Below are 50,757 nucleotides of genomic sequence, written 5' to 3'. Positions count from 1 at the left end.
TTATCCAAGATCTGCTTATCACCCTTTTTGTAAACTAATACCGTGTTTGATTTCTTCCAGCTGGCAGGAATACGATTCGCGTTCAGACATCTATTAAAGATGTATGTCAGTACAATACAGCCCGAATCATACTTCTTCAGAGCAGCATAAGAAACCCCATCAGGCCCAGGACTGGTATTTGCAGTTTTACCAAGTCTTTTTCTAACTTCATCGCAAGTAATTGGTCTGAGAGACATGTCATTGTTATCGTCACACACTTCCTCACCCTCGTCAGACGGCTCATTACCTTCTTCTGAGTTTAAATTATCAGGTAAGTCCAGATTAACCATCCTTTTACTTTTAAAGAGATCTTCAAAGTGCTTCTGAATCTCGGCAGCTTCTACCTCACAATATTGTGAGGATTGATTTAGGATGGAGTTAACCGCTTTCTTTTTGTTCACTCTAAATAATTTTTGTATTTTGGAAGCCTTCTGAGCATCAACACTACTACACTTTGATCTTAGCCAAAAGGCCGAGAAGCGATGGGTTTCATTGCAAAAAGTGTCAAAATGAACGTGAACAACAGCTTACCTGGCCGTGGGAGTCACAGTTCCGTTGACCCTGCAGATTTATCACAAGATTTCTGATCACAAGTGAACATGTATTTAAACGCAGCCCAGAAGGACACATTTAATTGATATGTGAGATTTGTCGATATGCACCACAATTTGTCAGGGTGAGGAAAGGAAGTGATCTGGAGTGACACTTTTTGAGGGCCAGGTACTTATACCAATGGCTAGCAAACAGGTTCCGTTTCCGGTGCTCTGAGAAATTCCCTCGCGCAGCGTGGATTTTCCCGCACTGGCGCACGATCGTAGAGTCGTCACTGGTTTCCCGCCATTGGACGCCCAAGCTGCTAATATTTCTGGATTGCAGTAAATAGAATGAAATGCGCCCATCGGGGAATGTAGGTAGCATTGGCCCAACTTGACTCTCGTTTCGCAGTGTACAACGTTTCCACTCAAAAGCAACGCATGTGGGTTTACGGAATACCTTTTCATATAAGTGTGTATTGCAGAAATAGAAAAGAGGCCACATAAGGAGGAAAACGTGTAAAATTGCAGAAGTGGATACATTTCGCGAAACGAAATTGTTCCACCAAAAGGTGCCCGTTGCACACACCGCGAATGCCTCGGTACGGGTTTAAACGAACGGGAGACAAGCTGTGACGCTGTATTGAGCGTTGCGAATGGTTGTGGAGAAAAGTGATATGAAAGAAAGATAGGCACACAGAGGGCAATTTGAGGTGTGCATGTGTGAATCGCCTTACCTAAAGTGACAAATGAACATTGCAAATTACCTAGAGAAATCGAGGATATGGTTCATGTGTGGGCGAGCCTCTGTGCTGGAGTGGTCAGTGTTAAGCGTTACGAAGAGAGGGAAGTTGTAAATATAGAAAATGTTCCATCCTGCCATCCATCGTCGCGATTATCCGAAATTGTAGTAACGCGACGTAAAGGGAAGTGAAAGAAGTAGAATAAGCTTTTCAATGGAAATGTCGCATGTTCTGTAGGCAACTAAATATCCGATGTATTAACATTGCACAAATCCAAAATATGAAACACATTTTTGGGTAAATCGTTTTTTTTTTTTTTTTTTTTGCATTCGATAAGGTCTGCCGTTCCCGACTGTACTGCAATGCCGGGCCGACAGGTGGTGAGGGTGTGGCAAGCCACGACCGCCTCACCTGTTTCCAAAAATCAGTTTAATATACTGGACCTGCAATGCAGGTCGTATCAGATATTAAGCTGATAAGAACAGATAAAAAAACTTTATTACAGAAAATGCTGAACGAAGTTCAGAATATACAGCTCACCTATTTTAAAATGAGATTTCAAGTTGCACAGCCTTAGCTGGCAGTATAGACATAATATTAGAACAGAGTTATAAAATCCAATCAAAATCAGGTATTGTAAAATACAAATCAATTATTGAATTAGAAGATCAAGTTCAAGATCATTAACTACGTCATCAATTCATAACATATCCAGTATAACCAATATGAGTATCGCTAAATATTCATAAACCATTTGAGTTTATGCCTCATACGCTTAAATAGTTCAAATTTAACATATGAACATTAACCCCACTACAACTAGGAGTTAAATTTGTCAATCTTCAAAGATGACAACGTATGCTATACTAAATAATCTCATAAGATACAACCATAAAATAAGCAAGCGAGACTTCAACCTTAGATCAAATATTCAAAAACACTAAAGGCAAGTTAAAACCAATAAGATTTAGCAATTGCATAAGTGTACAGCATTAGATATATCGTTGCGGGACCATATACATAACAAATTGGCCGTATGATAACCATAAGAGTCATGTGTCAGGTGAATATATTTCTAAAAAATTAATCCAGAATATTAAGTAACGTATAATCACGATAATAACTCTACTTAGTTTGACATACAATAATTACAGAGCCATTAGTAAATGACTATCCTCCATCCTATGATATAGGATCACTCAATTTAAAATACAATAATCATACGACTGTTCATCATAAAGGCAGTTTACATCATTAAATAAAGTAAATTTGCATTCATTGCATACAATTCATTTATAACACAATAAGTGGAAATTCACAAGTAGATAATAAACTCAAAGACACCGAAAAACAAATAAAATACAATATGATTTGCAGTTGCATAGACTTTGAGCAGAATATAATCCAATAATTAAATGAATATAGTGGCCTTTAACCAAATAAAATTCAATCATGCCATGGACATATAATAATATACAAACGTTAAATTATAATTAAAATTATATAAAAGTTATAGGTCCACTACTTGAAATATTCAAACAACCCTTAATCAGTAAGGCCGCTTACAATATTTAAAATATAGCTAATTTACATTTATTAGCATATAATTCATTAATAACCGATTGGCCAAGATAAAACAAAAGGCTAACATTAATATCCTACAGGGCCAGTCCAATATTACAGCTTCCCGGTAACATGCTCGGTAGGATATAGGTCATATCAGGTTTAAGACTGGTAAAGTCAATCTACTACTACTTACACAAAACAAGTCACCAGTTAATGAAATCGTCAGTAATTATACTTCAAGAGTTCAACAGGTAGGAAGGTAAAATCTTAGTACTGTCTAGCCCCTGTTATATGCTCAATAAAAATATCCCTGGACCATTTAATAGTGTCGCTCACAATAAGCCTCTTCATTAGGCCTGAGTATCGATCACTAATGCCCAATGCTCTAATAATACTATCGTTGGCCGGGTCCCATGTTCCAAGGGCTCCAACAACTAGAGCATCACATGTGACCCGCCACCCTTTTGCAATAAGTTGGTCAGCAAGCGATTCGTATTTTAGTTGTTTAAGCATTCGAACAGCTTCAAGAGATTCCTTCCTGTTGTCAAATGGTACAGCTACATCCACAATGTGACACGACTTTTTCTCATTAGAATATGCAACTATGTCAGGCCTTAGTGTGCTATTGCACCCCTCAACTCTTTTATTAATATTAATGATGGAGAATTTGGATGCAATCGCTTTAGCTATACGCTCTTGAATTGCATTGTGGCGCAGCTGCCATGCAGCAGAATGAAGTCTGCAGTGGTTGATCACATGAGGCAAAGTTTCGACAGCGTACCCACATCGCCTACACCTTTTATCTCCTTGTCCGTATCTAGTAGTACCATTTAATTTTACGGTTCCCAGACGAGCCTGGTGTATAAATCTCCAATCTGCAAAGCGGGTATATTTACCCTCCCTAACAAAGTGATTGGAGAAGTAGGAGGCTGAAGAAATGTCCATTACTTTTCCTTGGTCAGGCTTCTTTTTGATTTTAACCAAGTAAAACTCTTGAGCAGCTTTTCTGAGCATTGATTGTAAATAGCCACGTGAAGATTCATCAACAATTATTTTGTTTCCACTAGAGGGACAAGTAAATCTAATCTCCAGGGAATTTCTGTTGTTATTGAACGACCATTCAATGTTGAATTGCTTCTTCAGTAACACAGTTGACTTTCTGCAGTAGGACCAGGTAGAAGAAGTATCACCTCCATCTCTGGAAAACTCCTCATCATTCCTGCCATTCAAGTAATCAGTCAACTCAGACCATGAGGGATCCTTCCTAATTTTCCTTCTTACCACACTCTTCAATTCACCCAATGCCACTCTTTGGACATTCACATCAGGAGTCGTCAGCAATCTATATGCACGGACAATGCCCGAAATATCAACCAGTTCACTCAGGGGCAGAATGCCAGCACCACCCTTATCCGTGGACATAAAAACTATTTCGGGACTAGCCCGAGCTGGCAAGTTAAGCCACTTCTTAACCAGTCGCTTCAAAGCCGAGTCAATTTCTCTGAAGTTCTTTTTCATTATAAGTGAACCCCTAAGAGAATGCTGAAAGCGAGGCAAAATGAAGGACCTTATTGCATCAATTTTTTGCCACGGGGCAAGAAGACTAACATCTATTTTCTGCAGGTCTTCCGTGGCTTTAATTAGGGTTTCATCCGGACTTGAATTTGATTTGAAACCTGCCGGGATTCCCAAATAGCAATATATTTCCCCCTCCTTCAGAACCCTCATAGGGTTACCTCCAAGGAGAAAAGTAGAACCCTCTACTCTTCTTTTACCTTTACAGTTGACATGTAAAGATGCGCATTTTGGAGGTTTAAACTTCAAACCGATGGAATCAGCTGTTTTATGAGCTACGGTTAGCAATTCCTGCATCAAAGCGGATGATTTAGCAATGACGACTAGGTCGTCGGCATATGCTAAACATGAGTATGAATCACCAAGAAGTTTGTAGCCATGAGAGTCACTAACAGAAGTTAACTGACTAATAATAGACTCCATAGCGATATTAAAAAGGACAGGGCTAAGAGGACAGCCCTGTTTAACCCCAGCAGAGATTGGAATGTCCTTGGTATACCCAGTACTACTTCTAATTCGAGTGGTAGAATTAGAGTACATATCCTTAATGATAGTTAAGATACGATCAGGAAAACCAAATTTACGTAGGCTATCTAGGATGTGCTTATGAGGGACCGAGTTAAAGGCATTCGCCAAGTCGAGCCAAGCTACCACCACCTCTTTGTTATTTCTCCGTGCGTCATTGATAGCAGCCTGTATAATGAAGTTATGCTCAACACATCCCTCATAAGGCCGAAACCCTTTCTGAACACCTGAGAGAATTTCATTCCTTTCACAGAATTGAGAAATTCGATCTGAAATGACACCAGCATAAAGTTTCGAAATGGTGTTGCCAAGTGTAATCGGACGCCAATTATCCAAGATCTGCTTATCACCCTTTTTGTAAACTAATACCGTGTTTGATTTCTTCCAGCTGGCAGGAATACGATTCGCGTTCAGACATCTATTAAAGATGTATGTCAGTACAATACAGCCCGAATCATACTTCTTCAGAGCAGCATAAGAAACCCCATCAGGCCCAGGACTGGTATTTGCAGTTTTACCAAGTCTTTTTCTAACTTCATCGCAAGTAATTGGTCTGAGAGACATGTCATTGTTATCGTCACACACTTCCTCACCCTCGTCAGACGGCTCATTACCTTCTTCTGAGTTTAAATTATCAGGTAAGTTCAGATTAACCATCCTTTTACTTTTAAAGAGATCTTCAAAGTGCTTCTGAATCTCGGCAGCTTCAACCTCACAATATTGTGAGGATTGATTTAGGATGGAGTTAACCGCTTTCTTTTTGTTCACTCTAAATAATTTTTGTATTTTGGAAGCCTTCTGAGCATCAAATCTAGGGCCATTATTACGCCGATTAAACCTTCCGTCTCTAATGTTGGATCTTTGGGCAGAAGGATTAGCTCTCGGGTGTACATAGCTGGTATGAGTAGACCTACTGCTGTTGTTATTATTTTGAGGCTGATTACTTTCATTTGACTTGGGTTTCATAGCCAATATAAGACCATCGACAGTCACCTCAAAGTCTTCAAAATCAACAGCCTCTCTCAGCAATGTCAACCAATGGGATTGGAAGTTGGTTAGCTTTATTTCATTGTCATTCCTTATGTCAGCTGGTCGGTCAATTAAAGGGGCAGATTCCGGAGCAGCAATAAATTCATCAAGGATTATGTATTCCTCTCCGTCAACGACCATAATTTCCCCCTGTAAAGTCTGATCAATAGCAGTGGCCTGTGAAGAATTAGCTAGAGGGGAGAGAGAGAGGTTCAAATCCATATCAAGCGCCCTCTCGGAACACTGATTAGAGCCCAAATTATTACTAGATGAGACCCGGTTGGTCACAACATCCAACTCTATATCAATCAAACCGGTCTCTTCAACAGTATAAGTCTGAACACCAGAGGCATTAAAGGGAGACACATTGTTAGAGTCATCAGGATAAACATTATCCGTACTAGAACCAAATGTTTCATTTATAATCCTGAACTTTTCACCATTGACCCTAACTCCACTACTCGTGGTTTCTACATTATGATCGTTATAAGTGACTTGCCTCAATTCTGATGGGTTGGGGTCCGACTGGATGATGGGTCCCTCTAGAGAGTCAGAGAGGCAGCCATCCAGCTGATCCATATCATGCGCCCTCTCGGAGCACTGATTAGAGCCCAAATTATTACTAGATGAAACCCAGTTGGTCACAACATCCAACTCTAAATCAATCAAACCGGTCTCTTCAACAGTGTAAGTCTGAGCACCTGGGGCATTAAAGGGAGGCACATTGTTAGAGTCATCAGGATAAACATAATCCGTACTAGAACCAAATGATTCATTTATAATCCTGAAATTTTCACCATTGACCCTAACTCCGCTACTCGTGGTTTCTACATCATGGTCGTTATAAGTGACTTGCCTCAATTCTGGTGGGTTGGGGTCCGACTGGATGATGGGTCCCTCTAGAGAGTCCGAAAGGTAGCCATCCAGCTGAGCATCACTGATGTCCTGGGCTTCTGGGATGGTCACCAGTTTACTAGAGTCCAGAGGACGACTCCACAACGCAATATCTTTGCTATTGCCTTCGATCCCGGTAACTTGAATTGGGATAGGGGTAGAGGTGGCAACAACTAAATTCTCCTTGTCAAGCAAATGAGTATCAGACGGGTTATCGTCATCGTCATTAACAGTCAAGAACTCGTTATTGTCCTCAAACAGTAAGCTTCCGTTGATCATCCCTACATAGCTTTTATTACCCGTAATGCTTAAAGTATCATTAATAGTCACATTATTCTCGACTACCAAATCTTCAACTACACCTAGGGGACTATCACTAACACACTCTTCACATGAGCTTTTACAGACCTTAAAGTGTGATTTTCCTTGTTTTAATAAGTCAAATAGTAACCCACATTTCGAACATTTAAAGGTCAGCAAAGTACCTTTATGGTATTTTTTGACATGTTTATATAGGTCATTGTGAGTTTTATATTCACCGAAGGTACCCCTTTTGGCAGAGCCACTAGCAATATTAGTAAAGCATTTGGTGCATTTAAATGTAGAAGGAAGAGGAATTTCAAGAATCACACTATCCTCTTCCATTGTTGATCGACACGAGCTAACAGACATATTAGAACAACAAAATAAGAATATTATAGTTCTTAGTTATAAACGATAACTATACCCGCTCTTAAAGATGGGATCTTCATCATCGGTCCGGTCCAGTCCGCCATTAAGTCCCGCTGCAGTCTTCAAGGTAACAGAGGCCAAATCTCTTGACAGGGCAAGTTCACTGCTGGAAGCGGCCTTCGCTGGTATGCCCCAGACCTAGGCAACACACCCCAGAGTGACACGGACTGGCTCCTCACTGGATCGCCGTCCACCTCCTATGGTCGGAGCTGGCTCCCCGCCGGATGGCAGTCCACCCCTCCTATCAGGGGCTGGCACGTCCCTGAAACTTCGGCGAAACGGGGGCTGGCTCCCTGCTGGATGGTACTCCTCCAGAGCTTCGGCGATACGGGTGCTGGTTCCCCGCTGGATGGTACGCCTCAGCACGCCTCTGAAACCTCGGAAGAACGGGGGCTGAATCCCCGCTGGATGGTACGCCCCTGGAGCTTCGGCGGCACAGGGGCTGGAACCCCGCTGGATGGTACTCCTCAGCACGCCTCTGGAATCTCGGAAGAACGGGGGCTGGATCCCCGCTGGATGGTACGCCTCAGGAGCTTCGGCGGGACAGGGGCTGGTTCCCTGCTGGATGGTACTCCTCCAGAGCTTCGGCGATACGGGTGCTGGTTCCCCGCTGGATGGTACGCCTCAGCACACCTCTGGAACCTCGGAAGAACGGGGGCTGAATCCCCGCTGGATGGTACGCCCCTGGAGCTTCGGCGGCACAGGGGCTGGAACCCCGCTGGATGGTACGCCTCAGCACGCCTCTGGAACCTCGGAAGAACGGGGGCTGGATACCCGCTGGATGGTACGCCTCAGCACGCCTCTGGAACCTCGGAAGAACGGGGGCTGGATCCCCGCTGGATGGTACGCCTCAGGAGCTTCGGCGGGACAGGGGCTGGTTCCCTGCTGGATGGCAGTCCACCTCTACCAGTCAGGGCCAGCTCGCCTCTGGAACCTCGGAAGAACGGGGGCTGGATCTCCGCTGGATGGTACGCCTCTGGAGTATTTCGGCGAGATGAGGGCTGGCACCTGCTGAATGGCAGTCAACTTTTCTTCAAGTACTATAACAGAGAAAACACGAATATAAGCTAAAAGACAAAAAATACGCAGTTAGAGACTGTTCAGCCAAGGCCCGTCTCTTTTAAGTATATGCCAAAAAATATCAAAGTGTAGCCCGTTATTAATAATTAAGCTGATAAGAACAGATAAAAAAACTTTATTACAGAAAATGCTGAACGAAGTTCAGAATATACAGCTCACCTATTTTAAAATGAGATTTCAAGTTGCACAGCCTTAGCTGGCAGTATAGACATAATATTAGAACAGAGTTATAAAATCCAATCAAAATCAGGTATTGTAAAATACAAATCAATTATTGAATTAGAAGATCAAGTTCAAGTTCATTAACTACGTCATCAATTCATAACATATCCAGTATAACCAATATGAGTATCGCTAAATATTCATAAACCATTTGAGTTTATGCCTCATACGCTTAAATAGTTCAAATTTAACATATGAACATTAACCCCACTACAACTAGGAGTTAAATTTGTCAATCTTCAAAGATGACAACGTATGCTATACTAAATAATCTCATAAGATACAACCATCAAATAAGCAAGCGAGACTTCAACCTTAGATCAAATATTCAAAAACACTAAAGGCAAGTTAAAACCAATAAGATTTAGCAATTGCATAAGTGTACAGCATTAGATATATCGTTGCGGGACCATATACATAACAAATTGGCCGTATGATAACCATAAGAGTCATGTGTCAGGTGAATATATTTCTAAAAAATTAATCCAGAATATTAAGTAACATATAATCACGATAATAACTCTACTTAGTTTGACATACAATAATTACAGAGCCATTAGTAAATGACTATCCTCCATCCTATGATATAGGATCACTCAATTTAAAATACAATAATCATACGACTGTTCATCATAAAGGCAGTTTACATCATTAAATAAAGTAAATTTGCATTCATTGCATACAATTCATTTATAACACAATAAGTGGAAATTCACAAGTAGATAATAAACTCAAAGACACCGAAAAACAAATAAAATACAATATGATTTGCAGTTGCATAGACTTTGAGCAGAATATAATCCAATAATTAAATGAATATAGTGGCCTTTAACCAAATAAAATTCAATCATGCCATGGACATATAATAATATACAAACGTTAAATTATAATTAAAATTATATAAAAGTTATAGGTCCACTACTTGAAATATTCAAACAACCCTTAATCAGTAAGGCCGCTTACAATATTTAAAATATAGCTAATTTACATTTATTAGCATATAATTCATTAATAACCGATTGGCCAAGATAAAACAAAAGGCTAACATTAATATCCTACAGGGCCAGTCCAATATTACAGCTTCCCGGTAACATGCTCGGTAGGATATAGGTCATATCAGGTTTAAGACTGGTAAAGTCAATCTACTACTACTTACACAAAACAAGTCACCAGTTAATGAAATCGTCAGTAATTATACTTCAAGAGTTCAACAGGTAGGAAGGTAAAATCTTAGTACTGTCTAGCCCCTGTTATATGCTCAATAAAAATATCCCTGGACCATTTAATAGTGTCGCTCACAATAAGCCTCTTCATTAGGCCTGAGTATCGATCACTAATGCCCAATGCTCTAATAATACTATCGTTGGCCGGGTCCCATGTTCCAAGGGCTCCAACAACTAGAGCATCACATGTGACCCGCCACCCTTTTGCAATAAGTTGGTCAGCAAGCGATTCGTATTTTAGTTGTTTAAGCATTCGAACAGCTTCAAGAGATTCCTTCCTGTTGTCAAATGGTACAGCTACATCCACAATGTGACACGACTTTTTCTCATTAGAATATGCAACTATGTCAGGCCTTAGTGTGCTATTGCACCCCTCAACTCTTTTATTAATATTAATGATGGAGAATTTGGATGCAATCGCTTTAGCTATACGCTCTTGAATTGCATTGTGGCGCAGCTGCCATGCAGCAGAATGAAGTCTGCAGTGGTTGATCACATGAGGCAAAGTTTCGACAGCGTACCCACATCGCCTACACCTTTTATCTCCTTGTCCGTATCTAGTAGTACCATTTAATTTTACGGTTCCCAGACGAGCCTGGTGTATAAATCTCCAATCTGCAAAGCGGGTATATTTACCCTCCCTAACAAAGTGATTGGAGAAGTAGGAGGCTGAAGAAATGTCCATTACTTTTCCTTGGTCAGGCTTCTTTTTGATTTTAACCAAGTAAAACTCTTGAGCAGCTTTTCTGAGCATTGATTGTAAATAGCCACGTGAAGATTCATCAACAATTATTTTGTTTCCACTAGAGGGACAAGTAAATCTAATCTCCAGGGAATTTCTGTTGTTATTGAACGACCATTCAATGTTGAATTGCTTCTTCAGTAACACAGTTGACTTTCTGCAGTAGGACCAGGTAGAAGAAGTATCACCTCCATCTCTGGAAAACTCCTCATCATTCCTGCCATTCAAGTAATCAGTCAACTCAGACCATGAGGGATCCTTCCTAATTTTCCTTCTTACCACACTCTTCAATTCACCCAATGCCACTCTTTGGACATTCACATCAGGAGTCGTCAGCAATCTATATGCACGGACAATGCTCGAAATATCAACCAGTTCACTCAGGGGCAGAATGCCAGCACCACCCTTATCCGTGGACATAAAAACTATTTCGGGACTAGCCCGAGCTGGCAAGTTAAGCCACTTCTTAACCAGTCGCTTCAAAGCCGAGTCAATTTCTCTGAAGTTCTTTTTCATTATAAGTGAACCCCTAAGAGAATGCTGAAAGCGAGGCAAAATGAAGGACCTTATTGCATCAATTTTTTGCCACGGGGCAAGAAGACTAACATCTATTTTCTGCAGGTCTTCCGTGGCTTTAATTAGGGTTTCATCCGGACTTGAATTTGATTTGAAACCTGCCGGGATTCCCAAATAGCAATATATTTCCCCCTCCTTCAGAACCCTCATAGGGTTACCTCCAAGGAGAAAAGTAGAACCCTCTACTCTTCTTTTACCTTTACAGTTGACATGTAATGATGCGCATTTTGGAGGTTTAAACTTCAAACCGATGGAATCAGCTGTTTTATGAGCTACGGTTAGCAATTCCTGCATCAAAGCGGATGATTTAGCAATGACGACTAGGTCGTCGGCATATGCTAAACATGAGTATGAGTCACCAAGAAGTTTGTAGCCATGAGAGTCACTAACAGAAGTTAACTGACTAATAATAGACTCCATAGCGATATTAAAAAGGACAGGGCTAAGAGGACAGCCCTGTTTAACCCCAGCAGAGATTGAAATGTCCTTGGTATACCCAGTACTACTTCTAATTCGAGTGGTAGAATTAGAGTACATATCCTTAATGATAGTTAAGATACGATCAGGAAAACCAAATTTACGTAGGCTATCTAGGATGTGCTTATGAGGGACCGAGTTAAAGGCATTCGCCAAGTCGAGCCAAGCTACCACCACCTCTTTGTTATTTCTCCGTGCGTCATTGATAGCAGCCTGTATAATGAAGTTATGCTCAACACATCCCTCATAAGGCCGAAACCCTTTCTGAACACCTGAGAGAATTTCATTCCTTTCACAGAATTGAGAAATTCGATCTGAAATGACACCAGCATAAAGTTTCGAAATGGTGTTGCCAAGTGTAATCGGACGCCAATTATCCAAGATCTGCTTATCACCCTTTTTGTAAACTAATACCGTGTTTGATTTCTTCCAGCTGGCAGGAATACGATTCGCGTTCAGACATCTATTAAAGATGTATGTCAGTACAATACAGCCCGAATCATACTTCTTCAGAGCAGCATAAGAAACCCCATCAGGCCCAGGACTGGTATTTGCAGTTTTACCAAGTCTTTTTCTAACTTCATCGCAAGTAATTGGTCTGAGAGACATGTCATTGTTATCGTCACACACTTCCTCACCCTCGTCAGACGGCTCATTACCTTCTTCTGAGTTTAAATTATCAGGTAAGTCCAGATTAACCATCCTTTTACTTTTAAAGAGATCTTCAAAGTGCTTCTGAATCTCGGCAGCTTCAACCTCACAATATTGTGAGGATTGATTTAGGATGGAGTTAACCGCTTTCTTTTTGTTCACTCTAAATAATTTTTGTATTTTGGAAGCCTTCTGAGCATCAAATCTAGGGCCATTATTACGCCGATTAAACCTTCCGTCTCTAATGTTGGATCTTTGGGCAGAAGGATTAGCTCTCGGGTGTACATAGCTGGTATGAGTAGACCTACTGCTGTTGTTATTATTTTGAGGCTGATTAATTTCATTTGACTTGGGTTTCATAGCCAATATAAGACCATCGACAGTCACCTCAAAGTCTTCAAAATCAACAGCCTCTCTCAGCAATGTCAACCAATGGGATTGGAAGTTGGTTAGCTTTATTTCATTGTCATTCCTTATGTCAGCTGGTCGGTCAATTAAAGGGGCAGATTCCGGAGCAGCAATAAATTCATCAAGGATTATGTATTCCTCTCCGTCAACGACCATAATTTCCCCCTGTAAAGTCTGATCAATAGCAGTGGCCTGTGAAGAATTAGCTAGAGGGGAGAGAGAGAGGTTCAAATCCATATCAAGCGCCCTCTCGGAACACTGATTAGAGCCCAAATTATTACTAGATGAGACCCGGTTGGTCACAACATCCAACTCTATATCAATCAAACCGGTCTCTTCAACAGTATAAGTCTGAACACCAGAGGCATTAAAGGGAGACACATTGTTAGAGTCATCAGGATAAACATTATCCGTACTAGAACCAAATGTTTCATTTATAATCCTGAACTTTTCACCATTGACCCTAACTCCACTACTCGTGGTTTCTACATTATGATCGTTATAAGTGACTTGCCTCAATTCTGATGGGTTGGGGTCCGACTGGATGATGGGTCCCTCTAGAGAGTCAGAGAGGCAGCCATCCAGCTGATCCATATCATGCGCCCTCTCGGAGCACTGATTAGAGCCCAAATTATTACTAGATGAAACCCAGTTGGTCACAACATCCAACTCTAAATCAATCAAACCGGTCTCTTCAACAGTGTAAGTCTGAGCACCTGGGGCATTAAAGGGAGGCACATTGTTAGAGTCATCAGGATAAACATAATCCGTACTAGAACCAAATGTTTCATTTATAATCCTGAAATTTTCACCATTGACCCTAACTCCGCTACTCGTGGTTTCTACATCATGGTCGTTATAAGTGACTTGCCTCAATTCTGGTGGGTTGGGGTCCGACTGGATGATGGGTCCCTCTAGAGAGTCCGAAAGGTAGCCATCCAGCTGAGCATCACTGATGTCCTGGGCTTCTGGGATGGTCACCAGTTTACTAGAGTCCAGAGGACGACTCCACAACGCAATATCTTTGCTATTGCCTTCAATCCCGGTAACTTGAATTGGGATAGGGGTAGAGGTGGCAACAACTAAATTCTCCTTGTCAAGCACATGAGTATCAGACGGGTTATCGTCATCGTCATTAACAGTCAAGAACTCGTTATTGTCCTCAAACAGTAAGCTTCCGTTGATCATCCCTACATAGCTTTTATTACCCGTAATGCTTAAAGTATCATTAATAGTCACATTATTCTCGACTACCAAATCTTCAACTACACCTAGGGGACTATCACTAACACACTCTTCACATGAGCTTTTACAGACCTTAAAGTGTGATTTTCCTTGTTTTAATAAGTCAAATAGTAACCCACATTTCGAACATTTAAAGGTCAGCAAAGTACCTTTATGGTATTTTTTGACATGTTTATATAGGTCATTGTGAGTTTTATATTCACCGAAGGTACCCCTTTTGGCAGAGCCACTAGCAATATTAGTAAAGCATTTGGTGCATTTAAATGTAGAAGGAAGAGGAATTTCAAGAATCACACTATCCTCTTCCATTGTTGATCGACACGAGCTAACAGACATATTAGAACAACAAAATAAGAATATTATAGTTCTTAGTTATAAACGATAACTATACCCGCTCTTAAAGATGGGATCTTCATCATCGGTCCGGTCCAGTCCGCCATTAAGTCCCGCTGCCGTCTTCAAGGTAACAGAGGCCAAATCTCTTGACAGGGCAAGTTCACTGCTGGAAGCGGCCTTCGCTGGTATGCCCCAGACCTAGGCAACACACCCCAGAATGACACGGACTGGCTCCTCACTGGATCGCAGTCCACCTCCTTTAGTCGGAGCTGGCTCCCCGCCGGATGGCAGTCCACCCCTCCTATCAGGGGCTGGCACGTCCCTGAAACTTCGGCGAAACGGGGGCTGGCTCCCTGCTGGATGGTACTCCTCCAGAGCTTCGGCGATACGGGTGCTGGTTCCCCGCTGGATGGTACGCCTCAGCACGCCTCTGAAACCTCGGAAGAACGGGGGCTGAATCCCCGCTGGATGGTACGCCCCTGGAGCTTCGGCGGCACAGGGGCTGGAACCCCGCTGGATGGTACTCCTCAGCACGCCTCTGGAATCTCGGAAGAACGGGGGCTGGATCCCCGCTGGATAGTACGCCTCAGGAGCTTCGGCGGGACAGGGGCTGGTTCCCTGCTGGATGGTACTCCTCCAGAGCTTCGGCGATACGGGTGCTGGTTCCCCGCTGGATGGTACGCCTCAGCACACCTCTGGAACCTCGGAAGAACGGGGGCTGAATCCCCGCTGGATGGTACGCCCCTGGAGCTTCGGCGGCACAGGGGCTGGAACCCCGCTGGATGGTACGCCTCAGCACGCCTCTAGAACCTCGGAAGAACGGGGGCTGGATACCCGCTGGATGGTACGCCTCAGCACGACTCTGGAACCTCGGAAGAACGGGGGCTGGATCCCCGCTGGATGGTACGCCTCAGGAGCTTCGGCGGGACAGGGGCTGGTTCCCTGCTGGATGGCAGTCCACCTCTACCAGTCAGGGCCAGCTCGCCTCTGGAACCTCGAAAGAACGAGGGCTGGATCTCCGCTGGATGGTACGCCTCTGGAGTATTTCGGCGAGATGAGGGCTGGCACCTGCTGAATGGCAGTCAACTTTTCTTCAAGTACTATAACAGAGAAAACACGAATGTAAGCTAAAAGACAAAAAATACGCAGTTAGAGACTGTTCAGCCAAGGCCCGTCTCTTTTAAGTATATGCCAAAAAATATCAAAGTGTAGCCCGTTATTAATAATTAAGCTGATAAGAACAGATACTACACTTTGATCTTAGCCAAAAGGCCGAGAAGCGATGGGTTTCATTTTTTTTTTTTTTTTTTTTTTTTTTTTTTTCGAAGTCAGGACTTTTCATGTCCAGCATATTGTATTTTTGAACTGGGATGTGGGTTTTTTACATAGTGAATATGTACAGGAACATTGATAATTACACTTTTTCATTAGTGTTTCCTGCTACTGTCGCAGGAGACAGGTCGTGGGTATGTGCCCAACATATACAACTAACAACAACAACACATACAAGATATACAAGAATTAATCAAGATAATTTTCATGAAATTTGATTACAAGCACAAGTGCACAGAGTATACAGTTGTTAAAAAAAAAAAACCATGTGAAGTGATTTCTTAGGTTCCCTAGGATCTGAGTGTGGTTCACTGTGTCATGGTCGAGGTAGAGGGACCTTACGCCGTCGGGGGCGGAGTGTCCCGATGGAGTTTATTAGGGGATTGGTATGGGCTCGAACCTTGGCCCATATACGTTGTTTGGCGATTTGGAGCGTCTCCTCTATCATTGGGTATTGCAGATCATCATGAATCTGGGTGATACGGGTGTCCATGGGGTAGGACCCAATCATGCGTAGCGCTCTGTTCTGCACAATCTGGATCTTGTTGTGGTGGGTCTGTGCCATCTGGGTCCATACCGGGCTGGCATAGAGTAGAATCGGCCGAACCATCGAAGTGAACACATGGAGGCGCGTGGCAAAAGGAAGAGTGTGCGCACGTAGCAGTGGAGATAGGTAGCCAAGACGCATGCGTGCGCGCTTACAGGCCGCATCTGTGTGAGGTCCAAATTTCAGTCGTCTGTCCAGGAGGACACCCAGATATTTCACTTGATCACGATGAGGCACTCGGCGTCTGAAGAGGGTGACTCGAGCTCGTTCTGGTACGGGGCCCAAGCCGAAGACCGTAACAAAGCTCTTCTCCGGGTTTATCCTGATCTTCCATTTTGTGGCCCATTTCTCAAAACGGGTGGTGTACTTCTTCAGTTTGTCTTCGCAGTTTTCAAGACGTTTGTCCCAGACAAATACTGCCGTATCGTCGGCATACGTGGCTAGCATGCCTGTTTCAGGTGGTGGAATGTCAGCTGCGTAGAGTGCAAACAGAAGAGGGGAAAGCACTGCACCTTGCGGAACGCCGGCCAGAATGGGGCGCGAAGATGACTGGTGGCCGTTAATCGTGGTAACAAAACTTCTCCCGAAGAGGAAACTGGACAAGATCTGACAGTATGTGGTCGGAATGTGCATTCGGTGGAGTTTGTACAAAAGCCCGTGGAGCCACACACTGTCAAAGGCCTTTTGCACGTCCATGAAGAGACCTAGTACTTTCTGTCTGCGGTCGAGTTTGACCGCCACTGTATCCACCACACGTAACAGTTGTTCCGTTGTACCGTGATGTAACCGGAAGCCAAATTGGTGGTCAGGTAACAGGTGATGAAGGTCGCAAAAGTGTGCCAGTCTGGTTCGAAGTACTCGTTCGAACGTCTTCCCCACATGGGTCAGGAGGCTGATTGGTCTATAGTTGTTCAGTTCTTGCGGGTTTTTACCCGGTTTAGGAATGGCGATTACCTTTGCTAGTTTCCAGTCTCGTGGGAAGTAACCAAGGCGAAGCATGTTTGTGAAGAGTTTGGCTAAGAACACGTAGCCTTTTCTTGTCAGGTGTTTGAGCGCTTCTGCAGGAACACGATCGATGCCTGGGGCCGAGCGAGATTTCAGCAGACGAGTCGTTGCATACACTTCTCGGGGGGTGACATGAGGCACGTCGAGACCGAGTGGCATGCGTTTTAGGGAGTGTAGTCCCTCAGTTACCAAACGTGTTGTGGAGGCATCCCGCAAGTCACTGTTGGGGGTGAAACTCTGGGCGAAGTGGTCAGCCATCAATTCGGCCTGCTCCTGAGGATCAAGGACTGGACCATGTTGTGTGGTGATTGCGGAAAGAGGCGCTTTATCCTTGCTGGTCAGCGATCGCGTCAGCTTCCAAAAGGAAGGATCCATTGGTGAAAGGTTGCGAAGTTTGTTGTCCCATCTTGCAACACGATCCCGAAGAAGGAATTGGTGAAGATGCCTTCCTATGAGGGTCCATTCCGCATAATGTGGCAAGTATTGAGTTCTCTGCCATCTTCGGCGCGCCCATCGTGTTAATTTCAGCAGGATGAAGAGCACCGGGGATGCTGTCGTGGCCACAGGGTCAGGCTTCGTTCGGGTGTTTCTCTTCCAGGCGTCTACCAGTACGTTGGAAAAATGGAAAATAGCCATGTCGATCTGCCGAGGGGATCGCAGTGGGATACTGAGGTCGAGTTGGTGATGTGTTTCTCGACGGAAGTTGTTCCAGTCAGTGATGTGTTCCTGGAGGGGACGGAATCGCTGGCAATAAACTCCCTGTGCGATGGAAGCAAAGACTGGCAGGTGGTCGGAAAGAAGATCTGTTTCCACGTAGGGTGTGGTGCTGTAACCGACTCCTTTCGTAAGGACGACATCTAAGACATCTGGTTGACCACGTCCTCTTGGGTAGAAGGTGGGGTCAAGTGGAGCGCTGATGGAAAACTCCGTTTGCGGAAGAAGAGCATAAAGTCTGTTTCCAGCTGGGTTAGCCACTCTGCTGTTCCAGGAAGTATGTTTGGCATTGATGTCGCCCCCGATCACTACGTGTTGGCCAAGGGTCTCTAGTTGCAAGATGTCCTCTTCGTGGAAGGGCACCCGCGGTGAACGGTAGGCTGCGACAAGGATGAGGTCGGAGGTTTTGGTTTTGAGTTGAATGGCCAGGACTTCGAGGGAGGTCATCACAGGGGTGGCTATTTGCGCGGCTGGAATGCCCTTGCGCAGCAGTATCATTAATCCACCTTTCTGTTGTCCTTGACGATCTAGGCGAAAAATTCTGTAATGAGGGAGTCTCCAATCCAGATGAGGCTTGAGGTGTGTTTCATTGATCAGTGCTGCGGTGATGTTCTTGGAGTTAAGTAGTTGACTAAATTCCTGGGTTTGGTTTTTTATCCCGTCAGCGTTGAAGATGAGCAGGTTCATTTGAGTAAGGTACGATTGTCTATTGAAAGCAGCCATCTTCTTGCATTTCGATCAATGTTTGGATGACTGCCGTGATCATATTCATACCAGTCGAAGCCTGACTAAGTTTTTGCAGACCCCTCTTAATATGTGTCCAGATTTTGGAGAGGTTCCATTTGGACATTGTGTCGAGGAAGGAGGTGAAGTCTTGATTGGAGGCAGCTTCTTCTTCTCGTCGTTTGTTAGTTTGGCCTCGTAACGCAGCTTGTGCCCTCCCTGCATAGGATTGCGGCTGCGATCTTGTGATAGGTGCAGCAGGAATCTGAGCAGGGCGAGCTGCGGCGGAGGTCGAGGTGCTTGGAGTGGGTTGAGAAGGTGTGGGTTGACGATTTCGCTGTCTATATTGTTCCATGTCTATGAACACTTTGCATCCACGGAAATTGGCGGGATGGTCTCCATTACAGTTGACGCACTTTGCAGGTCGTTTGCGGTCTTTTTTGGAGCACTCGGCAGTTGGATGATTCATCGCGCACTTCACACATCTGGGGGTGGCGTTGCAAGAGGATGCGGTATGCCCGAGCCGTTGGCAACGGTAACATTGAATGATGGAAGGTTGTTGATAAGGTGCGATGTGTACGTGATAGTACGATATGAACTCTACTTTATATACACTTGATGAGTTCGGGCCCCTATGGAGAGAGGCTAGAAATAGCGGCATTCGCTTCCGCGAATTTGTCTTGGCGTCATATTTGTACATCTGCTTGACAGATTCAACATCAAAGTTCTGTTCACGAAGGGACTGCACAATCGTCTCACAGCTGTAATCGATGGGTAGGTTGTAAAGTACCACTTTCAGCGGCCGATTTTGCCGTTGAGGGGCAATTGCAAATTCGATTTGTTTTTCTCGCATGTAAGCAGTAAGTTTGTCAAAGTCTGTTTTACAGCGACACTGGATTCGAATGTTGTTCATGGTGATGCGAACTCGTAGCGGGTGAATGCCGGTGCGAGCAACGGCATCACCTACGAATCTATTTGCTTCTGCCTGGTTATAGACGAAGATAGGTGGAACCCGAATCCCTGGGGTGGCGGGCGGTAGGTCCAGGTCGTCGGGTTCGACCTGCATGTTGTCATCGTGAAGGTTGTCCTTATCGGGTGCTTGGATGGTGGAATTGGATAATCCTTCGAACATGTTTGAAGTCTGGACGGTGAATGCCGGTGGTAAGACTGAATCTTCGTTCCCGGCAAATTTGTGCTGCACGAGCTGGTATCCTTCTGCGTCGTATTCCGGTCTGGTTCGCTTGTTAGGCCGAGATGAATTTTCCTTGATGTCCTTCCCTTCGAGGGAAGAAGCAAGTGGAGTCCCTTGTGGCTTGTCCCGCTTGGTGGGGTTGTTCTTGGTTCGAACAGTTGATCTCTGCTGCTGTGGTGGAGGAGCAGACAGGCAGTGTGATAATTGGGGTTGTTCATCAATGATGAGCTTGTATGCAGATCTCGAGTCATGATCTTGGTGTTGTGCATCTGGAACCATGGCGGCCCAATCTGAAGTTCGGACGAATCCTGGTGGATGCGTTCTCGAAGGGCAGCTGTTAGCGGCCCGTCCTGAGGTACTTGCAGCGTCTGACGTCTGGCTGGAGGTGCTTCCGCGGCTGGAGTGCCGCGATCTGGATCTGTCGCTGTTCCGATCAATCGATGACATCGCGGGCGCGTGCTGCGCAGGCGCGAGCGGTGAGTGACCAAGGTTTAGTTGTGCACCGTGAGGTATCCACCTTGGGAACGATTGCTCTGAGGGGGTTTCATTGCAAAAAGTGTCAAAATGAACGTGAACAACAGCTTACCTGGCCGTGGGAGTCACAGTTCCGTTGACCCTGCAGATTTATCACAAGATTTCTGATCACAAGTGAACATGTATTTAAACGCAGCCCAGAAGGACACATTTAATTGATATGTGAGATTTGTCGATATGCACCACAATTTGTCAGGGTGAGGAAAGGAAGTGATCTGGAGTGACACTTTTTGAGGGCCAGGTACTTATACCAATGGCTAGCAAACAGGTTCCGTTTCCGGTGCTCTGAGAAATTCCCTCGCGCAGCGTGGATTTTCCCGCACTGGCGCACGATCGTAGAGTCGTCACTGGTTTCCCGCCATTGGACGCCCAAGCTGCTAATATTTCTGGATTGCAGTAAATAGAATGAAATGCGCCCATCGGGGAATGTAGGTAGCATTGGCCCAACTTGACTCTCGTTTCGCAGTGTACAACGTTTCCACTCAAAAGCAACGCATGTGGGTTTACGGAATACCTTTTCATATAAGTGTGTATTGCAGAAATAGAAAAGAGGCCACATAAGGAGGAAAACGTGTAAAATTGCAGAAGTGGATACATTTCGCGAAACGAAATTGTTCCACCAAAAGGTGCCCGTTGCACACACCGCGAATGCCTCGGTACGGGTTTAAACGAACGGGAGACAAGCTGTGACGCTGTATTGAGCGTTGCGAATGGTTGTGGAGAAAAGTGATATGAAAGAAAGATAGGCACACAGAGGGCAATTTGAGGTGTGCATGTGTGAATCGCCTTACCTAAAGTGACAAATGAACATTGCAAATTACCTAGAGAAATCGAGGATATGGTTCATGTGTGGGCGAGCCTCTGTGCTGGAGTGGTCAGTGTTAAGCGTTACGAAGAGAGGGAAGTTGTAAATATAGAAAATGTTCCATCCTGCCATCCATCGTCGCGATTATCCGAAATTGTAGTAACGCGACGTAAAGGGAAGTGAAAGAAGTAGAATAAGCTTTTCAATGGAAATGTCGCATGTTCTGTAGGCAACTAAATATCCGATGTATTAACATTGCACAAATCCAAAATATGAAACACATTTTTGGGTAAATCGTTTTTTTTTTTTTTTTTTTTGCATTCGATAAGGTCTGCCGTTCCCGACTGTACTGCAATGCCGGGCCGACAGGTGGTGAGGGTGTGGCAAGCCACGACCGCCTCACCTGTTTCCAAAAATCAGTTTAATATACTGGACCTGCAATGCAGGTCGTATCAGATATTAAGCTGATAAGAACAGATAAAAAAACTTTATTACAGAAAATGCTGAACGAAGTTCAGAATATACAGCTCACCTATTTTAAAATGAGATTTCAAGTTGCACAGCCTTAGCTGGCAGTATAGACATAATATTAGGACAGAGTTATAAAATCCAATCAAAATCAGGTATTGTAAAATACAAATCAATTATTGAATTAGAAGATCAAGTTCAAGTTCATTAACTACGTCATCAATTCATAACATATCCAGTATAACCAATATGAGTATCGCTAAATATTCATAAACCATTTGAGTTTATGCCTCATACGCTTAAATAGTTCAAATTTAACATATGAACATTAACCCCACTACAACTAGGAGTTAAATTTGTCAATCTTCAAAGATGACAACGTATGCTATACTAAATAATCTCATAAGATACAACCATAAAATAAGCAAGCGAGACTTCAACCTTAGATCAAATATTCAAAAACACTAAAGGCAAGTTAAAACCAATAAGATTTAGCAATTGCATAAGTGTACAGCATTAGATATATCGTTGCGGGACCATATACATAACAAATTGGCCGTATGATAACCATAAGAGTCATGTGTCAGGTGAATATATTTCTAAAAAATTAATCCAGAATATTAAGTAACGTATAATCACGATAATAACTCTACTTAGTTTGACATACAATAATTACAGAGCCATTAGTAAATGACTATCCTCCATCCTATGATATAGGATCACTCAATTTAAAATACAATAATCATACGACTGTTCATCATAAAGGCAGTTTACATCATTAAATAAAGTAAATTTGCATTCATTGCATACAATTCATTTGTAACACAATAAGTGGAAATTCACAAGTAGATAATAAACTCAAAGACACCGAAAAACAAATAAAATACAATATGATTTGCAGTTGCATAGACTTTGAGCAGAATATAATCCAATAATTAAATGAATATAGTGGCCTTTAACCAAATAAAATTCAATCATGCCATGGACATATAATAATATACAAACGTTAAATTATAATTAAAATTATATAAAAGTTATAGGTCCACTACTTGAAATATTCAAACAACCCTTAATCAGTAAGGCCGCTTACAATATTTAAAATATAGCTAATTTACATTTATTAGCATATAATTCATTAATAACCGATTGGCCAAGATAAAACAAAAGGCTAACATTAATATCCTACAGGGCCAGTCCAATATTACAGCTTCCCGGTAACATGCTCGGTAGGATATAGGTCATATCAGGTTTAAGACTGGTAAAGTCAATCTACTACTACTTACACAAAACAAGTCACCAGTTAATGAAATCGTCAGTAATTATACTTCAAGAGTTCAACAGGTAGGAAGGTAAAATCTTAGTACTGTCTAGCCCCTGTTATATGCTCAATAAAAATATCCCTGGACCATTTAATAGTGTCGCTCACAATAAGCCTCTTCATTAGGCCTGAGTATCGATCACTAATGCCCAATGCTCTAATAATACTATCGTTGGCCGGGTCCCATGTTCCAAGGGCTCCAACAACTAGAGCATCACATGTGACCCGCCACCCTTTTGCAATAAGTTGGTCAGCAAGCGATTCGTATTTTAGTTGTTTAAGCATTCGAACAGCTTCAAGAGATTCCTTCCTGTTGTCAAATGGTACAGCTACATCCACAATGTGACACGACTTTTTCTCATTAGAATATGCAACTATGTCAGGCCTTAGTGTGCTATTGCACCCCTCAACTCTTTTATTAATATTAATGATGGAGAATTTGGATGCAATCGCTTTAGCTATACGCTCTTGAATTGCATTGTGGCGCAGCTGCCATGCAGCAGAATGAAGTCTGCAGTGGTTGATCACATGAGGCAAAGTTTCGACAGCGTACCCACATCGCCTACACCTTTTATCTCCTTGTCCGTATCTAGTAGTACCATTTAATTTTACGGTTCCCAGACGAGCCTGGTGTATAAATCTCCAATCTGCAAAGCGGGTATATTTACCCTCCCTAACAAAGTGATTGGAGAAGTAGGAGGCTGAAGAAATGTCCATTACTTTTCCTTGGTCAGGCTTCTTTTTGATTTTAACCAAGTAAAACTCTTGAGCAGCTTTTCTGAGCATTGATTGTAAATAGCCACGTGAAGATTCATCAACAATTATTTTGTTTCCACTAGAGGGACAAGTAAATCTAATCTCCAGGGAATTTCTGTTGTTATTGAACGACCATTCAATGTTGAATTGCTTCTTCAGTAACACAGTTGACTTTCTGCAGTAGGACCAGGTAGAAGAAGTATCACCTCCATCTCTGGAAAACTCCTCATCATTCCTGCCATTCAAGTAATCAGTCAACTCAGACCATGAGGGATCCTTCCTAATTTTCCTTCTTACCACACTCTTCAATTCACCCAATGCCACTCTTTGGACATTCACATCAGGAGTCGTCAGCAATCTATATGCACGGACAATGCCCGAAATATCAACCAGTTCACTCAGGGGCAGAATGCCAGCACCACCCTTATCCGTGGACATAAAAACTATTTCGGGACTAGCCCGAGCTGGCAAGTTAAGCCACTTCTTAACCAGTCGCTTCAAAGCCGAGTCAATTTCTCTGAAGTTCTTTTTCATTATAAGTGAACCCCTAAGAGAATGCTGAAAGCGAGGCAAAATGAAGGACCTTATTGCATCAATTTTTTGCCACGGGGCAAGAAGACTAACATCTATTTTCTGCAGGTCTTCCGTGGCTTTAATTAGGGTTTCATCCGGACTTGAATTTGATTTGAAACCTGCCGGGATTCCCAAATAGCAATATATTTCCCCCTCCTTCAGAACCCTCATAGGGTTACCTCCAAGGAGAAAAGTAGAACCCTCTACTCTTCTTTTACCTTTACAGTTGACATGTAAAGATGCGCATTTTGGAGGTTTAAACTTCAAACCGATGGAATCAGCTGTTTTATGAGCTACGGTTAGCAATTCCTGCATCAAAGCGGATGATTTAGCAATGACGACTAGGTCGTCGGCATATGCTAAACATGAGTATGAATCACCAAGAAGTTTGTAGCCATGAGAGTCACTAACAGAAGTTAACTGACTAATAATAGACTCCATAGCGATATTAAAAAGGACAGGGCTAAGAGGACAGCCCTGTTTAACCCCAGCAGAGATTGGAATGTCCTTGGTATACCCAGTACTACTTCTAATTCGAGTGGTAGAATTAGAGTACATATCCTTAATGATAGTTAAGATACGATCAGGAAAACCAAATTTACGTAGGCTATCTAGGATGTGCTTATGAGGGACCGAGTTAAAGGCATTCGCCAAGTCGAGCCAAGCTACCACCACCTCTTTGTTATTTCTCCGTGCGTCATTGATAGCAGCCTGTATAATGAAGTTATGCTCAACACATCCCTCATAAGGCCGAAACCCTTTCTGAACACCTGAGAGAATTTCATTCCTTTCACAGAATTGAGAAATTCGATCTGAAATGACACCAGCATAAAGTTTCGAAATGGTGTTGCCAAGTGTAATCGGACGCCAATTATCCAAGATCTGCTTATCACCCTTTTTGTAAACTAATACCGTGTTTGATTTCTTCCAGCTGGCAGGAATACGATTCGCGTTCAGACATCTATTAAAGATGTATGTCAGTACAATACAGCCCGAATCATACTTCTTCAGAGCAGCATAAGAAACCCCATCAGGCCCAGGACTGGTATTTGCAGTTTTACCAAGTCTTTTTCTAACTTCATCGCAAGTAATTGGTCTGAGAGACATGTCATTGTTATCGTCACACACTTCCTCACCCTCGTCAGACGGCTCATTACCTTCTTCTGAGTTTAAATTATCAGGTAAGTCCAGATTAACCATCCTTTTACTTTTAAAGAGATCTTCAAAGTGCTTCTGAATCTCGGCAGCTTCAACCTCACAATATTGTGAGGATTGATTTAGGATGGAGTTAACCGCTTTCTTTTTGTTCACTCTAAATAATTTTTGTATTTTGGAAGCCTTCTGAGCATCAAATCTAGGGCCATTATTACGCCGATTAAACCTTCCGTCTCTAATGTTGGATCTTTGGGCAGAAGGATTAGCTCTCGGGTGTACATAGCTGGTATGAGTAGACCTACTGCTGTTGTTATTATTTTGAGGCTGATTAATTTCATTTGACTTGGGTTTCATAGCCAATATAAGACCATCGACAGTCACCTCAAAGTCTTCAAAATCAACAGCCTCTCTCAGCAATGTCAACCAATGGGATTGGAAGTTGGTTAGCTTTATTTCATTGTCATTCCTTATGTCAGCTGGTCGGTCAATTAAAGGGGCAGATTCCGGAGCAGCAATAAATTCATCAAGGATTATGTATTCCTCTCCGTCAACGACCATAATTTCCCCCTGTAAAGTCTGATCAATAGCAGTGGCCTGTGAAGAATTAGCTAGAGGGGAGAGAGAGAGGTTCAAATCCATATCAAGCGCCCTCTCGGAACACTGATTAGAGCCCAAATTATTACTAGATGAGACCCGGTTGGTCACAACATCCAACTCTATATCAATCAAACCGGTCTCTTCAACAGTATAAGTCTGAACACCAGAGGCATTAAAGGGAGACACATTGTTAGAGTCATCAGGATAAACATTATCCGTACTAGAACCAAATGTTTCATTTATAATCCTGAACTTTTCACCATTGACCCTAACTCCACTACTCGTGGTTTCTACATTATGATCGTTATAAGTGACTTGCCTCAATTCTGATGGGTTGGGGTCCGACTGGATGATGGGTCCCTCTAGAGAGTCAGAGAGGCAGCCATCCAGCTGATCCATATCATGCGCCCTCTCGGAGCACTGATTAGAGCCCAAATTATTACTAGATGAAACCCAGTTGGTCACAACATCCAACTCTAAATCAATCAAACCGGTCTCTTCAACAGTGTAAGTCTGAGCACCTGGGGCATTAAAGGGAGGCACATTGTTAGAGTCATCAGGATAAACATAATCCGTACTAGAACCAAATGTTTCATTTATAATCCTGAAATTTTCACCATTGACCCTAACTCCGCTACTCGTGGTTTCTACATCATGGTCGTTATAAGTGACTTGCCTCAATTCTGGTGGGTTGGGGTCCGACTGGATGATGGGTCCCTCTAGAGAGTCCGAAAGGTAGCCATCCAGCTGAGCATCACTGATGTCCTGGGCTTCTGGGATGGTCACCAGTTTACTAGAGTCCAGAGGACGACTCCACAACGCAATATCTTTGCTATTGCCTTCGATCCCGGTAACTTGAATTGGGATAGGGGTAGAGGTGGCAACAACTAAATTCTCCTTGTCAAGCAAATGAGTATCAGACGGGTTATCGTCATCGTCATTAACAGTCAAGAACTCGTTATTGTCCTCAAACAGTAAGCTTCCGTTGATCATCCCTACATAGCTTTTATTACCCGTAATGCTTAAAGTATCATTAATAGTCACATTATTCTCGACTACCAAATCTTCAACTACACCTAGGGGACTATCACTAACACACTCTTCACATGAGCTTTTACAGACCTTAAAGTGTGATTTTCCTTGTTTTAATAAGTCAAATAGTAACCCACATTTCGAACATTTAAAGGTCAGCAAAGTACCTTTATGGTATTTTTTGACATGTTTATATAGGTCATTGTGAGTTTTATATTCACCGAAGGTACCCCTTTTGGCAGAGCCACTAGCAATATTAGTAAAGCATTTGGTGCATTTAAATGTAGAAGGAAGAGGAATTTCAAGAATCACACTATCCTCTTCCATTGTTGATCGACACGAGCTAACAGACATATTAGAACAACAAAATAAGAATATTATAGTTCTTAGTTATAAACGATAACTATACCCGCTCTTAAAGATGGGATCTTCATCATCGGTCCGGTCCAGTCCGCCATTAAGTCCCGCTGCAGTCTTCAAGGTAACAGAGGCCAAATCTCTTGACAGGGCAAGTTCACTGCTGGAAGCGGCCTTCGCTGGTATGCCCCAGACCTAGGCAACACACCCCAGAATGACACGGACTGGCTCCTCACTGGATCGCAGTCCACCTCCTATGGTCGGAGCTGGCTCCCCGCCGGATGGCAGTCCACCCCTCCTATCAGGGGCTGGCACGTCCCTGAAACTTCGGCGAAACGGGGGCTGGCTCCCTGCTGGATGGTACTCCTCCAGAGCTTCGGCGATACGGGTGCTGGTTCCCCGCTGGATGGTACGCCTCAGCACGCCTCTGAAACCTCGGAAGAACGGGGGCTGAATCCCCGCTGGATGGAACGCCCCTGGAGCTTCGGCGGCACAGGGGCTGGAACCCCGCTGGATGGTACTCCTCAGCACGCCTCTGGAATCTCGGAAGAACGGGGGCTGGATCCCCGCTGGATGGTACGCCTCAGGAGCTTCGGCGGGACAGGGGCTGGTTCCCTGCTGGATGGTACTCCTCCAGAGCTTCGGCGATACGGGTGCTGGTTCCCCGCTGGATGGTACGCCTCAGCACACCTCTGGAACCTCGGAAGAACGGGGGCTGAATCCCCGCTGGATGGTACGCCCCTGGAGCTTCGGCGGCACAGGGGCTGGAACCCCGCTGGATGGTACGCCTCAGCACGCCTCTGGAACCTCGGAAGAACGGGGGCTGGATACCCGCTGGATGGTACGCCTCAGCACGCCTCTGGAACCTCGGAAGAACGGGGGCTGGATCCCCGCTGGATGGTACGCCTCAGGAGCTTCGGCGGGACAGGGGCTGGTTCCCTGCTGGATGGCAGTCCACCTCTACCAGTCAGGGCCAGCTCGCCTCTGGAACCTCGGAAGAACGGGGGCTGGATCTCCGCTGGATGGTACGCCTCTGGAGTATTTCGGCGAGATGAGGGCTGGCACCTGCTGAATGGCAGTCAACTTTTCTTCAAGTACTATAACAGAGAAAACACGAATATAAGCTAAAAGACAAAAAATACGCAGTTAGAGACTGTTCAGCCAAGGCCCGTCTCTTTTAAGTATATGCCAAAAAATATCAAAGTGTAGCCCGTTATTAATAATTAAGCTGATAAGAACAGATACTACACTTTGATCTTAGCCAAAAGGCCGAGAAGCGATGGGTTTCATTGCAAAAAGTGTCAAAATGAACGTGAACAACAGCTTACCTGGCCGTGGGAGTCACAGTTCCGTTGACCCTGCAGATTTATCACAAGATTTCTGATCACAAGTGAACATGTATTTAAACGCAGCCCAGAAGGACACATTTAATTGATATGTGAGATTTGTCGATATGCACCACAATTTGTCAGGGTGAGGAAAGGAAGTGATCTGGAGTGACACTTTTTGAGGGCCAGGTACTTATACCAATGGCTAGCAAACAGGTTCCGTTTCCGGTGCTCTGAGAAATTCCCTCGCGCAGCGTGGATTTTCCCGCACTGGCGCACGATCGTAGAGTCGTCACTGGTTTCCCGCCATTGGACGCCCAAGCTGCTAATATTTCTGGATTGCAGTAAATAGAATGAAATGCGCCCATCGGGGAATGTAGGTAGCATTGGCCCAACTTGACTCTCGTTTCGCAGTGTACAACGTTTCCACTCAAAAGCAACGCATGTGGGTTTACGGAATACCTTTTCATATAAGTGTGTATTGCAGAAATAGAAAAGAGGCCACATAAGGAGGAAAACGTGTAAAATTGCAGAAGTGGATACATTTCGCGAAACGAAATTGTTCCACCAAAAGGTGCCCGTTGCACACACCGCGAATGCCTCGGTACGGGTTTAAACGAACGGGAGACAAGCTGTGACGCTGTATTGAGCGTTGCGAATGGTTGTGGAGAAAAGTGATATGAAAGAAAGATAGGCACACAGAGGGCAATTTGAGGTGTGCATGTGTGAATCGCCTTACCTAAAGTGACAAATGAACATTGCAAATTACCTAGAGAAATCGAGGATATGGTTCATGTGTGGGCGAGCCTCTGTGCTGGAGTGGTCAGTGTTAAGCGTTACGAAGAGAGGGAAGTTGTAAATATAGAAAATGTTCCATCCTGCCATCCATCGTCGCGATTATCCGAAATTGTAGTAACGCGACGTAAAGGGAAGTGAAAGAAGTAGAATAAGCTTTTCAATGGAAATGTCGCATGTTCTGTAGGCAACTAAATATCCGATGTATTAACATTGCACAAATCCAAAATATGAAACACATTTTTGGGTAAATCGTTTTTTTTTTGTTTTTTTTTGCATTCGATAAGGTCTGCCGTTCCCGACTGTACTGCAATGCCGGGCCGACAGGTGGTGAGGGTGTGGCAAGCCACGACCGCCTCACCTGTTTCCAAAAATCAGTTTAATATACTGGACCTGCAATGCAGGTCGTATCAGATATTAAGCTGATAAGAACAGATACTACACTTTGATCTTAGCCAAAAGGCCGAGAAGCGATGGGTTTCATTTTTTTTTTTTTTTTTTTTTTTTTTTTTTTTTTTTTTTTTTTTTTCGAAGTCAGGACTTTTCATGTCCAGCATATTGTTTTTTTTGAACTGGGATGTGGGTTTTTTAATACAGGAACATTGATAATTACACTTACATTAGTGTTTCCTGCTACTGTCGCAGGAGACAGGTCGTGGGTATGTGCCCAACATATACAACTAACAACAACAATACATACAAGATATACAAGAATTAATCAAGATAATTTACATGAAATTTGATTACAAGCACAAGTGGACATAGTATACATTTGTTAAAAAAACCATGTGAAGTGATTACTTAGGTTCCCTAGGATCTGAGTGTGGTTCACTGTGTCATGGTCGAGGTAGAGGTACCTTACGCCGTCGGGGGCGGAGTGTCCCGATGGAGTTTATTAGGGGATTGGTATGGGCTCGAACCTTGGCCCATATACGTTGTTTGGCGATTTGGAGCGTCTCCTCTATCATTGGGTATTGCAGATCATCATGAATCTGGGTGATACGGGTGTCCATGGGGTAGGACCCAATCATGCGTAGCGCTCTGTTCTGCACAATCTGGATCTTGTTGTGGTGGGTCTGTGCCATCTGGGTCCATACCGGGCTGGCATAGAGTAGAATCGGCCGAACCATCGAAGTGAACACATGGAGGCGCGTGGCAAAAGGAAGAGTGTGCGCACGTAGCAGTGGAGATAGGTAGCCAAGACGCATGCGTGCGCGCTTGCAGGCCGCATCTGTGTGAGGTCCAAATTTCAGTCGTCTGTCCAGGAGGACACCCAGATATTTCACTTGATCACGATGAGGCACTCGGCGTCTGAAGAGGGTGACTCGAGCTCGTTCTGGTACGGGGCCCAAGCCGAAGACCGTAACAAAGCTCTTCTCCGGGTTTATCCTGATCTTCCATTTTGTGGCCCATTTCTCAAAACGGGTGGTGTACTTCTTCAGTTTGTCTTCGCAGTTTTCAAGACGTTTGTCCCAGACAAATACTGCCGTATCGTCGGCATACGTGGCTAGCATGCCTGTTTCAGGTGGTGGAATGTCAGCTGCGTAGAGTGCAAACAGAAGAGGGGAAAGCACTGCACCTTGCGGAACGCCGGCCAGAATGGGGCGCGAAGATGACTGGTGGCCGTTAATCGTGGTAACAAAACTTCTCCCGAAGAGGAAACTGGACAAGATCTGACAGTATGTGGTCGGAATGTGCATTCGGTGGAGTTTGTACAAAAGCCCGTGGAGCCACACACTGTCAAAGGCCTTTTGCACGTCCATGAAGAGACCTAGTACTTTCTGTCTGCGGTCGAGTTTGACCGCCACTGTATCCACCACACGTAACAGTTGTTCCGTTGTACCGTGATGTAACCGGAAGCCAAATTGGTGGTCAGGTAACAGGTGATGAAGGTCGCAAAAGTGTGCCAGTCTGGTTCGAAGTACTCGTTCGAACGTCTTCCCCACATGGGTCAGGAGGCTGATTGGTCTATAGTTGTTCAGTTCTTGCGGGTTTTTACCCGGTTTAGGAATGGCGATTACCTTTGCTAGTTTCCAGTCTCGTGGGAAGTAACCAAGGCGAAGCATGTTTGTAAAGAGTTTGGCTAAGAACACGTAGCCTTTTCTTGTCAGGTGTTTGAGCGCTTCTGCAGGAACACGATCGATGCCTGGGGCCGAGCGAGATTTCAGCAGACGAGTCGTTGCATACACTTCTCGGGGGGTGACATGAGGCACGTCGAGACCGAGTGGCATGCGTTTTAGGGAGTGTAGTCCCTCAGTTACCAATCGTGTTGTGGAGGCATCCCGCAAGTCACTGTTGGGGGTGAAACTCTGGGCGAAGTGGTCAGCCATCAATTCGGCCTGCTCCTGAGGATCAAGGACTGGACCATGTTGTGTGGTGATTGCGGAAAGAGGCGCTTTATCCTTGCTGGTCAGCGATCGCGTCAGCTTCCAAAAGGAAGGATCCATTGGTGAAAGGTTGCGAAGTTTGTTGTCCCATCTTGCAACACGATCCCGAAGAAGGAATTGGTGAAGATGCCTTCCTATGAGGGTCCATTCCGCATAATGTGGCAAGTATTGAGTTCTCTGCCATCTTCGGCGCGCCCATCGTGTTAATTTCAGCAGGATGAAGAGCACCGGGGATGCTGTCGTGGCCACAGGGTCAGGCTTCGTGCGGGTGTTTCTCTTCCAGGCGTCTACCAGTACGTTGGAAAAATGGAAAATAGCCATGTCGATCTGCCGAGGGGATCGCAGTGGGATACTGAGGTCGAGTTGGTGATGTGTTTCTCGACGGAAGTTGTTCCAGTCAGTGATGTGTTCCAGGAGGGGACGGAATCGCTGGCAATAAACTCCCTGTGCGATGGAAGCAAAGACTGGCAGGTGGTCGGAAAGAAGATCTGTTTCCACGTAGGGTGTGGTGCTGTAACCGACTCCTTTCGTAAGGACGACATCTAAGACATCTGGTTGACCACGTCCTCTTGGGTAGAAGGTGGGGTCAAGTGGAGCGCTGATGGAAAACTCCGTTTGCGGAAGAAGAGCATAAAGTCTGTTTCCAGCTGGGTTAGCCACTCTGCTGTTCCAGGAAGTATGTTTGGCATTGATGTCGCCCCCTATCACTACGTGTTGGCCAAGGGTCTCTAGTTGCAAGATGTCCTCTTCGTGGAAGGGCACCCGCGGTGAACGGTAGGCTGCGACAAGGATGAGGTCGGAGGTTTTGGTTTTGAGTTGAATGGCCAGGACTTCGAGGGAGGTCATCACAGGGGTGGCTATTTGCGCGGCTGGAATGCCCTTGCGCAGCAGTATCATTAATCCACCTTTCTGTTGTCCTTGACGATCTAGGCGAAAAATTCTGTAATGAGGGAGTCTCCAATCCAGATGAGGCTTGAGGTGTGTTTCATTGATCAGTGCTGCGGTGATGTTCTTGGAGTTAAGTAGTTGACTAAATTCCTGGGTTTGGTTTTTTATCCCGTCAGCGTTGAAGATGAGCAGGTTCATTTGAGTAAGGTACGATTGTCTATTGAAAGCAGCCATCTTCTTGCATTTCGATCAATGTTTGGATGACTGCCGTGATCATATTCATACCAGTCGAAGCCTGACTAAGTTTTTGCAGACCCCTCTTAATATGTGTCCAGATTTTGGAGAGGTTCCATTTGGACATTGTGTCGAGGAAGGAGGTGAAGTCTTGATTGGAGGCAGCTTCTTCTTCTCGTCGTTTGTTAGTTTGGCCTCGTAACGCAGCTTGTGCCCTCCCTGCATAGGATTGCGGCTGCGATCTTGTGATAGGTGCAGCAGGAATCTGAGCAGGGCGAGCTGTGGCGGAGGTCGAGGTGCTTGGAGTGGGTTGAGAAGGTGTGGGTTGACGATTTCGCTGTCTATATTGTTCCATGTCTATGAACACTTTGCATCCACGGAAATTGGCGGGATGGTCTCCATTACAGTTGACGCACTTTGCAGGTCGTTTGCGGTCTTTTTTGGAGCACTCGGCAGTTGGATGATTCATCGCGCACTTCACACATCTGGGGGTGGCGTTGCAAGAGGATGCGGTATGCCCGAGCCGTTGGCAACGGTAACATTGAATGATGGAAGGTTGTTGATAAGGTGCGATGTGTACGTGATAGTACGATATGAACTCTACTTTATATACACTTGATGAGTTCGGGCCCCTATGGAGAGAGGCCAGAAATAGCGGCATTCGCTTCCGCGAATTTGTCTTGGCGTCATATTTGTACATCTGCTTGACAGATTCAACATCAAAGTTCTGTTCACGAAGGGACTGCACAATCGTCTCACAGCTGTAATCGATGGGTAGGTTGTAAAGTACCACTTTCAGCGGCCGATTTTGCCGTTGAGGGGCAATTGCAAATTCGATTTGTTTTTCTCGCATGTAAGCAGTAAGTTTGTCAAAGTCTGTTTTACAGCGACACTGGATTCGAATGTTGTTCATGGTGATGCGAACTCGTAGCGGGTGAATGCCGGTGCGAGCAACGGCATCACCTACGAATCTATTTGCTTCTGCCTGGTTATAGACGAAGATAGGTGGAACCCGAATCCCTGGGGTGGCGGGCGGTAGGTCCAGGTCGTCGGGTTCGACCTGCATGTTGTCATCGTGAAGGTTGTCCTTATCGGGTGCTTGGATGGTGGAATTGGATAATCCTTCGAACATGTTTGAAGTCTGGACGGTGAATGCCGGAGGTAAGACTGAATCTTCGTTCCCGGCAGATTTGTGCTGCACGAGCTGGTATCCTTCTGCGTCGTATTCCGGTCTGGTTCGCTTGTTAGGCCGAGATGAATTTTCCTTGATGTCCTTCCCTTCGAGGGAAGAAGCAAGTGGAGTCCCTTGTGGCTTGTCCCGCTTGGTGGGGTTGTTCTTGGTTCGAACAGTTGATCTCTGCTGCTGTGGTGGAGGAGCAGACAGGCAGTGTGATAATTGGGGTTGTTCATCAATGATGAGCTTGTATGCAGATCTCGAGTCATGATCGTGGTGTTGTGCATCTGGAACCATGGCGGCCCAATCTGAAGTTCGGACGAATCCTGGTGGATGCGTTCTCGAAGGGCAGCTGTTAGCGGCCCGTCCTGAGGTACTTGCAGCGTCTGACGTCTGGCTGGAGGTGCTTCCGCGGCTGGAGTGCCGCGATCTGGATCTGTCGCTGTTCCGATCAATCGATGACATCGCGGGCGCGTGCTGCGCAGGCGCGAGCGGTGAGTGACCAAGGTTTAGTTGTGCACCGTGAGGTATCCACCTTGGGAACGATTGCTCTGAGTCGGGTTTCATTGCAAAAAGTGTCAAAATGAACGTGAACAACAGCTTACCTGGCCGTGGGAGTCACAGTTCCGTTGACCCTGCAGATTTATCACAAGATTTCTGATCACAAGTGAACATGTATTTAAACGCAGCCCAGAAGGACACATTTAATTGATATGTGAGATTTGTCGATATGCACCACAATTTGTCAGGGTGAGGAAAGGAAGTGATCTGGAGTGACACTTTTTGAGGGCCAGGTACTTATACCAATGGCTAGCAAACAGGTTCCGTTTCCGGTGCTCTGAGAAATTCCCTCGCGCAGCGTGGATTTTCCCGCACTGGCGCACGATCGTAGAGTCGTCACTGGTTTCCCGCCATTGGACGCCCAAGCTGCTAATATTTCTGGATTGCAGTAAATAGAATGAAATGCGCCCATCGGGGAATGTAGGTAGCATTGGCCCAACTTGACTCTCGTTTCGCAGTGTACAACGTTTCCACTCAAAAGCAACGCATGTGGGTTTACGGAATACCTTTTCATATAAGTGTGTATTGCAGAAATAGAAAAGAGGCCACATAAGGAGGAAAACGTGTAAAATTGCAGAAGTGGATACATTTCGCGAAACGAAATTGTTCCACCAAAAGGTGCCCGTTGCACACACCGCGAATGCCTCGGTACGGGTTTAAACGAACGGGAGACAAGCTGTGACGCTGTATTGAGCGTTGCGAATGGTTGTGGAGAAAAGTGATATGAAAGAAAGATAGGCACACAGAGGGCAATTTGAGGTGTGCATGTGTGAATCGCCTTACCTAAAGTGACAAATGAACATTGCAAATTACCTAGAGAAATCGAGGATATGGTTCATGTGTGGGCGAGCCTCTGTGCTGGAGTGGTCAGTGTTAAGCGTTACGAAGAGAGGGAAGTTGTAAATATAGAAAATGTTCCATCCTGCCATCCATCGTCGCGATTATCCGAAATTGTAGTAACGCGACGTAAAGGGAAGTGAAAGAAGTAGAATAAGCTTTTCAATGGAAATGTCGCATGTTCTGTAGGCAACTAAATATCCGATGTATTAACATTGCACAAATCCAAAATATGAAACACATTTTTGGGTAAATCGTTTTTTTTTTTTTTTTTTTTGCATTCGATAAGGTCTGCCGTTCCCGACTGTACTGCAATGCCGGGCCGACAGGTGGTGAGGGTGTGGCAAGCCACGACCGCCTCACCTGTTTCCAAAAATCAGTTTAATATACTGGACCTGCAATGCAGGTCGTATCAGATATTAAGCTGATAAGAACAGATAAAAAAAAACTTTATTACAGAAAATGCTGAACGAAGTTCAGAATATACAGCTCACCTATTTTAAAATGAGATTTCAAGTTGCACAGCCTTAGCTGGCAGTATAGACATAATATTAGAACAGAGTTATAAAATCCAATCAAAATCAGGTATTGTAAAATACAAATCAATTATTGAATTAGAAGATCAAGTTCAAGTTCATTAACTACGTCATCAATTCATAACATATCCAGTATAACCAATATGAGTATCGCTAAATATTCATAAACCATTTGAGTTTATGCCTCATACGCTTAAATAGTTCAAATTTAACATATGAACATTAACCCCACTACAACTAGGAGTTAAATTTGTCAATCTTCAAAGATGACAACGTATGCTATACTAAATAATCTCATAAGATACAACCATAAAATAAGCAAGCGAGACTTCAACCTTAGATCAAATATTCAAAAACACTAAAGGCAAATTAAAACCAATAAGATTTAGCAATTGCATAAGTGTACAGCATTAGATATATCGTTGCGGGACCATATACATAACAAATTGGCCGTATGATAACCATAAGAGTCATGTGTCAGGTGAATATATTTCTAAAAAAATTAATCCAGAATATTAAGTAACGTATAATCACGATAATAACTCTACTTAGTTTGACATACAATAATTACAGAGCCATTAGTAAATGACTATCCTCCATCCTATGATATAGGATCACTCAATTTAAAATACAATAATCATACGACTGTTCATCATAAAGGCAGTTTACATCATTAAATAAAGTAAATTTGCATTCATTGCATACCATTCATTTATAACACAATAAGTGGAAATTCACAAGTAGACAATAAACTCAAAGACACCGAAAAACAAATAAAATACAATATGATTTGCAGTTGCATAGACTTTGAGCAGAATATAATCCAATAATTAAATGAATATAGTGGCCTTTAACCAAATAAAATTCAATCATGCCATGGACATATAATAATATACAAACGTTAAATTATAATTAAAATTATATAAAAGTTATAGGTCCACTACATGAAATATTCAAACAACCCTTAATCAGTAAGGCCGCTTACAATATTTAAAATATAGCTAATTTACATTTATTAGCATATAATTCATTAATAACCGATTGGCCAAGATAAAACAAAAGGCTAACATTAATATCCTACAGGGCCAGTCCAATATTACAGCTTCCCGGTAACATGCTCGGTAGGATATAGGTCATATCAGGTTTAAGACTGGTAAAGTCAATCTACTACTACTTACACAAAACAAGTCACCAGTTAATGAAATCGTCAGTAGTTATACTTCAAGAGTTCAACAGGTAGGAAGGTAAAATCTTAGTACTGTCTAGCCCCTGTTATATGCTCAATAAAAATATCCCTGGACCATTTAATAGTGTCGCTCACAATAAGCCTCTTCATTAGGCCTGAGTATCGATCACTAATGCCCAATGCTCTAATAATACTATCGTTGGCCGGGTCCCATGTTCCAAGGGCTCCAACAACTAGAGCATCACATGTGACCCGCCACCCTTTTGCAATAAGTTGGTCAGCAAGCGATTCGTATTTTAGTTGTTTAAGCATTCGAACAGCTTCAAGAGATTCCTTCCTGTTGTCAAATGGTACAGCTACATCCACAATGTGACACGACTTTTTCTCATTAGAATATGCAACTATGTCAGGCCTTAGTGTGCTATTGCACCCCTCAACTCTTTTATTAATATTAATGATGGAGAATTTGGATGCAATCGCTTTAGCTATACGCTCTTGAATTGCATTGTGGCGCAGCTGCCATGCAGCAGAATGAAGTCTGCAGTGGTTGATCACATGAGGCAAAGTTTCGACAGCGTACCCACATCGCCTACACCTTTTATCTCCTTGTCCGTATCTAGTAGTACCATTTAATTTTACGGTTCCCAGACGAGCCTGGTGTATAAATCTCCAATCTGCAAAGCGGGTATATTTACCCTCCCTAACAAAGTGATTGGAGAAGTAGGAGGCTGAAGAAATGTCCATTACTTTTCCTTGGTCAGGCTTCTTTTTGATTTTAACCAAGTAAAACTCTTGAGCAGCTTTTCTGAGCATTGATTGTAAATAGCCACGTGAAGATTCATCAACAATTATTTTGTTTCCACTAGAGGGACAAGTAAATCTAATCTCCAGGGAATTTCTGTTGTTATTAAACGACCATTCAATGTTGAATTGCTTCTTCAGTAACACAGTTGACTTTCTGCAGTAGGACCAGGTAGAAGAAGTATCACCTCCATCTCTGGAAAACTCCTCATCATTCCTGCCATTCAAGTAATCAGTCAACTCAGACCATGAGGGATCCTTCCTAATTTTCCTTCTTACCACACTCTTCAATTCACCCAATGCCACTCTTTGGACATTCACATCAGGAGTCGTCAGCAATCTATATGCACGGACAATGCTCGAAATATCAACCAGTTCACTCAGGGGCAGAATGCCAGCACCACCCTTATCCGTGGACATAAAAACTATTTCGGGACTAGCCCGAGCTGGCAAGTTAAGCCACTTCTTAACCAGTCGCTTCAAAGCCGAGTCAATTTCTCTGAAGTTCTTTTTCATTATAAGTGAACCCCTAAGAGAATGCTGAAAGCGAGGCAAAATGAAGGACCTTATTGCATCAATTTTTTGCCACGGGGCAAGAAGACTAACATCTATTTTCTGCAGGTCTTCCGTGGCTTTAATTAGGGTTTCATCCGGACTTGAATTTGATTTGAAACCTGCCGGGATTCCCAAATAGCAATATATTTCCCCCTCCTTCAGAACCCTCATAGGGTTACCTCCAAGGAGAAAAGTAGAACCCTCTACTCTTCTTTTACCTTTACAGTTGACATGTAATGATGCGCATTTTGGAGGTTTAAACTTCAAACCGATGGAATCAGCTGTTTTATGAGCTACGGTTAGCAATTCCTGCATCAAAGCGGATGATTTAGCAATGACGACTAGGTCGTCGGCATATGCTAAACATGAGTATGAGTCACCAAGAAGTTTGTAGCCATGAGAGTCACTAGCAGAAGTTAACTGACTAATAATAGACTCCATAGCGATATTAAAAAGGACAGGGCTAAGAGGACAGCCCTGTTTAACCCCAGCAGAGATTGGAATGTCCTTGGTATACCCAGTACTACTTCTAATTCGAGTGGTAGAATTAGAGTACATATCCTTAATGATAGTTAAGATACGATCAGGAAAACCAAATTTACGTAGGCTATCTAGGATGTGCTTATGAGGGACCGAGTTAAAGGCATTCGCCAAGTCGAGCCAAGCTACCACCACCTCTTTGTTATTTCTCCGTGCGTCATTGATAGCAGCCTGTATAATGAAGTTATGCTCAACACATCCCTCATAAGGCCGAAACCCTTTCTGAACACCTGAGAGAATTTCATTCCTTTCACAGAATTGAGAAATTCGATCTGAAATGACACCAGCATAAAGTTTCGAAATGGTGTTGCCAAGTGTAATCGGACGCCAATTATCCAAGATCTGCTTATCACCCTTTTTGTAAACTAATACCGTGTTTGATTTCTTCCAGCTGGCAGGAATACGATTCGCGTTCAGACATCTATTAAAGATGTATGTCAGTACAATACAGCCCGAATCATACTTCTTCAGAGCAGCATAAGAAACCCCATCAGGCCCAGGACTGGTATTTGCAGTTTTACCAAGTCTTTTTCTAACTTCATCGCAAGTAATTGGTCTGAGAGACATGTCATTGTTATCGTCACACACTTCCTCACCCTCGTCAGACGGCTCATTACCTTCTTCTGAGTTTAAATTATCAGGTAAGTCCAGATTAACCATCCTTTTACTTTTAAAGAGATCTTCAAAGTGCTTCTGAATCTCGGCAGCTTCTACCTCACAATATTGTGAGGATTGATTTAGGATGGAGTTAACCGCTTTCTTTTTGTTCACTCTAAATAATTTTTGTATTTTGGAAGCCTTCTGAGCATCAAATCTAGGGCCATTATTACGCCGATTAAACCTTCCGTCTCTAATGTTGGATCTTTGGGCAGAAGGATTAGCTCTCGGGTGTACATAGCTGGTATGAGTAGACCTACTGCTGTTGTTATTATTTTGAGGCTGATTAATTTCATTTGACTTGGGTTTCATAGCCAATATAAGTCCATCGACAGTCACCTCAAAGTCTTCAAAATCAACAGCCTCTCTCAGCAATGTCAACCAATGGGATTGGAAGTTGGTTAGCTTTATTTCATTGTCATTCCTTATGTCAGCTGGTCGGTCAATTAAAGGGGCAGATTCCGGAGCAGCAATAAATTCATCAAGGATTATGTATTCCTCTCCGTCAACGACCATAATTTCCCCCTGTAAAGTCTGATCAATAGCAGTGGCCTGTGAAGAATTAGCTAGAGGGGAGAGAGAGAGGTTCAAATCCATATCAAGCGCCCTCTCGGAACACTGATTAGAGCCCAAATTATTACTAGATGAGACCCGGTTGGTCACAACATCCAACTCTATATCAATCAAACCGGTCTCTTCAACAGTATAAGTCTGAACACCAGAGGCATTAAAGGGAGACACATTGTCAGAGTCATCAGGATAAACATTATCCGTACTAGAACCAAATGATTCATTTATAATCCTGAACTTTTCACCATTGACCCTAACTCCACTACTCGTGGTTTCTACATTATGATCGTTATAAGTGACTTGCCTCAATTCTGATGGGTTGGGGTCCGACTGGATGATGGGTCCCTCTAGAGAGTCAGAGAGGCAGCCATCCAGCTGATCCATATCATGCGCCCTCTCGGAGCACTGATTAGAGCCCAAATTATTACTAGATGAAACCCAGTTGGTCACAACATCCAACTCTAAATCAATCAAACCGGTCTCTTCAACAGTGTAAGTCTGAACACCTGGGGCATTAAAGGGAGGCACATTGTTAGAGTCATCAGGATAAACATAATCCGTACTAGAACCAAATGTTTCATTTATAATCCTGAAATTTTCACCATTGACCCTAACTCCGCTACTCGTGGTTTCTACATCATGGTCGTTATAAGTGACTTGCCTCAATTCTGGTGGGTTGGGGTCCGACTGGATGATGGGTCCCTCTAGAGAGTCCGAAAGGTAGCCATCCAGCTGAGCATCACTGATGTCCTGGGCTTCTGGGATGGTCACCAGTTTACTAGAGTCCAGAGGACGACTCCACAACGCAATATCTTTGCTATTGCCTTCAATCCCGGTAACTTGAATTGGGATAGGGGTAGAGGTGGCAACAACTAAATTCTCCTTGTCAAGCACATGAGTATCAGACGGGTTATCGTCATCGTCATTAACAGTCAAGAACTCGTTATTGTCCTCAAACAGTAAGCTTCCGTTGATCATCCCTACATAGCTTTTATTACCCGTAATGCTTAAAGTATCATTAATAGTCACATTATTCTCGACTACCAAATCTTCAACTACACCTAGGGGACTATCACTAACACACTCTTCACATGAGCTTTTACAGACCTTAAAGTGTGATTTTCCTTGTTTTAATAAGTCAAATAGTAACCCACATTTCGAACATTTAAAGGTCAGCAAAGTACCTTTATGGTATTTTTTGACATGTTTATATAGGTCATTGTGAGTTTTATATTCACCGAAGGTACCCCTTTTGGCAGAGCCACTAGCAATATTAGTAAAGCATTTGGTGCATTTAAATGTAGAAGGAAGAGGAATTTCAAGAATCACACTATCCTCTTCCATTGTTGATCGACACGAGCTAACAGACATATTAGAACAACAAAATAAGAATATTATAGTTCTTAGTTATAAACGATAACTATACCCGCTCTTAAAGATGGGATCTTCATCATCGGTCCGGTCCAGTCCGCCATTAAGTCCCGCTGCAGTCTTCAAGGTAACAGAGGCCAAATCTCTTGACAGGGCAAGTTCACTGCTGGAAGCGGCCTTCGCTGGTATGCCCCAGACCTAGGCAACACACCCCAGAATGACACGGACTGGCTCCTCACTGGATCGCAGTCCACCTCCTTTAGTCGGAGCTGGCTCCCCGCCGGATGGCAGTCCACCCCTCCTATCAGGGGCTGGCACGTCCCTGAAACTTCGGCGAAACGGGGGCTGGCTCCCTGCTGGATGGTACTCCTCCAGAGCTTCGGCGATACGGGTGCTGGTTCCCCGCTGGATGGTACGCCTCAGCACGCCTCTGAAACCTCGGAAGAACGGGGGCTGAATCCCCGCTGGATGGTACGCCCCTGGAGCTTCGGCGGCACAGGGGCTGGAACCCCGCTGGATGGTACTCCTCAGCACGCCTCTGGAATCTCGGAAGAACGGGGGCTGGATCCCCGCTGGATAGTACGCCTCAGGAGCTTCGGCGGGACAGGGGCTGGTTCCCTGCTGGATGGTACTCCTCCAGAGCTTCGGCGATACGGGTGCTGGTTCCCCGCTGGATGGTACGCCTCAGCACACCTCTGGAACCTCGGAAGAACGGGGGCTGAATCCCCGCTGGATGGTACGCCCCTGGAGCTTCGGCGGCACAGGGGCTGGAACCCCGCTGGATGGTACGCCTCAGCACGCCTCTGGAACCTCGGAAGAACGGGGGCTGGATACCCGCTAGATGGTACGCCTCAGCACGACTCTGGAACCTCGGAAGAACGGGGGCTGGATCCCCGCTGGATGGTACGCCTCAGGAGCTTCGGCGGGACAGGGGCTGGTTCCCTGCTGGATGGCAGTCCACCTCTACCAGTCAGGGCCAGCTCGCCTCTGGAACCTCGGAAGAACGAGGGCTGGATCTCCGCTGGATGGTACGCCTCTGGAGTATTTCGGCGAGATGAGGGCTGGCACCTGCTGAATGGCAGTCAACTTTTCTTCAAGTACTATAACAGAGAAAACACGAATGTAAGCTAAAAGACAAAAAATACGCAGTTAGAGACTGTTCAGCCAAGGCCCGTCTCTTTTAAGTATATGCCAAAAAAATATCAAAGTGTAGCCCGTTATTAATAATTAAGCTGATAAGAACAGATACTACACTTTGATCTTAGCCAAAAGGCCGAGAAGCGATGGGTTTCATTGCAAAAAGTGTCAAAATGAACGTGAACAACAGCTTACCTGGCCGTGGGAGTCACAGTTCCGTTGACCCTGCAGATTTATCACAAGATTTCTGATCACAAGTGAACATGTATTTAAACGCAGCCCAGAAGGACACATTTAATTGATATGTGAGATTTGTCGATATGCACCACAATTTGTCAGGGTGAGGAAAGGAAGTGATCTGGAGTGACACTTTTTGAGGGCCAGGTACTTATACCAATGGCTAGCAAACAGGTTCCGTTTCCGGTGCTCTGAGAAATTCCCTCGCGCAGCGTGGATTTTCCCGCACTGGCGCACGATCGTAGAGTCGTCACTGGTTTCCCGCCATTGGACGCCCAAGCTGCTAATATTTCTGGATTGCAGTAAATAGAATGAAATGCGCCCATCGGGGAATGTAGGTAGCATTGGCCCAACTTGACTCTCGTTTCGCAGTGTACAACGTTTCCACTCAAAAGCAACGCATGTGGGTTTACGGAATACCTTTTCATATAAGTGTGTATTGCAGAAATAGAAAAGAGGCCACATAAGGAGGAAAACGTGTAAAATTGCAGAAGTGGATACATTTCGCGAAACGAAATTGTTCCACCAAAAGGTGCCCGTTGCACACACCGCGAATGCCTCGGTACGGGTTTAAACGAACGGGAGACAAGCTGTGACGCTGTATTGAGCGTTGCGAATGGTTGTGGAGAAAAGTGATATGAAAGAAAGATAGGCACACAGAGGGCAATTTGAGGTGTGCATGTGTGAATCGCCTTACCTAAAGTGACAAATGAACATTGCAAATTACCTAGAGAAATCGAGGATATGGTTCATGTGTGGGCGAGCCTCTGTGCTGGAGTGGTCAGTGTTAAGCGTTACGAAGAGAGGGAAGTTGTAAATATAGAAAATGTTCCATCCTGCCATCCATCGTCGCGATTATCCGAAATTGTAGTAACGCGACGTAAAGGGAAGTGAAAGAAGTAGAATAAGCTTTTCAATGGAAATGTCGCATGTTCTGTAGGCAACTAAATATCCGATGTATTAACATTGCACAAATCCAAAATATGAAACACATTTTTGGGTAAATCGTTTTTTTTTTTTTTTTTTTTGCATTCGATAAGGTCTGCCGTTCCCGACTGTACTGCAATGCCGGGCCGACAGGTGGTGAGGGTGTGGCAAGCCACGACCGCCTCACCTGTTTCCAAAAATCAGTTTAATATACTGGACCTGCAATGCAGGTCGTATCAGATATTAAGCTGATAAGAACAGATACTACACTTTGATCTTAGCCAAAAGGCCGAGAAGCGATGGGTTTCATTGCAAAAAGTGTCAAAATGAACGTGAACAACAGCTTACCTGGCCGTGGGAGTCACAGTTCCGTTGACCCTGCAGATTTATCACAAGATTTCTGATCACAAGTGAACATGTATTTAAACGCAGCCCAGAAGGACACATTTAATTGATATGTGAGATTTGTCGATATGCACCACAATTTGTCAGGGTGAGGAACGGAAGTGATCTGGAGTGACACTTTTTGAGGGCCAGGTACTTATACCAATGGCTAGCAAACAGGTTCCGTTTCCGGTGCTCTGAGAAATTCCCTCGCGCAGCGTGGATTTTCCCGCACTGGCGCACGATCGTAGAGTCGTCACTGGTTTCCCGCCATTGGACGCCCAAGCTGCTAATATTTCTGGATTGCAGTAAATAGAATGAAATGCGCCCATCGGGGAATGTAGGTAGCATTGGCCCAACTTGACTCTCGTTTCGCAGTGTACAACGTTTCCACTCAAAAGCAACGCATGTGGGTTTACGGAATACCTTTTCATATAAGTGTGTATTGCAGAAATAGAAAAGAGGCCACATAAGGAGGAAAACGTGTAAAATTGCAGAAGTGGATACATTTCGCGAAACGAAATTGTTCCACCAAAAGGTGCCCGTTGCACACACCGCGAATGCCTCGGTACGGGTTTAAACGAACGGGAGACAAGCTGTGACGCTGTATTGAGCGTTGCGAATGGTTGTGGAGAAAAGTGATATGAAAGAAAGATAGGCACACAGAGGGCAATTTGAGGTGTGCATGTGTGAATCGCCTTACCTAAAGTGACAAATGAACATTGCAAATTACCTAGAGAAATCGAGGATATGGTTCATGTGTGGGCGAGCCTCTGTGCTGGAGTGGTCAGTGTTAAGCGTTACGAAGAGAGGGAAGTTGTAAATATAGAAAATGTTCCATCCTGCCATCCATCGTCGCGATTATCCGAAATTGTAGTAACGCGACGTAAAGGGAAGTGAAAGAAGTAGAATAAGCTTTTCAATGGAAATGTCGCATGTTCTGTAGGCAACTAAATATCCGATGTATTAACATTGCACAAATCCAAAATATGAAACACATTTTTGGGTAAATCGTTTTTTTTTTTTTTTTTTTGCATTCGATAAGGTCTGCCGTTCCCGACTGTACTGCAATGCCGGGCCGACAGGTGGTGAGGGTGTGGCAAGCCACGACCGCCTCACCTGTTTCCAAAAATCAGTTTAATATACTGGACCTGCAATGCAGGTCGTATCAGATATTAAGCTGATAAGAACAGATACTACACTTTGATCTTAGCCAAAAGGCCGAGAAGCGATGGGTTTCATTGCAAAAAGTGTCAAAATGAACGTGAACAACAGCTTACCTGGCCGTGGGAGTCACAGTTCCGTTGACCCTGCAGATTTATCACAAGATTTCTGATCACAAGTGAACATGTATTTAAACGCAGCCCAGAAGGACACATTTAATTGATATGTGAGATTTGTCGATATGCACCACAATTTGTCAGGGTGAGGAAAGGAAGTGATCTGGAGTGACACTTTTTGAGGGCCAGGTACTTATACCAATGGCTAGCAAACAGGTTCCGTTTCCGGTGCTCTGAGAAATTCCCTCGCGCAGCGTGGATTTTCCCGCACTGGCGCACGATCGTAGAGTCGTCACTGGTTTCCCGCCATTGGACGCCCAAGCTGCTAATATTTCTGGATTGCAGTAAATAGAATGAAATGCGCCCATCGGGGAATGTAGGTAGCATTGGCCCAACTTGACTCTCGTTTCGCAGTGTACAACGTTTCCACTCAAAAGCAACGCATGTGGGTTTACGGAATACCTTTTCATATAAGTGTGTATTGCAGAAATAGAAAAGAGGCCACATAAGGAGGAAAACGTGTAAAATTGCAGAAGTGGATACATTTCGCGAAACGAAATTGTTCCACCAAAAGGTGCCCGTTGCACACACCGCGAATGCCTCGGTACGGGTTTAAACGAACGGGAGACAAGCTGTGACGCTGTATTGAGCGTTGCGAATGGTTGTGGAGAAAAGTGATATGAAAGAAAGATAGGCACACAGAGGGCAATTTGAGGTGTGCATGTGTGAATCGCCTTACCTAAAGTGACAAATGAACATTGCAAATTACCTAGAGAAATCGAGGATATGGTTCATGTGTGGGCGAGCCTCTGTGCTGGAGTGGTCAGTGTTAAGCGTTACGAAGAGAGGGAAGTTGTAAATATAGAAAATGTTCCATCCTGCCATCCATCGTCGCGATTATCCGAAATTGTAGTAACGCGACGTAAAGGGAAGTGAAAGAAGTAGAATAAGCTTTTCAATGGAAATGTCGCATGTTCTGTAGGCAACTAAATATCCGATGTATTAACATTGCACAAATCCAAAATATGAAACACATTTTTGGGTAAATCGTTTTTTTTTTTTTTTTTTTTTTTGCATTCGATAAGGTCTGCCGTTCCCGACTGTACTGCAATGCCGGGCCGACAGGTGGTGAGGGTGTGGCAAGCCACGACCGCCTCACCTGTTTCCAAAAATCAGTTTAATATACTGGACCTGCAATGCAGGTCGTATCAGATATTAAGCTGATAAGAACAGATTTAAAACGTTTATTTAGACAAATAACATATTACATGTAGCGACACATACTCGCATAACAATAAAGGGCTACAATGGCCCTTTGTACAGGGGGTCAGTGGTGGTGTTACATTTCACAGTCTATAGTCTAAGGGCTTTATAATTCCCTGTACATTTACCATAATGGCAGTTGGGTGGATCGGATGTCCCATAGGCTATAATTTATGATTTGACACCTCTATCGCAAACTCACTCTACTTTTCCTTAAGTCGCGTTATTACTTTGATTTCCCTGATTGGGATTTTTCTATATGTCGACTTCTTTATCGATTTGTTTTCTTACTTGTTCTTACCTTTTGCTTGGCAGACGTTGTGAATTCAGTACACAAATATATGTGATAGGCATATAACACATAAAAAATAAAGAAATAAATGAAATAATATAACAAAAGCTAAGCAACACAAGGACATCGTTTAGGTACGAGAAATTATTACTTTTGAAGGTCCCCTTAGGGGGGGGGGAATTCATATTTGTTCGTTTGGATTTCTCTTCTAGATATTGATTTCTTTGTCTACATGTTTTGTTAATTGTTCTTACCTTTGTTTGGCACACGTTGTGAATACAGTACACAAATATTGACGATAAATACATAATAGATAAAAACAAATAAAACAGAAATAAATGAAATAATATAAACCAAAGTTAAGAAACACAAGGACGACGTTTGAGCACAATAAGCAATCACTTTATCGTTCACGAAATAGTGTTTTGTTTTTTGTTCTTGTTTTCCATTTGGTATGTTCAAGAGTCACTCTTGACACAGAATTACAAACACATGGTCGTATAGTCGACAGGAGAATAATGCACTGCATAACACGTCAGGGGTAAACAAAAACAAGCGCAACACAGGGACGGTTCACATAATTTTGGGTAGACTTTACACGAAGCACACAAACAATAATGAAAATAAAATAATAAAAATAATAATAACATTATTGAGGACATCGACCGAAAAAAAACAACAACAACACAAGAACATGGAATAACATAAGCAGGTCATTAAATGGCAATAAAAAACAGGGTATAGGGTTCCCTTGACCGGGGTAGGCAAACAAATTGACACAAATACATATAAACAAATACTGATACAAGAAAAGTTACTTAGTACAATAGTAAGATTGATATGTTTGCCTATTACAATTTTCTTGGAGGGGTGAGTGTTTAGAATTCATTTATTACTGTTTGCACATAGTTGGCGTTTTGGGTTAATACAAGACATTCGGTACTGTTAGAGTGTTCGGTTGAATGTTTACTCATACTGTCGCACTCCCGTTAGATGTTCAATGTAGATGTCCCGGCTCCACCTGATGACGTCGCTGACAATGAGTCTCTTCATTGTTGTGGCGTACCTTCGGCTGATGCCCAGGGAGGCGATGACCTTGTCGTTGTACGGGTCCCAAGATCCCAGGGATCCCACGACGATGGCGTCTAAGGTTACCTCGCAGCCGCGGGATGCTAGGTTGTTGGCGAGCTCTTCGTACTTGAGAATCTTCACCATCCTGGCGACTTCAAAGGCCTCCTTCCTGTTCTCGAAGGGCACCACCACGTCAACGATGTTGTATTTCCTCCCGTTTTGTGAGACGACGACTATGTCCGGCCGAAGGTTGCTGCCCGTTCCTTCCACTGTCTGGTTTACAAGTACGGTGTTCCGGGGCGTTGATATGGCCTTCACCAGGCGGGCTTGGATGCCATTGTGTCGCCTCTGCCATGCCGCCGAGTGCATCCCGCAGTGGTTGAGGACGTGCGGCAGGGTCTCTGGCTCGTATCCACATCGCCGGCACCGTCGGTCGCCGGGTCCGAAGCGGCGTGTGCCGTTCAGGTTAACCACGCCGAGCCTGGCTCTGTGAATGAATCGCCAGTCCGCGAAACGGGTGTAACGCCCGCTCCTCAAGAAGTGGTTGGAGACTTCGGAATACGACGAAATGTCAAAAACTTTTCCTTGGTCTCTCTTCCCTTTCAGCTTCTTGAGGAACGTGTCCTGGACGCTTCTCCTCAGGTGTTTGCACAGGTGGCGCGGGGAGTCCTCTCCGACGATCACAGGCTGCTCTCTGTCGACGTAGTCAAACCTCAAGTCGAAGCTGGCGAGGGTGCCGTTGTACTGCCAGCGGAGGTTTATCTTCTTTCCGAGTCTCCGTGAAGCGTTGCGGGCGGTGGTCCAGATCGAGGCTATGTCTCCCCCATCCCTGCCGAAACCCTCATCCAGGCTGCCGCTAAGGTATTCGGCCAGGTCTTCCTTGGAGGGGGGCCGTTGGATGCGCCTCCTCACAACGCCTTCTAGTTCGGAGAGGGCCGTCTTCTTCACGCTTTCCTGCGGGCACGTGAGAAGGTGGAAGCAGTGGGATACCGATGCGATGTCCACCTGGTCGTTCAATGGGAGAATTCCTGCCCCTCCGTGGTGTGGTGGAATGAAGATCACTTCGGGGCTGGCTCTCTGGGGCAGGTTCAACCACAGCTTCGCCTTCTTCTTTATGTCGCTGTCCAGCGCGTTGAGACTCCTTTTCTGGACTCGACCGATCCGCAGGATGTGGTCTAGTCGTGGCAGAAGAAAGGTTTTCACTGCATCTATCTTCTGCCACGGCGCTAGGAGGCTGGTGTCGATTTTCGCCAGGTCCTCGCGGATTTTCTGGATGTCTGCGTCCGGGTTCTGTGATGGCTTGGCGCCCATGGGGACACCTAGGTAACTGTAGGAGTCTTCCTCCTTGAGGCACTTCATGGGCTGGTTGTGGATGGTGAAGAGGGTGTCCATGGTCCTTCTCGCATGTCTGCAGTCGAAGTGGAGGCTGGCACATTTCGCTGGATTGGAGGAGAGGCCGCTCCATTCCGCTGCTTCCTCGATGGTGTTGACGAGGTGCTGCAATGACATCTTGTTTTTTGCGAGAAGGACGATGTCGTCCGCATAGGCAAGGATGCTGTGAGAAGCGTTATGGGCCCGGTAGCCATGGCCATCATTGTGCTGGAGGACGGTTCTGATTATCGGTTCTATTGCCAAATTGAAGATGATGGGGCTGAGCGGGCAGCCTTGCTTCACCCCTCTTTCAATTTGGATTGGCTCCGTGAGCCCTGAATTGCTGCGGATTTGAGTCGATGCTTCTTGGTAGATATCTTCTATGGTTTCCATCAGGTGGTCGGGGAGGCCGAGCGCTCTTAGGGTGGTGAATATGTGGGCGTGGGGGACGGTGTTGAAAGCGTTGCTAAAATCCAGAAAGGCAACGCAGACCTCTTTGTTGTTGCGACGGGCGTCGTTTAGGGCGTGCTGCAGGACGTAGTTGTGCTGCATGCACCCGTCGACGGGCATGAACCCCTTCTGGTTTGGGGAGATTCGTCCCGTCGTCGCTGCCCACGTGCCCAGTCGGTCGGCTAGGATCCCGGCGTACGTTTTGGCAACCGTATCGATGA

The 50,757-nt window shown here is 44.4% G+C and overlaps 7 non-coding genes and 3 pseudogenes across 7 annotated transcripts; all 10 read right to left on the bottom strand.

Moving 5' to 3' along the window:
• Positions 1 to 1,647: 1,647 nt before the first annotated feature.
• LOC145986078 (U2 spliceosomal RNA) lies at positions 1,648 to 1,837 on the bottom strand. Its single transcript, XR_014441524.1, has one exon. It is a non-coding gene; the product is annotated as a U2 spliceosomal RNA (small nuclear RNA).
• Positions 1,838 to 15,775: 13,938 nt separating this feature from the next.
• Positions 15,776 to 15,880, bottom strand: LOC145986097 (U2 spliceosomal RNA; annotated as a pseudogene).
• A 5,892-nt stretch (positions 15,881 to 21,772) lies between these two features.
• LOC145986077 (U2 spliceosomal RNA) lies at positions 21,773 to 21,962 on the bottom strand. The gene has a single exon (XR_014441523.1). It is a non-coding gene; the product is annotated as a U2 spliceosomal RNA (small nuclear RNA).
• A 6,918-nt stretch (positions 21,963 to 28,880) lies between these two features.
• Positions 28,881 to 28,985, bottom strand: LOC145986096 (U2 spliceosomal RNA; annotated as a pseudogene).
• A 1,124-nt stretch (positions 28,986 to 30,109) lies between these two features.
• On the bottom strand, positions 30,110 to 30,302 carry LOC145986067 (U2 spliceosomal RNA). The gene has a single exon (XR_014441513.1). It is a non-coding gene; the product is annotated as a U2 spliceosomal RNA (small nuclear RNA).
• A 5,890-nt stretch (positions 30,303 to 36,192) lies between these two features.
• On the bottom strand, positions 36,193 to 36,384 carry LOC145986085 (U2 spliceosomal RNA). Its single transcript, XR_014441531.1, has one exon. It is a non-coding gene; the product is annotated as a U2 spliceosomal RNA (small nuclear RNA).
• A 6,919-nt stretch (positions 36,385 to 43,303) lies between these two features.
• On the bottom strand, positions 43,304 to 43,409 carry LOC145986094 (U2 spliceosomal RNA; annotated as a pseudogene).
• A 1,124-nt stretch (positions 43,410 to 44,533) lies between these two features.
• LOC145986066 (U2 spliceosomal RNA) lies at positions 44,534 to 44,726 on the bottom strand. Its single transcript, XR_014441512.1, has one exon. It is a non-coding gene; the product is annotated as a U2 spliceosomal RNA (small nuclear RNA).
• Positions 44,727 to 45,849: 1,123 nt separating this feature from the next.
• LOC145986065 (U2 spliceosomal RNA) lies at positions 45,850 to 46,042 on the bottom strand. The gene has a single exon (XR_014441511.1). It is a non-coding gene; the product is annotated as a U2 spliceosomal RNA (small nuclear RNA).
• Positions 46,043 to 47,169: 1,127 nt separating this feature from the next.
• Positions 47,170 to 47,354, bottom strand: LOC145986081 (U2 spliceosomal RNA). The gene has a single exon (XR_014441527.1). It is a non-coding gene; the product is annotated as a U2 spliceosomal RNA (small nuclear RNA).
• Between the last annotated feature and the right edge of the window lie 3,403 nt (positions 47,355 to 50,757).

This window comes from Lepisma saccharinum, chromosome 3 (assembly GCF_977018435.1).
Source record: "Lepisma saccharinum chromosome 3, izLepSacc3.1, whole genome shotgun sequence".
NCBI classification, from domain to species: Eukaryota; Metazoa; Arthropoda; class Insecta; order Zygentoma; family Lepismatidae; genus Lepisma; species Lepisma saccharinum.
This window is presented reverse-complemented; position numbering and strand designations above follow the sequence as displayed.